General features: G+C 39.4%; 1 protein-coding gene and 1 long non-coding RNA gene across 2 annotated transcripts in view; one reads left to right on the top strand and one right to left on the bottom strand.

Moving 5' to 3' along the window:
- The window catches only part of LOC145257999 (cubilin-like), a 38205-nt gene extending 23144 nt beyond the window's left edge, over positions 1 to 15061 (top strand). The window contains exons 3-4 of the mRNA XM_080115727.1: positions 12111 to 12391; positions 14833 to 15061. Coding sequence (XP_079971853.1) covers positions 12111 to 12391; positions 14833 to 14937 — 386 coding nt within the window. The 3' untranslated portion in view covers positions 14938 to 15061. The remainder of the gene's footprint in view (positions 1 to 12110; positions 12392 to 14832) is intronic.
- A 3963-nt stretch (positions 15062 to 19024) lies between these two features.
- Positions 19025 to 51572, bottom strand: LOC145258084 (uncharacterized). The gene is made up of 2 exons (XR_013864041.1): positions 51434 to 51572; positions 19025 to 22176 (listed from the first exon to the last, which is right to left on the bottom strand). It is a non-coding gene; the product is annotated as an uncharacterized LOC145258084 (long non-coding RNA).
- Between the last annotated feature and the right edge of the window lie 20517 nt (positions 51573 to 72089).

Here is a 72089-nt window from a genome sequence, read left to right as displayed (position 1 = left end):
AACTTATAACAGAATCAAGTGTTAACTCCAGGAGGGAGCCCCTTGATATCTTAAAACTTACTGAAGTTAAATAAAAAAAAAGGGGGGGATTGACGTATGTGAAAAGGTTATGAGGAAATGGAGGAGGATGGAGCGGGCCACTAAGATTGTCGACCTGAAGTCGGCTTATCTCCAGATCTATATAGATGAAAATCTCTGGCAACATCAATTGGTCCGGTACAAGGGGAAGATGTATTGCCTGATGAGGTTAAGCTTTGGACTGAGCTTATGACTGCCGTGCTGAAGACGGTGCTGAGTAAAGACTGTACAGTGGACAAGGCCACTAGTTCGTACATTGACGACATTCTTGTGGAGGAAGCAGAGGTGACAGCAGAGAAAGCGAGAGGCCATGTCGAGAGATATGGGTTGACTGCAAAACCGGCAGAGTCCCTGGATGGAGAAGCGGTATTGGGGTTGAAACTATGCCGAGATGACAAAGGGAGCCTTGTCTTTAGATAACTGAATGTGATACCCGAAGTCGGAACTGACCTGACAAAATGAGAACTCTTCTCGGTCTGCGGGAGACTGGTGGGACACTATCCAATCGCCGGCTGGCTCAGGATAGCATGCAGTTTTATTAAATGACAAACGGGCACTGATGGCTGGGAGGGCCGTGTGACGAAGGAGGTCATGACCATGTTACAAATAATCATCATGAGAGTGATGAAAGAAGACCCAATGAAGAGGGAATGGTACGTCAGCGGTGAAGACGCAGGGGTGATTTGGTGCGATGTCAGCAGCCTGGCATTGGGCGTCGTATTAGAGATGGGAGGTGTAACTCTGGAAGAAGCGGTGTGGCTAAGAAAGAAAAACGACTATTCTCATATCAACGTAGCCGAACTGGAGGCCGCTATGAAAGGAATCAATCTGGCCCTAAAGTAGGGATTGAAAATAATTGAAAACAAATCCGATTCAGCAACAGTAGTTTCATGGATAAGGTCGGCACCGTCGGCAGTGACTGGCGATAAGAGAGTTAGGACCAGAGGTGCTGCAGAAATGCTAATCAAGGGCAGGCTCAAAGAACTCGCAGATTTGATAGCAGAATTCCAGTTGAGGGTATCTGTATTGCTGGTCCCATTGGTAAAGCATAAGGCGGATTCAATGACACGGGTAAAGAAGGCCTGGCTGCAAGAGAGAAAGGAGGTTTCCTCGGTATGCTGTGCAGGAGAGGAAGTTAAAAAGTTACATGAAATGCACCACTTTGGTCGAGTACGGACGTTATTCCTGACAAGAGAGTTTTACCTGGAAACCACCAAGGAGGAGGCCAGGGAGGTAGTGGAACACAGTGCCAATCGATAGACCCCGGACCATCCAGACACGAAGCAGGAGTTACACATTGCAGAGGACTGGAAGCAATTGGCCATTGATGTGACCCATTAAGCTGTATCTGTCGATGGTCGACTGTGGACTGGGGAAGTTTGTCATATAGAGAGATAAGGGCAGAAGCTGCATGGGCGATCGGAGGGGTCATTGAAGAATATTTTTGGAGAGACGGCCGGTTGAGGAACTGTTAATGGACAATGGCCCCGCTTTCTGATCAGAAGCCTTTAAAGAGATGTGTGATAAGTGGGGAGTAAGGCAATTTTTTAGGGCAGCGTATCGGCCGAGTGGCAATGGGATAGTGAAGAGGAATCATCGCACCATCAAGGCTGCTGCGGAAAAAAGCAACATTTCACCCATAGAGCTGGTGTTTTGGTACAACATCTCACCGAAAACCAGACAAGATGAGACAACTGTGCCTCATAGTGCGATCTTCGCATATAAGTGGCGGCATTCATGCAACAAAATGGTAAGAATTGAGGGTGAAGAAGCTACCATTAAAGTGAGTGAGGAGGTGTTGGTGAAGACCCACAATGCAAAATGTACCACTCGCTGGGGGAGGAGGGGTCATAACAGGAACGCAGTCGAAGAACAATGTGATGGTGAATGGCGTTCCCCGCCATATCCTAAACCTGCGTCGTGTAACGTTGCCAGTGTGCAGTGATGGCAGTGAAGGGGAGGAAGTCGAAATCCACCGAGAAGCTAACGATGCACCCCAATTCGACTTAACCCCACATTGCGGTTCTTTACAACTGGACGAGAATGTTTGTAGTGAACCTGAAAACGTCAACCCCCAAGAAGTTGTCCCCCAGAGGAGGGGCCCTGCTTGAATGAAGGATTATGAAGTGTCTTATTGATCTTGAAGATCACGGAAATGTGGGGGGTATATGCGAAAGGGGAAAAAATGTATCGTTTAAGGCTAGGTTATGGTTAGAAAAAAAAAGTAATATACGACGTATCGGGCGTATCTGTATCGCTCTTTGGGAAAAAGGAAGGAAAGGGTGGCTAGCTTATTCATATATCCAAAGGGCATCTTGGGGAGGCAAGGCATGATGGGAGAAGCTATTTTTTTTTCTTGTCTCTTCCTTTTTTTTTTTTTTTTTTTTTGATAGGAGGATATAAAAACTGGGAAAAATTCCCTGGGAGTCAAAAAAAGAAAAGAGTCGTGAACATCTTCTCTGGAAAAGTATTTTGTGTTGCTGATGTTTAGATTGTGCGGTGTGACATTCGTGGCGAGAGCCCAGGTGTGGTCGATTGGAAAAGAAGCGGGCAGAAACGTGCTGTTGTCGAGCAAGTGACTCACTCATTCCCGAACCCCAGAACCGAATCCTAATTCTAACCTTAGACATCGCTTTGTCTCATAGATTTTAAAGACTAAAATTTCTCTATCATTTTAATTGTGAAAACTTTTTTCACATTTACATACAAGAAATGCCAATATGCCAACAAAACTATAAGTATTTTTTTGTAAATACTAAACAATTACTAGATCAAAGATTAAATAATTTAAAAGAGTAATTGCCACCTTCCTGTAGTGTGTTAACCGTTCTTTTTCAAAGCGTCTTGTTTATTTGCTTATGTTTGATTTATTATCAACAGCTCTGACGTCAGCAGATAAAGGAAATTTCCTTCAAGAACGGGCATGATTTTGCAATCGTCTCACCTTTATGACAAAAAACGCGCCACCTAGGCAAGATGAAAACTTGTATACAACAAGGCCGGTAATTCTGGCTTAAGTTTCTTGTTTTAATATAAGTCAATGAGTTGTGCTTGGCTGTGTATTCACATTTCTTTAGCTATTGTCCAGTGTTAAAAAAAAAGAAAAAACTTTACTGCGGGATAGTGGTGGAGTACAAATTAATAAAATAAAATAAAACGATTTTTATATTTCTACTTTTTTTTCTTTTACTAATGAGAAGCCACTCGAGAATAAATAATGAAATGGGTAGATTTTTATTTGAATAATGAATATTATGAGAGGATTTAAACTGATGAATGGAATGAACAAAATTTGATGACTTAGAAAAAAAGGCTTATAATAATCATCGGTTGACATTGGATTTGAAGACGACCATGTTGTAGTCTGCGGGGAAGCAGACTGATGGTAATGTGTTCCACAAATAGTACAGTTTTAGAAGAAACTCTGGTCATAAAACTTCTGTTTGATGTTAAGCAAATGGAAGAAGAAAGGAAAGTTCTTTTGCAATTGTGATAGCAAGACGAGTTTTTGCTGTGAATGTCTTACAAGAAGGAACCAGAGATTGAAGCTCAGTCGAAAAGCTTCCATTGAAATAAGAATAGAGAAAGACTAGCAGTGTCTCTTCTGTGAGAAAAGGACATTGCGAAGGCTGCTGCAAAAAAGGTGGGTTCCCTGGATCGAGCTAGAAGACTATTCACATGTGAGAGTATTCTGTACCTCTACAAGACCACCATTCGCCCGTGCATGGAATATTGTTGCCACATCTGGGTTGGTGCATTTAGCCTCTCCCTGTTGGATATGGTTCAAAAAAAAGTTTTCAATCTAATAGGTCCGACTTTGTCAATTAAGCTCCAACCTGTGTCCCAATCGCCGCACTGTTGCATCTCTGTGCCTGTTTTACAAGTATTTTAATGGAATGTGCTCTGATGAACTCATTGCACTTGTTCCCCTTCGACATGCATATCCCTGACAAACCCGCTTAGCAACAAACTCTCACCCCTTCACTCTTAAGGTCCCTAAATACCAGAAAGCTTTCTACTGTAATAGTTTCTTCTCTCAAACAGCTAGACTTTGGAATTCACTTCCTGCTATCTGCTTCCCTGACTGTACTGATATGCAGAAGTTTAAATATAACATAAACCGATATCTTGTTAATCTTTCCTATACGTGGTCCAAAATAGCTCCTTACTTCCAAGTGGTGATATGCCTTGTTAGAGGTGAACGTGAGTAAAAAAAAAAGATCTTGATGGTAGAGCAATTCTTGCAATCAAAACATGATCTGAAAAGAAATGTTTTACAAGTATTTTAATGGTATATGCTCTGACAAACTGCAAACCCTTGTCCTTCCTCAACATAAATATCCTTGACAAACCCAACAAGTGGCAAAATCCCACTCCTACACAACAGAAATTCCTAGATGTAAGAAAGCCTTCTACTCTAATAGTTTATTCCATAGGACTGCTAGATTTTAGAATTCCCTTCCGGGTCCCTGCTTCCCAGACTGTACTGACATGCAGAAGTTCTAGTGCAATGTAAACAGACATCTTGCTGCTGAACTCCCTACATAGTATCCCTGAACATTATGTCCTAGATAGTAGCCCCCTACATCAAATTGACACTGTGTCTTGTTTGGGGTGAAAATATAATAATAATTATAATAATAATAATAATAATAACAATAATAATAATAACAATGATAATAATAATAATAATAATAATAATGATAATAATAATAATGATAATAATAATAATAATAATGATAATAATAATAATAATAATAATAATTATAATGATAATAATAATAATAATGATAATAATAATAATAATAATTATAATGATAATAATAATAATGATAATAATAATAATAATAATAATAATAATAATAATAATAATAATAATAATAATAATAATAAAGCAATAATCCTATCATACAGAAAAGAAAAAAAACATTCAACTCCAAATATTAAATGTAGTTGTCTCAATCAAAAATTGGCAGCATCAATCCAGTCAAGGAAGCTTTGAATTGTAACGAATTGCAGGTAAAGAATGATGTAATTAATTCCAGTCAGGATTTAAAAGAAACATGGAAAGAAGTGATAAAAATTGCACTTTAGAGAAAAAGAGTTAAATAAAGATCTGACCAGAAATTGGTTAGTTTTGAAGTCAATGTTTTGAAAGTCGTCCAACACATGAAAGCATTTGAGACGGATTAAATTGAATGTGATGATGATGATGGTGCTGTTGATGCTGCTGTTAATAATGATTGAAATGATAAAAGAAGAATGAATAAGAATGCCTTTTGCAAAGGTTTTATCAGCTTAAAATATATACACGTGTTTGGCAAAATCAATATGGCGGAATCCTTAGTTCCGGCCAAGAGGAATAACTATGATTCATTTCCTGAAGAGTTACAGTAATTTATTATAACATTTTCCCCTTCAACAATAATTAAGTATGGAATTACAGAAGTTAAATTTAGTCTGTTCAGTACTAGGTTAAGACGTCCTTGTATTTACTTGGAAATCGCCGCATTCTGGACGATCTCCGCACTGACTTACAGGGATTTTTGTTCTCAGCATCCACATCGTGGCTAGTATGGATATGTTCAGGATCAGGTAAGGGATTCTTCTCCTCCACGTCGATATTGTTTTCGTCAGGTGGCGGTTCTTTACGGGCTTCAGGGCTTGCAGTATTGTTTTCATCGTGTTCGTCTTCTTGGTTTGAGGAGTTAGGGGCCAGGTCTCGCACATTGACAGTAGTTTTCGCACCAGAGGGTAGTCGTACATGAGCATAGTAGGGGTTGATGTCTAATAGGGTAGCAGGGGTTACCGGATGGTCGAGCTTACTAGACTTAGTATGGTTTCTGACATATACTGGGCCTGGTTTCGCCCAAGTGGGAACAGAAGTTCCGGAGGAAGATCTACGACTATATTTGAACTTTCTCTCATGAGGAGTCGTATTGGTGGCAGTGCATAGTAACGACCTGATTGAATGGAGAGCGTTTGGTAGTATATCTTCCCAATGAGGCAGTTTCATGTTGCTAGAGTGTAAGGTCGTTTGGATGGCCTTCCATAAAGTTCCATTGAGCTTCTCAACTTGCCCGTTACTCTCAGGGTGATACCTACTTGTTTTAGAGGTGGCGATACCTTTGCCACGTAAGTAATCTTTGATTTCTCCTGCAAGGAAGTCGGCAGCCCGGTCAGTGTGTATCATATCGGGCATGCCATAAATAGCAAATAGTTGGTTTAGGCAATGGATCACGGTTTTACTAGTCATATCCTTACAGGGGAAGGCAAAGGGAAAGCGAGTATATTCATCAATTATGGTGAGTAAGTATTTGTTACCACGTACAGAAGTAGGTAAAGGGCCTTTAAAGTCGATGTTTAGTCGCTGGAAAGGTAGTATAGCCTGTATGAGTGTTCCTTTGTTACAACTGGCAAATTTAGGTTTCAAATACTGACAGGAGGAGCACGAGTCTGTTATGTTTTTAATTTGTTCTAAAGAGAAAGGAAGGTTTCTTGTCCGGATGTAGTGGCTGAGTCGCGTGACTCCAGGATGGCATAGTGTAGCAAGCATGCAAGTCGTGGAGGTCTTGCAAAGTGTGCGTTAATGCAGAGATGCGAGAAAACGTGTCAGCAGCTGTATTTTCCGTTCCTGGGCGGTAAGTAATGCTGAATTTTAATTGTGATAGTTCGATCCGCCAACGACATATCTTATCATTTTTAATTTTTGATTTTCTCTTATTATCGAACATAAAACTGACGCTCTTTTGATCTGTAATAACTTTGAAATGTCTCCCGAGTAAGAAGTGTCGCCACTTTCGAAGAGCTTCGACAATCGCAGCAGCTTCTTTTTCGACCGCGTGATGTCTAATCTCGTTCGGGCTTAGTGTCCGAGAAAAGAATGCAACAGGTCTACCCTGTTGGTTCAGCGTAGCAGCAATGCAGTATATACTGGCATCAGTTTCCACTACAAATTCTTTGTCCAGGTCAACACTTATAAGGGTGGCATTACTTAAGTCGGTCTTCAGTGTCTGAAAAGAATTTAGAATAGACGGGGGTAGTGGAAACTCCCTGTTATGGTTTAGCGGCAGTATCTTATCAGAAAAATTTCGAATGAATTTACTATAGTAAGAGAACATACCAATTATTCGTTTTTGCGACTGTAAATTTAGAGGCGGTGGCATTTCAAGGAGTGGTTTTAGCCTCAGGTAATCAGGAGTAATTTGGTTGTTCTGGATTGTGTACCCAAGAAGTGTGATAGAAGTAGTAGAAATGATGCTCTTACTTTGGTTGAGTGTGATGTTGCATTTTTTTGCTACATTATAAAAACTTTGAAGGTTGTAATCATGTTCTTGTTGATCCTTTCCGCATATCGTGACATTGTCTACATACACAAAAGTATCTGTTAATTTTTCTCTTTCTACAATGCCATCGATGCATCTTTGAAAGGCACTCACTCCGTTAGTGACTCCAAAAGGGATACGAGTAAATTGGTAAAGTTTTCCATTTACTTCGAATGCTGTGTATTTCCGATCGGCGTGACTAATTGGGATTTGATGGTAAGCAGACTTCAGGTCAAGTGTTGTAAAAACGTTGTATCGAGCTATGTCATCAATCATTTTAGTAATGTTAGGCATGGGATAGGCATCTAGTTCTGTAAATCTATTTATGGTGTTGCTGTAGTCGACCACCATTCTTTTTTTTTTTTTTGATTCTCGTTAGAGGTCACTAAAACTTGGGCTCGCCAAGGAGATATAGAGGGCTCTATTATGCCTTCCCTCAGCATTCTGGCAGTTTCCTCTTTAATAAAAATGTTGTCAGTGAATGAGTGACGACGAGATTTGGTGGCAATAGGGGTCGTCCGAGTAGAAAGATGAGAGAAGAGGGGAGGAAGAGAAATTTTGATACATGGAAAACTGTTACTCTTACCCATCGCTCCAATAACAAGTTCTTCCCTGGGACCGTCGAATTTCAACGTCACAGTTTTATATTGTTTTAGAAGGTCTTTTCCGACAATCATATCCGTGAACAGGTCCTTAATTACTTCCACCGTCATGGCGTGGTGGTTTTTACCGTTTAGAGAGATGTCAACAACAGTTTCGCCGATGATTTTAGCATGATGATTCGGGTACGCCAATGCTACGGTTTTCAGTTTGGGGATAACAAAAAGTTTCAGCTTTCTTGCTGTATTTTTGCTAATGAACGTCCCCACGCTGCCGGAGTCTACCATAGCATTCATTCCCTGCCCATTTATTTCGCATTTGGTGTAGGTGATGTCTTTGGCACCCGTTCCTAGTCAGGAGAGATTGGGGGGGGGGTCCGGGTCGTACAACACAGCAGCAGGAGAAGAGGATGATCTACATACCTTAGCCCAATGGCCATTTTTTTTACATTTTCTACACTCAGCATTACGCGCAGGACACATCGCCCGTGCATGCCGTGTGTTCCCACAGAAGAGACAAATTCCTTTTTGTAATGTATTTCCTTTTACAGCGGCTAAGGGAGTTTCTTCTGGTTGAACTACGATAGCTGTTACGCTCGGGTGGTAATTGAAGCTGACCGTATGCTTCTCCGCTTGTTCTAGGGACCTAGCCACTGTAAATGTCTCTTGTAGCGTCGAGAAAGGTTTTTCAAGTAGGCGCTGACGGATAGACGAAGACGAGATGCCGCTAATGAACGCGTCCTTGTTTTTTGTTTTCCTCGACACTTACCGCTTGAAATTCGCAAGATTTAGCGAATACTTCCAATTGTTGCATGAACTCGTCGATGGTTTGTGTCGGTTTCTGTTTACTTGTCAGGAGTTGATGTCTGTTAAATACAATGTTTGTTGGTTTCATATAAATAGCGTCTAGCGTTTCTATGGCGCCGTTGTAATCCGTGGCCCGTGGCGTCGCTTATAATTTCGAAAATTGTCGCCGAGACAAAATTGATCAAAGCGAAAAGATTTTGCGCATTGTTTTCGATTTGGCCGTTATTTAACGTGCGTAGATAGTATTCGAATGTTAACTTCCAATGTTTGTATATTTTTTCCGAATTCAGAGCAGTTGGTTCTGTGTTAAATCTGTCTGGCCGCAGTAATTTGTCCATTTTTTTTTAATCTTTTTATTTTAAGCTGATAAAATTGAAATGATAAAAGAAGAATGAATAAGAATGCCTTTCGTAAAGGTTTTATCAGCTTAAAAAATATACACGTGTTTGGCAAAATCAATATGGCGGAATCCTTAGTTCCGGCCAAGGGGAATAACTATGATTCATTTCCTGAAGAGTTACAGTAATTTATAATAACAATGATGATGATGATGATGATGATGATGATGATGCGGCGTATGAAGATGATGATGATGATGATGATGGTGGTGGAATGCAAATTTATAAAATAAAATAATCCAAAGACGGATGTTCATTAATTATTTTTTAAATCCTTTATAAAAGCTAAAAGTCACTAGAGAATAAGTGTTACCGAAATGAATAGACTACCTGTTGCATGATGAAGAATATTATGAGAGGATTGAAAATGATGAAGGAAATGAACAAAATTTGCTGTGAATATCTTGCAGGAGGAAACATTTTACATTAATCTCATAGTGTCTCTTTTGAATCTAATGAATGAGAAAATTCCGAAATGTTAAGATCGTTTTAAGAAAGATGTGGATAGAAAGTAAAGGAGTGGCCAGGATGTCAGAAGTTCAAATATGACAGGCATAGGAAGACGTTTGTGAAAAGCGAGTAGAAGAAGTAAGGTGAATAATTAGCAGGATGGAACTTGATACTAGGCACTCTGAGAAAGAAAGGAGAAATTTTCTTTGTTAACGAAAGAAGAAGAGTACTTGCTGTGAATGTATTACAAGAAGGAACCGGATATAACAGCTCAATCGAGCAGCTTCAATTGGAATAATAATTCCCTGTAAAAAATAGTATTAATTCCAGTCAGGATCAGCAGTGGTCCTCCTCTTCTGTTAAGATGAAAAGCTATGATCAAAAATTTAAAGAGATTCAATATATTTACACCCTAAAATTTAAAGAGATTCAATATATTTATAACACAAAAATTTAAAGAGATTCAATAACAAAAAATTTAAAGAGATTCTATAACAAAAAATTTAAAGAGATTCAATATGCTTATAATCAAAAAACTTAAAGAGATTCAATATATTTATGACTAAAAATTAAAAGAAATCCAATATATTTTATAAATTCAGTCTGGTACCTGATTGGTTCGTTCTTATCGCCATAAGCTATAAATATAATCGTCCAAATCCTTGAGATCATACGAAATAACAATGTTTACACATCGGCATCCAAAATCAAAATGCGTAAACTCATTTGTACGCGTATCATCTGCACATACATTACCCTGAATAAAAACAAATAATTATATTTGGGACCAATCAGAGAACTTTCTGAATTTATTCGAAATGGTCTTTCTAGAAGTCATCTAAATCCTTTAAAAAGCCAGATTTTTCTTCAACAAACCAATGGAACTTGTTGCGGACCAAAGTATAATACCCTAGCTCGCCACAAGAAAATAATGAAACGAATGGAATTGAAGGGAACAAAAACTCAATTGATGGATAAGATAAACATCGTTTATTTGCTGTTGAAAGAATGAACATTTTAGTTATAACATGTGTTCATGTCTGCGCGTGTGTAACCAATGTTTGTTGCGGGACTGGTGTTGTAGAAAGAATAGGAAATGTGTGTTCATCTCAAGTTCGGGTCACTATCGTTTGTTCGCACGTGGGAATTGAAGTGAGTGTTGTAGTGGAAATTGAAATGATAGTCCAACGTGTAGACAAAGAAGAGGATATGAGAGTTGACGTCAGTTAGCAGTCAGCTACGCGAAGGTGTTCTCAGGGAACAGCAGTAGATAGAGAGAGAAAGAGTGCGAATGTGTACATACGGTCTGTTAGCTCGTGCCCCATACATAGTCACAGGGGACATGAGCATGCGCCTCCCGAAAGGGAGGCGGCTGGTTCGCCCAACCTCTCTGGTCGAGAGCTGGTCCTAAAAGAAGGAGCCACTTGTTGCTCTCTCTTTTATACTCGTTTCCGGTGGCCATTTGCGCATGTGTATATTTCCTTAGAAAGCGAAAGTGACGTCATCCATGTGTGCGTTCATGTGCGCGTGTGTGAGTACATGTGTGTGCATTAGCGTGTGTATATATACACGTGAATGTGAGTGTATGTACACGAACGTGAATATATGTACGTGTGTGGACGTGGGCGCGTATGTTTGTGTGCGCATATGTATATGACATAGCTTGAAATATGAATGTGTGTTTTTGTGCAAGACTAGAAAAGGCTCGCACAAACTCAGTTGACCCAATTCTACAGATCGGTATCGCTGGGTGTCCCTCTGTTGGGTGTTGATGTCTGCAAGATCTCTCCAATCACACAAACATAAACGAACACATAGATACACACAACTCATTGACTTATTATCGTCTGCCAATCCATATAAACTTTATTCATTGAAATGTTTCCTAGCTTTCGCATTGTACTTCTTTCCTAATACGAAACCAAATGAACATTGATTCTTATAAATAACTTTCAATAAATTATAATTTATATAAATGAGCAGAGAAGCTTTGATAACGATTTTCCTGACTTCTGTAAAGCAAAGCTCTTAATCGATTCAGATTTCCTCAATACCTCAGCTAATGAATCTCCATTGGTTTTACGAGAACATTCTATACTTTTCCTATTGCTGTAAACTCCCATTTTAAACCAATATGAAATATCTCTTGTGAATATATGCCTTCTGAACTCATTATTTATTTATTTTTATTTTTATTTTTTTTTTTTTGCCTTATAACGTCTCTCGTATTTTCTCAATTGATTATAACCACAATAAATCTTTTCCACTAAAAATATTTCTCTGAATTTGGCTCATCCAAAAAAACACTTCACCTGTTTTTAAAAAAAAACAAAAAAAACACTTAAAGTAATACCCCATTATGCCAAAATATTGCAATAGTAGAAAACAACAAAATAAATCGCAATTTTGAACTTGAAATGAAAATAAAAAATTCATTTTAATTATTTTCACAGATAATGGCTGTGGAGGAAATCTAACTGGCATCAATGGGACGTTTACCAGTCCGAACTACCCCGGATTTTACCCAGAAATCACACCCAACAATACTATTTCCCAAAATAAGGAGTGCCAGTGGAATATCCGGGTACCTGCTGAGAGACAAATTAGCCTGTCCTTTGCAGAGTTCTCATTAGCTGCCAATTCTAACGTCACGAATTGTGTTAAAAATCATGTCAAGATTTATATCGGATTAAGAAGTCGCAACACGTTGTATAGCACGGAATGCAACGATGATGTAAGTAACCCTTCTTCAAAATTATCTCAGATTTTAAAAAATTTATTCCAATATTCTTTTCACTATCATATGCTATTTCTTTGATTTATTGAAGATAAAATAGTTGTATTACATTTTTGAAATTCATTCCATTTTTTTTTTATTTTTAAAGATAAAATGGTGCGTTAAATTTTTGAAATTTATTTCATTTTATTTTTTTTTTTTTAAATATTTTTAAAGATAAAATGGTTGTGTTAATGTTTTTTTTTAATTCTTCTTCTTCAAAGGAACCGACAGAATATTATATGGATCTAATTATCCATCTGTCTTTTGGAAAAACTTTTGCTCATATCTTAGGAGTACGAGGGGCGTGCAATAAGTAATGCCCCTGACCCACTTCAATTTGTTTGATCTAGCTGAAATTTTGCATGTGCAATAATTTATATGTCTACGGGTTATGTAGCAAATTAAAGCTCGGAATTAATTGTGGTTTCTGTTTTACAGTTGTCTGAACTAAGTCAGGTGTGAAATGGAGCCTGTTGAATGTCGAGCAGTGATCCGGTTTTTGTATTTGAAAGGACGCTCACCACAGGAGACTTTTGATGAAATGAAAGAAACTTATGGTGATAATGCCCATCATATGACCTTGTAAATCGCTGGCATCATGAATTCAAACATGGCCGGAAGTCTGTGGAAACAGCTCTCAGACCAGGTCGCCCCCCTCCTTCTGCCATTGATGAAGCGTCTGTCCGTCAATTTTAGGTTGCCATTTTGGAAGATCGGCGCATTACTATTTGCCAAATAACCCAAGATGTCAAGATTAGTACAAGGTCTGTTGAAAGTATCATTCATAACCATTTGCATATGCATAAAGTGTCTGCCAGATGGATTCCCAGGTTGCTCACACCATTCCAGAAGCGAGAACGCGTTGAGTGCTCGAGGATGAATTTGGAGATGTGCCAAGAAGATGAGTCAAAGTTTTTCAAAAGACTGATTACACAGGATGAAACCTGGGTCCATCACTATGATCCAGAGACCAAAGCCCAGTCAATGCAGTGGAAGCACTTGGACTCACCACCTCCAAAGAAGGCAAGGGTGCAGCCTCTCGCTGGCAAGGTCATGCTCACAGTCTTCTGGTACCAAGACGGGGTAGTGATGACAGATGTAAAGGGTACCACAATTACAGGAGCCTATTATGCTTCACTTTTGAGGAAATTAAGGGAAGCTATCAAAATCAAGAGGCGGGGCAAGATCAGCAAAGGTATCCTCCTTCTGCATGACAACGCTTCGGTCCACAACTCGCATGTCGCCAGATCAGAAGGACAGGCATGTGGTTATGAAATCCTCCCCCATCCTTCCTACTTTCCTGACCTTGTACTCTCTGACTTTCATCTCTTCCCAGCCATTAAGTTGTTTTTGAAAGGAAAGCGTTTTCCAGATGATGCAGCCTTGATTTCTGAAGTCATGTCATGGTTGGAGGACCAACCTGGGGTGTTCTACAAAAAGGGTCCGCAGAGCTGCATCAAACGATGAGAGAAATGCATAACTCTGGGTGGTTCGTATGTAAAGAAAGACTAATAACTGTGTCAAGTTTCGTTGCTCTACTGCTACAGGAAGTGGGTCAGAGGCATTACTTATTGCACACCCCTCGTATTTGACCCCTATCGGCATGGAACTCTTTTCCACTTCAGTCTTTGAAGATCATTCTAATATTTGCTACTACAACCAAGATTCACATACATAGTCGGATCCATCTGATCTCATGCACTAGGTTTCTGTGTTCACATTCTTTGTAGTGATGTCATTCATTTTTAGGGAGTGTCAGTTCAGCAGGTGAGTTATCACACAATACTTAGCGGATTTCGACTTTCATGGACGCTGTCTTGCTGTCTATATCGACCAACACTTTTTCAGGGATTTCATGAGCATCAGGTTAGACACCTTTTAGTTCATCCCACAACCTAATTCTGCTTATCAAACTACAGACAATGCGCAAATGTGAGTCAGTTCCGTTGTTTTTTTAAAGAGGAGATAATGCCTGGTAGGAAACTACTTGTTTACTGGGTCTTCTGGCTAAGATCAAAGTGTAGTATCTGTCACAGCATTCCAATGACCTCATCAACCCTCCCTCATAAAATAAAGAAACTAATGATTACCACTTATGTGATTTTTGGAATATGACAAATAAGGACGAAATATATTCTGTGTCAATTTTTTTAAATGTATTTATGTTTTTTAAGTAGGAGATAATGCCTGGGTGACAATGAATGGCCCCAGGGCCTATAATTGTTTACTTTACAAGATTGAATTAAAATCAAATGCTAACTATCCTGGGAGAAACTTCAGAGAAAACCAGCTCGTAGACTGACGATTAGACTCGAGTATGTTGAGTCACCCAATTGTGTCAGTATCAATTTCATCTTTCTGCACGTTGTTTAATGTAATATATTTATGTTTTTCAGACTCCGATTGCTCTCATCAAATCCACTTCAAATGTGATGACAGTAGTGATGGCTTCAGATGGGGTGGCAAGGACACCGAAATTTCGAATTCGTTACACAAGCTAAGAAGAACAAGTGTGGTTGGAGAATTATCGTCGTCTTCTTACCAGTCAGACGAGACGAAAAAAAGATTAATAACCAATCAGCACAAATATTTGTATTTTGAATTAACATTTCTTTTTATACATCATCTTTGTTTTTTGTTATTTTTTATTCTTTATAAATATTTTTTTAATTTGAAATTGTCGTAATATACAGATACAACATCAGAGTTGGGCAAAATATTTTACACTAAAAAAAATAAATATTTATAATTAATTATTGACGTACCTGACTCGTATATAGGTAGAGAATTGTATCAGTAGTGAGATATCTACTGGATCAGTAGATCATTTTTCCATCGATCTTTGCAACAGATTTGATGTACATGTTCTATTTCAGATCAGGAGTAAAGGTCAATCCCAGAAGCTTGTCAAAACATGGAGCCTCCCCAAGACGAGAGCCATTCATTTCAATTGATGCCAGATGGGGATCAGAGTGTTGATGGTGTGAAGATAGAAGCTTGGTTTTGGATGCATTAAAAGTGACCAGCCACCTCTTCCCCCCCCCTGTACCACACGCACAAGATCAGAGGAGAGAAAATTAGAGAGAACTTTGTCATTTACGGCCTTTGATGTGTTGCCATAGATGGTCGTATCATCAGCATAGATGTCAACGAATGATTTAAGTATGTGTTTTGGGAGATCATTGATGTAGATCAGGAAGAGAAATTGGGCCCAGGATGGACCCCTGAGGGACTCCAGCATTAATACTGTGGGCCTCTGATTTCTGCCCATTAACCACTACTCTCATGAACCTATCGGAGAGAAATGATTTAATAATTGAGAACACAAGCTTGATAGAAGATAGATGCATTAAAAGTAATCAACCACCTCTTTCCCCATTGTACCACGTGCTCAAGATCAGAGGAGAGAGAATTAGAGAGAACTTAGTCGTTGTCATAACTTGGATTGGTAGAGAGCATGAGTTGTACTGCGGTACATTTCCGATCTCGCTCGTTGAACATTGTGCCACTTTCAGACATGATAGAAGACCCCTATCGCTCTTGGAATATGTACACAACTGACCAACTAGTAGATGGTATGCAACAAAAAAAAAAAAGAAAATCGGTTTTCATCGAATGGAAATGGAATTATGTCGTCTTTTCTAGGGCAACAATTTTATCGTTCCATCCTGTATAAAAGAGAATTATCAGATCATATATGTGTGGGTTTGTTGAGCTAAAAAGAAAGGGAAAAGAGGAATCGGAAAGAGAGACAGATAGAGAAAGTAGTTTTAACAGAAAACTGTTGAACTTTTATCCCGGGCAAGACCATGTAGCCCTGTAAAAGCAAGAAAATTCTCAGACTTTTTTTGTGTGTGTGTGTGTGTGTGTGCGGAATTAAACAACATTAGGGAAATTGATTACATGGTGAAAGTAATGAAAAAAGTGACTTACACAAATGGGTGCACCTTTCTCTTTCCTGTCGAGTGACAGAATGAGGGAATGAAAGCGAAAGAAGAGATCTTGGTTATATAAGACTCAGTAATATACATTTGCATAAGACAGGAACTACTATGAAAAAGATAAGTTGGAAGCACGAGGTCATTGTCAGTTTTTTGACAGCTGAGAGAGAGAATAGAGGGTGGCAATTACAGTTGAAGTTAGTACACGTCAAAAATTCAAATTTATTTTTAACAAGCCAAGAATGTGACGTTCTTCTTCATGAGTGAAAAATTTACTTCCACCATGACTAATGTTTGTGTGAAATTTCAAAATATCTAAGGCGTTATTATTGAGAAAAGTGCAAACAAATGCCACTTTGTACCATTTAGTGGTTTCATTTGTGCACTGTTCAGCAGGAAGAGAAAAATATTCCCCATAGAGCATCTCTGATGTGATCACTGATAGCACCCCAGCCTTATTATAGTACCATGTCGTTTTGAGCAGTGGCTCTTCACCTTGGGGTCGAGAATTTAGGCTGATGTCAATAATTATCACAGCATGATCAGCATTCCCGAGAGGGCAATGGACATTTGTTAACAATCTTCAGGAACTGTGATCAGAAATGAGGCTTGCTGGTTCTGACGATCAGGAAAACGGGTTGGGAATATTTCTGTCTGAGTCACGGAATGGAATATCCAAAAGTTATATGTGATGCTACCAGCTGTGTTAGTGTAGTTAGAGAAGACAAGCCAATTACTGTGGTGGACATTAAAGTCACGAAATACATGTATTTGAGTGCTAGCGTTTAAGGAGAGTGCTACATCTAGGCTGTCAGAGATGTGATTGATTAGAGCACAGTTTTGGTTCAAGGGAGTGCAATAAAGAAAGTACAAGTAGCTAACGTTATGTTGTAAAATAAGTCTAAAGCACATGAAGGCATGGTCGTCTGATTCTAGTTTTGATTCCCTAGTAATGGGGAGGGTGTAAAGAATATAGACTCCAAGTATGTGCATGTGTTTTCAGAACCCTTACAATATATAACCAGACATGTTAAAGTGGATAGAGGAGTGCAAGTTAGTTTCACTTAGCACTGAGATATCAAAAGAGTTTACTGTGGGAAATGACTCTACCTTTTCTTAGTTTTAAGTCCACGGATATTTGTAAATGCAAGCCTCAAGGGAGGAGGCAAAGCGTTGTTCAAGTCAGCGTTTGGTTTAATCGTTATTTTGGATTGAGCTGTCATTTTTATAATTTAAGTTTATGGTGACGGGTGCTAGGCAAAGTGAATGTGCATTGCCACCATCATACAAGTAGACTATCAGCGACTCCTTGTCGACAGGAATGTGGCCTCAGAGAGAGTGCAGGGTCCCCTTCCATGTGTGACATGGCACTACAATCATCCTGAAAATTTCCAGTTTTGAACAGTTTTCATTTTTATTTTTCTACTTTTTGTGATCCAAAGCGGACAAATGCTTAAAATATAAAAAATAAAATTTATAAAAAAACACCAACATCGTTTTTATGCTTCCAAACCCCTCATAACCTTAAAATTATATATATAATAGGAAATCCACTGCTTCAGAAGCACTCCATATTAAGAATTTAAGATAAAACAGTTGAAAGACCAGACGTATGCAAAATTCTTAATATGGAGTGTTCAAACAGTAGATTTCGTATTATTATTGTCACATGCGTTTGACCAAACATTTAACAGTGTGATTGGACATTTTAACATCATTCAGCTAAATTTTCAACCTCTGAAGACACGCCGGGTGTTACTCTCAGCATGACATATAAAAAAAAAAGAAAAAGAAAAAAAACTGTTTGTATTTCCTGAAGAATATTTTATGACCTGAAAATTTGAAAAAATAGAAATATTTATTAAAATCAATTTTGCACTCATCTGGTCTTTCAACCATTATATATATATATATATATATATATATATATATATATATATATATATATATATATACACTTCTATAAATCTTTTTTGTGTGTCAGTATTAATATTAAAACCTCTTTTTTCTATTTATTTAAAAAGAAAATAAAACTTTGTTATATATGAGTAATGGAATTACATTCATCTGCAAACGATCTAACCAATTTGCATATTCTTTTAAGCATTCATTTTAATTCCCTATTAGTTTTTTCGGTTTTCTTATGGGATGATCATCTTTAAGTTAACTACGAAGTGTACTTCAAAAAATGTGGAGGGAAACTTTGACAGGTGAAACAATTCATCTTGATTAAGGAGTTCCAATACTGTGGCTGTATTGGTATACACTGCAAAACTTCAGGGTTGTCTTGAAGAATTCTTTGCATATGAATGGATAGAAATGTACAATGCCAAATTGTAGGAAAGTACATTTAATTTTTATTTTGATATTTTTAAAACAAAGAACCAATTATTGACTGAGGAAAACACGAGCAGGAACAACAAGAATCTGATTGGTTAGAAAACTTAATAACAAGGAATCTGATTGGCTAGAAAACTTAATACCACATGTGAAAAAAAATTGGTAGTATCAATTCCATGCATTAGACTGACAAGACTTTACAAAGACAAAACACGGAAGATTCTGTGTAACTTATATTTTTATAACTTACTACCAAGCTGTACTCACATGTTGAGCACTGTTGAAATAAATACTGAAAATCAATATATTAAATTAATTTCCATTTAAAATTTTATTTGTATTTCTCTTATACTAATTTTACAGGTTATATTAACCAATTTGAAAGTCCTTTTTATGAGTCCGAGTGCTCCTATTATTAGTGGAATGATTCCAGTTTCTTTTTATGTTATACATAAGATACCTAGGTATTTTGTTATCCTCTCCCTCTCAGCTATGTTTAAACCATTATAAGAACATTCATCACAATCATTTCCATTTTGTCTCATATTTCTGTCAGGTCTAACATCAGTTCTATTTTTCATGCATGTATCAGTAGAGATTGCATATAGTGGAGTGTGTATGATTTATTTCAAACTGTTATTTCTGTAAACATTCAATGTTTTACAGATGATCTGGTAGAGATTTTTACACACTTTATTATATCACATTGTATAGCATTGTCCCCCCCCCCCAGCAGTAACTATTAACTGGAGTTTAGGTGACTTACACACTCTAATTTTGTGTAGCAGGTAATTCCACTCATCTTCTTAAAACATTGGTCATGAAGCCTTGATCGGAAGCAATTATTATCTAGCCCTTGATCCTATTTGAACCTGAAATCATAAAAATTGATCAGTCATCTCATAAGATGTATAGTAATAGCATATTGACTTTTCAAGAGTCTATGACAATTTTAAATGCCTGTACAAAAAGTCTGGAAACTTATTGAAGGCACCTCGTATATGGACAGCCATTGTCCTCTTGATTATTGAATCGATCTTGTATAATTAAATGCATTGCAATGGTCATGCATGGGTACACTATCAATCTAATGCTTAAGTTTCTGTTTCTTCATTCCTCAAGGATGGTCATTAATCAAAAACTGGACCTTGTTCCAAAGATTTTCCTTCTGCATATTGCTTATTCTTTTTTTAGGTAATCTCAAAAGAGTGTGTTCATATATCTTGCCTGCAACCATCAGAAAAGAGTTATTCCAGGATGCATAATGTAAATATATTTTACTTGCACAAGACAAGACACATATTTACTCTCGTGTGTTCTCATATATTTATGCAGAAAAATCCACGTACTTAACAAGAAGATTATTTCTCCTTACTGTGCATGTCCAAATGTCTCAACAACTCTGATCTTTTGGGGAAAGATGAGCCACATACAACACAAACTTGTGGTTTCTTTCCTGTTCCTTTACTGGAATGCTCCTGCAAATTTGAGTTCTGGATAGAAGAGCCAGGTTCCCCAGAAGAATGTGATTTCTCTTCAATGTGTGTAGGCAACCCATCTGATTGTGGGTTAGGGTTCTTTTCAGTGTGACTCTTTACATGGCTTTGCAACTCTGATTTTGATGAAACACTATTGCTCTGTGAATGTGATTTTGCTTCTGTGTGTTGAATCATATGAGTCTGAAAATTTATTTTTGTGGTAAATGGAATGAGACACACTTGAAAAGAATGGGCTTGTTCATTATTTTGTTTTAATTTTTTTATCATTATTTTTTCCCCAGTATGTGTACGTATATGTATCTGCAAGTCTTCTTTCCTTGAAAAAGAACTGCCACACACTTGGCAATAATGTGCTTGTTCTTTTTGCTTTAATTTTTTTATCATTATTTTTTCCCCAGTGTGTGTATGTATATGTTTCTGCAAGTGTTCTTTCCTTGAAAATGAACTGTGACAGACTGCACAAGGATACGGTTTTTTATCGGTATGTGCTAACATGTGGCTTTGTAAATGTACTTTTTGAATAAAAGATTTGCCACATACTTGACAAGAATGTGGCTTTTCACCAGTGTGTCTACGTATATGTCTGTTCATATCAGATTTTCGTGCAAAAGAAGTGCCACATATTTCACAGGCATGGGGTTTTTCTCCAGTGTGATTTATCATATGGAATTTCAGATGAGATATCTCGATGAAAGAAGAGTCGCATAGTTCACAAGAATATGGCCTTTCTCCAGTATGTGTACACATGTGACTATTCAAGTGTGTTTTCTGGGTAAAAGAAGCACCACATATTTCACACTGATATGGTTTTTCTCCAGTATGTGTTCGAACATGAATTTGCAGCTGTGATTCACTTAAAAAAGTATTGCTACAAACTTCACACGAATATGGCTTTTCTCCAGTATGGCTACGAACATGTATTTGCAATTGTGATTCGTATAAAAATGTATTGCCACAAACTTCACAACGATATTGTTTTCCTCTATTGTCCTTACACATATGCATCTGCAATTGTGTTTTATGTGAAAAAGAATTTCCACATACTTTGCAATAATATGGCTTTCCTCCAAAATGTGTAGACATATGTTTCTGTAAAACGGATTTCCATGCAAAAGCGTTCCCACATATTTTACAAGAATGTGACTTTTTTCTAGTGTGTGTATGTAGGTGTCTCTTCACATCAGATTTTTTTGTGAAAAACTTGTCAGATACATCGAAAGAATGTGGTTTTTCATCAGTGTGTCTATGTATATGTCTGTTCATATCAGATTTTCGTGCAAAAGAAGCGCCACATATTTCACAGGTATGGGGTTTTTCTCCAGTGTGATTTATCATATGGAATTTCAGATGAGATATCTCGATGAAAGAAGAGTCGCATAGTTCACAAGAATACGGCCTTTCTCCAGTATGTGTACACATGTGACTAGTCAAGTGTGTTTTCTGGGTAAAAGAAGCACCACATATTTCACACTGATATGGTTTTTCTCCAGTATGTGTTCGAACATGAATTTGCAGCTGTGATTTACTTAAAAAAGTATTGTCACAAACTTCACACAAATATGGCTTTTCTCCAGTATGGCTACGAACATGTATTTGCAATTGTGATTCTCTTAAAAACGTATTGCCACAAACTTCACAACGGTATTGTTTTCCTTTTTTGTCCTTACACATATGCATCTGCAATTGTGTTTTATGTGAAAAAGAATTTCCACATACTTTGCAATAATATGGCTTTCCTCCAAAATGTGTAGACATATGTTTCTGTAAAACGGATTTCCATGCAAAAGTGTTCCCACATATTTTACAAGAATGTGACTTTTTTCTAGTGTGTGTATGTAGGTGTCTCTTCACATCAGATTTTTTTGTAAAAGACTTGTCAGATAAATCAAAAGAATGTGGTTTTTCTTCAGTCTCGGTCTTCATATGTCTTTTCAAAGTTGCTTTCTTATTATTGGAAAATCTGCAATTATAAAAGACATTATGAAATACATTTGTAGAAAGTATGTCTTGTTTTTGTACATGTTTTAAGATCAATGAAATAATTTCTGACCATGATGGTAGAATAGTAGTTAATTTTTTTTTTGATGAACTTTAAAATAATCCAGTATATTTATTTTGACATTTATTTACTAACAAAAGAAAAAAAGAGCTGACATTACAATCTAGACGAAAAGGAATACCACATGATATGGTTACAAGGGTCCACAGTGTAGTTATTACTGTGAGTAGATTTATCTTTTTTATGTGTTTATGTATACATATATTTTTTATTAATGTTATGTATATATATCTTTAGTTATATATATATATAGTAATTTTGTTATTATTGTTTATTATTATTGTTACTAATATTATCATTATTTTCTTCGATATGTGCACGTCCTAACAAATATGTCAGACGTAGCCTTTGAACATTGAACGACATGTGCAAAGCCGTTGCTCGTAACAAGAGCTGTTTAATTATCAAACGTCTTTTCTTTTAACTGTATTGAATAGATAATTGAGCATCACATCAGTGAGGGGGACTGATATGCGAACAAGCTATAGAGAAAAAGGCTCCGAAATGGTGCGTATTCTCTCCTGATGACCCAATATTACCTATAAGATGAAATACCCCCCCCCTAATATGACTGCATAAAGTTTTAAAAAATATGCTATGAAATACCCCCTCAAAAGCACCATCCTATAAAACTTAGACGAGGAAAGCCCTAGAAAGGCGCTTTATCTCTTTCTTAACATTAACTTTATCTGAAAAGAAAACAGTTAACAAACATCAGTATATACAAGTCTATAAGGTAAGCTGTTTCTCTCAAATACAACATCTTTTGTTCGCTTGCTTCATAGTGAATTTCTACTACTGTTCCAGTAGTAATTTTTATTCTCTAGAGACATAGCTAGTCCGTTGACTTTCAGGAATAGACTGAATGACAACTGGGAATAGACTAGTGACACCTGGAAAGACAGAGGACGTTGGGAAAGACCAAATTAACTCATCAGGCCAGCAACCCAGAGTTCTTATAACATAAGTTACAGACACAGACAAAGAAAAATGCCCTCAAGATCCACTGAAAGGGAGGGAGGATGATGGATCCAAAAGAAACGAACACTATGACTCAGACATATACCAACGGATTATGATTAAAGAACATATGGAATTCCCATGTGCCTGTGGACGAAAATTCAACTCCCAAAAAGGAATGAAGATTCACCAAAGCAAAAAGGGATGTGCTAGTCATCCAGTGACTCATATGCAGCGCTCTGATACTTCAGATAAGATGTCGGAACACCAAGGCCAGAACGCAACCCACAGTGCCGAGGATATCCAAGCAATTGGGCCAATGGGTGAGTTGAAACTCCCCAGAATCAAATTTCCGCCGGCGAATAATTCGGAAGAATGGTGTATGCTTGACCATACAATAAGCAATGCATTACATAAAGAACTGGATAGAAAGAAGTATGATCAATGGTTAGAAGAGGGCGGTAATGTTATATACCGTATTTGCATTGCATTGTATGGTGAGAAAGTGAAATCAACTAAACCACCCATCAAGAAAAACAGACGACAGCGGGAGATGGCAGATCTTAGGAATAAGAAAAGACATCTGAAACGACAACTCCGCATTTCAAATCCTTTTGAAAAAGTGGGTTTATTAAACATCTGGAAAGATCTCAAAGATAGACATAGCGCTCTTAGCAAGGTGGAACGCGTGAGGAAAAAACGACTGAAGCGGAGAAAAGAGCGTGAACAGTTCATTCAAGGACCATATAAATATGCCCGAAATCTATTTGAACAACGAAAATCAGGAGTACTAAAAACGGAACAACATGTCTTAGAAACCCATATAAGATACAAATACTCAGACCACAACCGGCACATCCCACTGGAAGAAAATAGCAAATTGATATGGCCAGAAATTCCTCAAAAAAACTTCAATATGAACATAATGACATATGAAGAGGTAAAACGCGCTGTCTTCAAAGCTAGAAATAAATCTGCACCAGGCCCGAATGGAATCCCCTTTTAATATACAGAAGATGCCAAAAAGTACTTAAATGGCTTTATATTAACTTGAAGTTGGCATGGAAAAACCGTCATGTCAGTAACCAGTGGATGGAAGCAGACGGTGTCTACATACCTAAGGAACAAAACGCAGAAGTTATAAATCAATTTCAGCCAATCTCACTTCTTAACGTAGAAGGAAAAATATTTTCGAAGCGAAAATCAACAGATATATGAGGAAATGGCTGGGTTTGCCTCCAGGATTATCAAATGTTGCTCTATATAGCAAACAATCAAAACTAAAATTACCGCTCAAGTCTATTGCAAAGGAGTTTAAAGCAGGGGAAGTCAGATTCCAGATGATGTTAGACAATTCCGACACTGTTGTAAAGATAGTACAACCCTCTATTAAAACAGGAAGGAAAATGAAAGTCCGAGATGCTATAAATTAGGCGAAAGAAAACCTAGCCTTCAAAGAAGTCATTGGGCTCACTCAGACAGGGAAATCTGGACTGGGAATGACCAGCATTCAAATGTGGAGAAATGCATGACTTACCTGGATAGACCACGTGCGGGTCGGTCACCAAAAATAAATAAAAAAGAAAAGAAACGGTCAAGACTCTTATTTATAGAGTAGTGATCACGTGAGTTAGAAGAATATGCAAATAGAGGTGAACGATTTTGCGATATAAAAAGCCTGTGTTGTTAAGAGGAGGGGCAGACTGTTGGCAGAAGTCAGTGCTGTCAGACGTGCTTTAGAGTTTTGTTATTATATGCTGTGTTCGATTGTTGGGAGAGAGAAAAGAGAAGAGGAGGAACCAAGAAGACATTCTGCAGATACTTGACTTTGTGTTGGTTTTAAGCTATTTCGGCGCTTGGTGTGCGGTTACTAACAATGGACAGATTCGACATTCGCTTAATACCCGAGTTCGACGGATCTACCACTGGACCGGCTGTCGTTGAATGGATTGAAAAGGCAGAGAAAATCTGTAAACTGTGCAAAATTAAAGAACCAGCCACAGTTATCCCTTTGAGGCTAACCGGAGGGGCCTATGCAGTCTACCAACAACACGGGGATGAACCAGACTGGGATGAAATCAAGCAGAGCCTGTATACAGCGTTTGGTACAGATCCATTTGTTGCGTGGCAACAGTTCACGAGCCGGACACTTCAACCCAAGGAAACAGTCGACGTGTACCTAGCCGACCTGCAAAAATTATCTGTACCGTTTGGTGGGGTCAACGATAAAATATTAAGCTGTGCTTTTTTGGTAGGCCTACCCGAGGAGGTCAGTAAACTGTTGCGGGCATCATCAAGAATCGATGAATTGTCAACTGATGAGTTATTGGCCCGAGCTCGAAACATCTGTAAGGAACAGGAACCAATTGCAGCAGCAGCTCGTTTTCGACATGGAGGCAATGTGGACTCTCTTCCAGATAGTAATAAGCATGCCACCCCAGTGTGCTATAAATGTGGGGAGGCCAATCATTTTGCTAAAGAGTGCCAGAGTGATAGGAGAGGTGTATATCCACAATCAAAGAGACCAGTGCAATGCTATCGCTGCAATAAGTTTGGGCACATATCTCGCAACTGTTCGGGAAACGAAGTTGAGGGCAAGGTACTATCGCTACTCTTGCCCCCTGCCAACCAATAAACACAGGATTGCCTGTCATTAGCGTTAAACTTGATGATGTGCAGTGTTCAGCACTTATAGACACGGGGTGTTCCCGGTCTATAGTTAGTGCCCATTGCTGTCCGGTGTGGCGGAGGAACCCAGTCGGCGTTATGACCATCAATGGCTTATCACGGGTATGTTGTGGTGAAGGGACAGTCACAATCTGCACTGAGAAGGGTGACACAGCTAAAGTTGACGTTCTGGTGATGCAGGAGAAACCCCATGGCTACGACATGTTGCTTGGAATTGATGCAATACAAGCACTAGGAGGCGTTACAATCACAGCAGCTAGAGGTATCAGGCTTGGAGAAGGGAAAGATGTCTGTGCAGCCATGTCGATTGAAGAAAAGGACTTCTGTGCTACATTTGATGACAACGAAAGGGTGTGGACTGCAAAGTGGAAATGGGCCATGGGCCAGGAACCAAGAAGACATTCTGCAGATACTTGACTTTGTGTTGGTTTTAAGCTATTTCGGCGCTTGGTGTGCGGTTACTAACAATGGACAGATTCGACATTATGGGGACAAACATTTTTTGACCATGACGGATTGTGGCCCGACGCGTTTCACAATATGGCGCCTGTTGACACGACAGGATGCAGCCAGCATTATACAACAGTTGAGAGCCGTCTTTTTTGAACGTGGTGCCCCGATTGAAATTCTGACTGATAATGCCGCCACATTTCGATGTCAAGAATTTCAGAAATTCATGCACGAATGGGGGATTAAAATGCATTATCGGTGTGCATATTATCCCGAGGGTAATGGTATAGCAGAACGGTGTCACCGCACCATCAAAAGAATTGCAGCCAGGACGCAGTGCTCTATTCCAGAAGCTGTGTACTGGTATAATATAACACCCAAGGACAATGCAACACCAGCAACTGCACCAGCCAATGGGATTTACCAATATGAACAGTGTGTGAAAGGAGTTGATGTCATACCATCAGTGGTGAGTGTTGTCAATACACCATATCAGGTGGGAGACCTTGTTTGGATAAAACCCCCAAATGCTGGGTGCACTACGAAATTTTTCCGGGGAAAAATAGACGAAATCATAAGTCCTCAGACCATGTTGATTGGTGGCATACCACGTCACGTAAAAGATATCCGCCCTTGTTATACCTCTTCTGATTCTTAGGACGATGAGGAGGATCACACACCATTCAGAGATGATCCTGATCACTTACTGCCCCTTCAGGTGAGCATAGAACCACCACCAACAGAACCAGATGAGGGAATGATGGGACATACTGATGACAATAGTGAGGAGAGCGATGGACACAAGGAAGTAATGCCTCATCGAAATACTCGACAGAGACGAATACTGCCCACCCCCCGTGATTGCGAAACCCCGCGAGAAGGGATGATGGAGCATACCGAGGAGATGACGCCTCCGATTCTTCGGAGAAGTACCCGACAAAGACGGATACTGCCCCCCTGCCCTGATTGTGAGACACCGCCTATGGAACCACGAGACGGGATAATGGAACAGACTGGTAGTAATGATGGTGGTAATGAAGAAAACAGCAATGAGCAAGTGCTGCCCCCAATTCTTCGAAGGAGTACCCGCCAACGACGATTGCCCGCATGTCCTGTTTGTGATCATGAGATCAGGGGGGAGTGTGGAGAAATGCGTGACTTACCTGGATAGACCACGTGCGGGTCGGTCACCAAAAATAAATAAAAAAGAAAAGAAACGGTCAAGACTCTTATTTATAGAGTAGTGATCACGTGAGTTAGAAGAATATGCAAATAGAGGTGAACGATTTTGCGATATAAAAAGCCTGTGTTGTTAAGAGGAGGGGCAGACTGTTGGCAGAAGTCAGTGCTGTCAGACGTGCTTTAGAGTTTTGTTATTATATGCTGTGTTCGATTGTTGGGAGAGAGAAAAGAGAAGAGGAGGAACCAAGAAGACATTCTGCAGATACTTGACTTTGTGTTGGTTTTATCAAAGATGGTCTACAGCTACAACCAAAGAGGGCCGAGATCTGGTCATTCAGGAAATAAGGAGCAAGGAGGAAAGCAAAATGCTCGTAAAAGCCATTCAACAGTCACAGCAGGGACAATGGACAAACTGGGAAGAAGTTATGCAAAGATCCATTACGTAGAATGACATCTGGCAAATGTCGCCGCTAAGGTTGAGTTTCATAATAGGCTCAACTTACGACATGCTTCCATCAAGAACTAACCTTGCCAAATAGAAGAAGGGGGATGATCCAACCTGTCCTTTATGCAAAGAAAAACCTCAGACTATGGAACGTTTTTAGTTCCTGCGGAGTGGCTCTTGCTAATGGGTGATATATGTGGTGGCACAACAGGGTATTGGAAGAATTGACCACAACAATAAGTAACCATATGAAGCCCGAAGCAGATAACATAAGCCACAAGTTTTTTGCTGAGGGAGGAAAAATGTGGATCAGATCAAAACGTATAACTAGCACATTGCTAGTACAGAACCAAAATATTCTTGGAACCAATGATGATTGGACATTCATCGCAGATCTTCCTGGCTGGCAAAGTAATCATCCAAAAATTATAAAAGGAAAGGGTCAATGGCCAGACATTGTTCTCTCGTCAATAACAAGGAAAAAACTCGTCTTGATTGAATTGACAGTACCTTACGAGAGCCGGGTAGAGAAGCAACACCAATACAAGATGGAGAAATATGAAGACCTAAAAAGAGAGTTGACCCATGAAGGTCATGTTACAATTCTTCGAGCTGTTGAGATTGGAGCAAGAGGTTTCATTTCAGGCTCTTTATATCAACTTTTAGGACAGCTTGGAACTAAAGGCCGAAAAAGAAGTGCAGCTAGTAAAGGTCTACCAGAAATTACTGAATAATGTGCCATCTGGCTCTGGGTTAAAAGAAATACCGAGTGGTAATATGTGTCCACAGTGAAGATTTATTTATTCATTTATTTAATAATTTTCGTTTTCTTTGCTTTTGTTTAACAATTTTTAGTAAGTTATTTTCTTTTTCTCCTTTTTTTTTTCTTTCTTTCCTTTTTTTCTGCTTTTCTACTCTTTTCGATATGAATGTGTCTTAACGGACTTGATAGACGCAGCCATTAAATTTAAACATCATGCGCAAAAAGCCATTGTTCATTATATGAAACGCAAGATCATTAAACATTTTTACTGCATTGAACAGTTCATTCAAATGCGATTCAGATATCTAAGCCTCGCATCAATGAATGTGGCCGATGTGAAAAGCCATAACAAGGGAAATACTCACCTTGATTGGATTTACAATACCTTATAACAGCCGGGTAGAAAACACCATTAATACAAGAAGCATGCAATCAAAGGGGTGGAAAAAAAGAAAAAGAAAAGAGAACTAACGTTACAATCTAGGCAAAAAGGAATACCGCATGATATGGTTGCAAGGGTCTACAGTGTAGTTATTACTGTGAGTAGATTTATCATTTTTTTAATGTGTTTATGTATACATATATTTTTATAAATATAATGTATATATATCTTTAGTTATATACATTATATATATATATATATATATATATATATATATATAAAATATATTTTAGTCATCGACATACAGTCCTGTTTCGTTGTATCACAACTCATCAGTGCCGCTAGACTAGCACCTATCCCAAGCCAAGGATCGAACCTAGAACCGTCGTGATGACAGTTGGCAGTTCTACCCCTTGACCACGGAAGCGGTGCCCGCAACTAATCTGTCCGAATGTCTATTTAAATAAACATCCGTCCGCCACTCGTAAAGTGCTCAAACGTTTGTTTGTAAACAAACCACGAGCTTCGCATTTTTTCAGCCAAATTAAGTAGCGAGTGAGATTATTTACGATAGTGCTCAACCCAAAGAGGGGGGCTTTATAGAGCCCAAAACATCATGAAGGATGACGAGGAGCCAGTCTCGGTGGCAGTTGAGGCATTGGAATCGCCTGTAGAGGGCCGACGATGCTATAAATGTGGCGGCCCCAACCACTTCGCTAGGGATTGTAAGAGTGACGCAAAGCGCACCCCGGATTATGGAGCAAAGAAGCGGGTGCGTTGTTACCGTTGCGGCAAGCTAGGCCATTTAGCTCGGGCATGTCCGGAAAATGAGCAGGGGGAGGAAGCCGCGGCGCCAACACCCTCCCCAAAGCGGCTGTGAACAAGGCGCTCCCTGAAGTAATCGTGAATGTTGACGGGCGCAAATGCTCAGCGCTGGTTGATACCGGGTGCACCCAAACCCTGATACGGAAGGGATGTTGCACCGCATGGAAGGAGCGGATGGTCCCGGTACTAACCGTTGGCAGAGGTTTGCTGATGTGTAGTGGGGTGAGCGAGGTCTATGTAAACATTGGCAGTGGCCCTCGGTGGTTGTGAAGGCGTTGGTGGTCGACGGGGAACTACTGGGGTACGACCTTCTTCTTGGAATAGATTCCATTACACGGCTGGGCGGAATCACCATAAACGGCACCGGTGATGTAAGGTTCTCCCAACTTGAGACACCGGTCTGCGCAACCATCACACTTGACGAACCGACTTCCACGCAAAATACGACAGGGGCACGAACGCCTGGACCGTGTACTGGAAGTTGTCGGGTGACCAGCCACCAGTGTCCCTGCAGAATCGGCTGGCGGAGTACCCTTCCCCTGCACATCTTTGGAGGCAGTACGAGGCAGAGCTCCAGCTTTGGAAAGACAATGGCTGGCTGGTCCGGTACCCGGAAGACAAACTTGGGCCCCCAAAGGGGTTGATTCCCCTGATGGCTATCAGGCAGGAGAACAAACAAAAAGTCTGACCCGTCATGGACTACCGGGAACTCAACGAACATGTTGACCCGCACACGGCAGGTGCAGACGTCTGTGCACACAAACTGAGAGAGTGGCAGAAACAAGGGGCGGACGCAGCAATATTGGATTTGCGAAGAGCTTACTTGCAGATACATGCTGAAAAATTGCTGTGGCCGTACCAGACGGTCAAGATTAAAGGGACACGTTATTGCTTGATGAGGCTAGGATTCGGCCTAAACGTGGCCCCAAACATCATGACGGCAATCATGCAGGCGATCCGCCGTCAGGACGAAGCCATGCAACAAGCGACATCGTCATATATCGATGACATTTACATGAACAAGAGCCTCATGCCTGCAGAGAAGGTTAAAGAACACTTCGAAAGCTTCGGGCTAATGTGCAAGAAGCCGGAGCGACTGCGAGATGGGACGAAGGTGCTTGGCAAGCGCGGCAGCGCAGACGGACTCCGCTGGGAAAGAGGTGGTGACGTCCCGGAAGTCCCAACTAGCATCACGCGTCGGTGCGTCTTCTCCATCTGTGGGAAACTGGTGGGCCACTTCCCCGTGTGTGGGTGGCTCCAGGTGGCGATGGCGGCCATAAAGTGACGAGCGATTTCCATGTCAACCGGGTGGGATGATGAGCTGCGCGACCCCGCCCTGCGGAAAATGCTAGAGGAGACTTTGGCCAGAGTCTCCGAGGATGATCCGGTGCGAGGGAAATGGTGCATTGACAGGAGCGAGTTTACGGTTTGGGTGGACGCCAGCTCGCTCGCCCTCAGTGTTGCTCTGGCGGTCAACGGATCTATCGTGGAAGATGCCTGCTGGCTTTGACCAGAAAATGACGCTAGGCACATCAACCTGGCTGAACTCGATGCCACAGTGAAGGGGGTCAACCTGGCGCTACAGTGGCAGGCCAGAGTCCTGCATATCGTTACAGACTCCACATGTGTGTATTGGTGAACGACCGATGCCTTGAGTGGAAAGGCATGATTGGCGATGAAGGCATCAGGCGAAATGCTCATATGGTGGCGGCTTGCTACCCTAACCAAAACCATGAAGGAATACAACCTGGTCGTGGATGTGATGCTAGTACAGTCCTGTCAGAATCGCACGGATTGGCTGACCAGAGTGCCGCACCGTTGGCTGGACCTGCCAAAAGAAATGGAAGAACCGGCACCTGTGAACTGCGCTGCGGTGGAGCGTCGATTCAAACCAGACCATGTTGCTGACGTCCATTGCCAGAGTGGGCACCCCGGTGTAAACCGAACTCTCTACTTTGCTAGACTGGTCGACCCGTGTGTCAAGGAAGAAGGTAGAATCAGTGGTGAGGAGTTGTGAAACCTGCAAGTCGATCGATCCGGCGCCTGCCCGGTGGAAGAAGGGAAAACTGAGCGTAAAGAACAATTGGGACAGGCTCGCGGTGGACGTGACCTACCACAACAGCGGGGAATTTTTGACGATGATTGACTGTGGACCGTATAGGTTTGCGTTGTGGCGGCCACTTCACCGACAGGACGCGGCCACCATTGTCCGGGAACTGGAAAGTGTCTTCCTTGAGCGTGGCCCTCCTTCCAAAATACTCACCAATAACGGCACCTCTTTTGCTAGCGGGCAGTTCAAGCAGTTTACAGACAGCTGGGGTGTACGACTACGATTTCGGTGCGCCCATGTTCCTAGCGGGAATGGGATCGTGGAACGGAACCACCGGGCCATAAAGACGATTGCAGCTAGGAAGGGGTGTACAGTGCCTGAAGCACTATACTGGTACAACATCACCCCTAAGGACGATGTCTCGTCCTCTACCACGCTGGCTGAGGTGCTGCACCGGTACCATGTCAGGGTGAAAGGGTTAGAGGCCAGCCCTTTACCAGAGCAAGAGGCGACACGAGATAGTATCAAAGTGAAGTGGGAGATTTCGTCTGGTTTAAGAACCCCCGTGGCAGATGCACCAACCACTATGGAACCAGGCGTGTTACCGAGGTGATCAGCCCGCAAGCCGTGCAGATTGATGGGGTGCCCCGACACGTCAGGGACCTGCGAGTGGCATCACAGGCGCAGCCGCCGCTCGGTGACGAAAGTGAATGGAGTTCCACAACCAGTGAACTATCATTCTGGTATACGCCGGCTTCATCGGACGACAACAGCACTGGAATTGGAAACATCCGGTTCACTGATCCCCAGACCGCGGACGGGAGCTCAACTGAAAATGAGGCTCCCTGTCTGCCTCTCTGTAGAAGCACCCGAAGAAGTTGAGCTCCCATCCGTGGTCTGGAGATCAGTGAACCGGAGGCTTCCAATTTCAGTGCTGTCGTCGTCCGATGAAGCCCCCCTCTGTGATAATGATATCAGGGGGGAGTGTGGCGAAAACTCTGAAAATGAGGGTTTACCGTTCAAACGACCTAGGTGTGCGTGTGTGCTTTGTCATCGCTGCGAAGCTAGGATAGGAAAAGAATTCCAAGATGGTGCCAACAGCGTTTTGTAATGGTATGATCTCGGAAACTCTCGCAAAATCTCGTGCATATATGCAAATCAGTTGGTCTTCGACAACTATAAATTCAGGTCGTTTTGGAAGGCAAGCAGTAAGGAAAGAATGGCCGGTTGGTAATTGTGTACGCTGGTTCGTGTTGGTTGAGTGTCACCGTGTCTGTGTGTGTGTACTGATCGAACTGCTTTCCTGTCCCTTGGACTTTGAATTTGTTTAGATTGGACTTCAACTACAATATATAATTAAATCAAACTACAAATTTGTAAGCACATATTTACACATGTATTAGTTTTTTATGTGGAGAAATTTTCTTGGCTTTTTAGAAAAGATTTTATTCAATGATTTCTGTGCATCACCATATTCTTGAAAACAAAATGCTGCTACTTATCATGGCTTACATAAAGGAGAAAAGGAAGATTTTATAAAATTTTTGTTTGATTTCAATCTCTAGTGCTCCTCTTTTTAGTGCTAAATTTTCTCAACATTAAAACCGACCTGAGAATGCAAGTGAAAGTGAGAAGACGTGTTCTAAAATATTTCAATATTAAATTTTGTGACAATGATCAACATGCAAATAGAATACTAACTTCCATTTGCAACAATATTAAGGTGAATAGAAATATTTTATTTGTTGTCTGTTTTAGGGTATATCACCACCTTTATGGATCAGTTAAATATTCAATACACACTATGCACGATTTACTGTAAAGTCTTGCATCTAATTTTTGTAATTTATTTTTTTATGCCAACAAAATAATTTCTGATCATAATAGTAGAATAGGAAATTTTTTCTTTATAAAATTCAAAATAGTCCAGTATATTTGTTATCATATTTATTTACTAATTAAGTGAATCATTTTACAGATATTTAATTAAACTAATCTACAGATCGTTTATGAAATATTGCATTTATTTTCTATAATATAACATCTACTATCTACAAATAAAATGCTTTTCATTCACAAACATTTTTGAGAAAATAATATAATTCCTCCGATGATTGACTTCCATCATTATAGAGCAATATTAATATTTAGATAAGATGATGGTCAACGTTTCAAAATTTTAATATTTAAGTTATGAAACATTATTTCTTTTAAATACACAGGCACAAAATCTAAATATCTATTCTCCTGGGGTAGAACAGCAACAAACAGAAAAGAGTGTACAACCGTGTTTTAAATGTACATATAACATCTGAAAGAGTGTATTCCTGTGGTAGAACTATCTGCATTATCTATGAATGAATTGATCCATACACAATAAATACCGGAAGACAAGAAAGTAAGGCAGAAATCATATCCAGTGTAGTGTTTTACAGATTTTCAACATCTATTTTCAAAGACTTTTCAAAGTTCTTCAAGGCCTCCTCCAGATAAAATTCAAGTTTTCAAAACAAAATTTGGGATTTGTTGTACGATCCACAGTGGTTCGCAAAAGTGGTAAAAAATCAAATATACAAAATGTTACCAGAGCCAATAACAGTTACTTTGCAACCTATCTGTATTATTTTTGGTATTTTTAAGTAGTCTATTTCATTTCAAATATTAACTCTCTTTATGGCTTTTAATTTGCAACCAAGATGGTTGCTCTCATGTCTATCTTTTAGCCCGGCTGGCCTAATTTTAAATTATCACAATATTTGTATTTGGGGGAAATGATTTGCCATTGTTCACTGTTCACATAAGGAAAGTATTTTTAGAGAGATGGGGAGTAATTTTATTCATGGCAGTCGCCCTTCTCCCCCTTCTTAAAATATTTTCAAATTAAATTATAAATAAGAACAAAAATAGACAGAGATTTCAATCTTTATCATGAAACTATCCAAGGTAGTTTTGTGATAATGGGACATAACTCTTGTATCCAAAATACTATGCACTTTCAGAACAATGTATTTCGATTTTATTTTCAATATTTAAAAAAATATTTTAATGGTACTTTTATTAATATTTGAAATAATTTAATAGTACTTATTTCGATTGTATTTTTAATATTTCGACACAAATTTCTACTGGAAATAAAGAATATAATTTTCAAGGCCTTTTCAAGAAATTTTCACGATTCCATATTTTCAAAGATTTTTCAAGGAAATAATAGAAGTAAATCATATCCAGTGTAGTTGAAGGATTTTCGAGTATGTATGAACCTTGTAGTGAACCACTGAGATTGTTTCTTGGCTAGATAAACAACTCACACTTTTGTATATTCTTGTGAATACATTTGCTACTCTATTTCTGTGTTTTCCTTGTAACCCTCTGAACAGGGTTATAACACTGTCAAGTGTGGATTTGAAGAACTCACGAAGGATACTCAAGTAAATATTCCCATGTTAGTACAACACTGACGAATGAAGGTTTCAGAATGCATGAAACATCTTTGTATTAAAAAACTAATTATAAATTCCATATGGCAATAAGACAGTTAAATAAAAATTAATGAAACAACAACTTTTCATATTGAACAAAAAAACCCAACTAATTATGAACTCCATGTGTGCAATTAAAACATTGACATAACAGCATTTTTTTTTTACACTAAGTAAAACTTCATCTCAAAACTAAGGTATTGTTTCAACACAGGCATAAAAAAAGAAACAACTTTAAAAAAATATGTTTAAAAAACATGAGAAAGAAATTTTTTTATATTTCACTATAATGAAGTAACCGTCAGCAAATCTGAAAAAATATGGATTTTCATGCTTTTTACTTTGTTAAATATTTTAGAACAATTCTGTGTCATGAACAAGTTTTTTTTCTTCTATGAAAAAAAATAAGACATTTTGGAGGAAATAGTATTATTTCCAAGGGATTATAAATTAAAACTGTAAGTACAACTAAGTATAACAATTTCTTAGCACAAAACTAGTACGAAACGAATTAGTTTCCCTCCTCAGTTGTTCTAAGAATACTAAAACTTTCTTAAACCAAACACATTTATTAAAAAAAAAAGGATGATTACATTCTTTATACTAACCATAAAAGATGGACGTGCTTCAGGCAGCTTTGGAACAATTAGTGAAATTGCAACAACAACAGCAGCAAAGTGAATTATTCAAACACCAGCCATGCACAGATAAAAAACTTGAAGGACGATAGATACAGCAAAAGTACCACAAGAACTAATAAAACTCCAGGTTCCGCAACATGAAAATCCACAGTATATTAAGTAGTTACTTGCCAAAGTGGTAAAAAATAAAGCGTCCACTGATAATAATATTGCATTTTTACAAGACTCAGAATGTAATGATTGAAAACTTCTGCTGTGCACCAGAAAAAGATAAGTAATTTTCAACTTACTACATAAGATATGAGGACTTCTTTAGTATAGACTGTCAGCATTGGTCCGACCAGAAAAAAAGTTTGTTTGGAGACTTCTGAATATAATAAATTTGTGGATTTTATTTTGCCATGTAAAACTTTGGAGCTATCTTTAGCCAATATAATGGAACTTCTTGCAAAGCTTTTTAGCCTGAAAGTTTCTTTATTCTATAAATGATGGAAACGCTGGAATCTAATGAAAAATGATAAAGATGACTTTGCAACTTATGCGACCATAGTTAATAAACACTCCAATAAATTTAAACTGTCAGACCTCTGTGCAAACAACTTTAAATATCTAGTATTTGCGCAACATCAGCAGGTCAAGATGCTAAAATTAAAAGGTGTGTTCTAACAAAGTAAATAAACAAACCAAGTTTAACTCTACAAAAATTAATAATTAATTATTAAAAACTCGAAGGATATCAAATCTGGCACATATAAAAAGTAACCAAACAATCTAAAATGCACATAACAAATAAAACAGAGGTAAGGAAAAAATGGTTATGCATATCCACACACATCTAAAATAGAATTTTCAGAAAGAAAAATTCTTCCGTCCCCTTGTAATTGATGTGGAAATCTGCATTGGGTTAGAGACTGTCCATATCTGCCAAAAAAATGTTTGGCATGTAAAAAATAGAACATTGAATTTCCCATTACAGGAATAAAATTGAAAATAAAACCCGGGTGCATTTAAGGGAAACCGAAAACAATAAAGGTTTACACAAATATGTATTAGTAAAAATTAAGGATAAAGAAATTAAAATGCAAATAGAAGAGTCAGATATTTCGATATTAAATTTTAATACATGGAAAAAAAATTAAATAGACCCACACTGTTGAGATCACACAAAACAGCAAAGGCTGTTAACACACAAATGACTTTGAAGGAGAATTTTTGACAAACGGTACACTATTGGGAAATACTAAGAATTTAAAAGTCTATGTATAAAGAAATGCCACAAACCTACTGGAGTCAGACTATCAGGATGCATGAATTGAATTAATGGGATTGCTAATATCTACATTTTACAGAAAATCAGAATCAATTCTTTCTGGAGAAATATATGAAAATAACGATGGAACTAAGAGTGAAGTAAAATATGCAATCAGTATTTTTAAAAAATGCAATCCCTAAAAAAAAAAAAAAAAAAAAAAAAAAATCAAACAAGGGATTGATTGACTGGAAAATGTTAGTATTCTTTCAAAAAATAGAATACAGTCAGTGGACTGCTTCCATTGTCTATGTGGAAAAGAGATCAGGTGAAATTTGTGTTACTACAGACCTTTCAACTGGTTGAACGCGTCATTAGCGAACTTCCATTATTCCCTACCATGACTGGAGGAAGTGTTTACTAAACTAAATGGTGATAAGGTTTATTTGAAAATCGACCTAAGCGATGCATATCTCCAAATTCCAGGTGAAAATGAGTGCTAAAGTGCTCTGCATAAATACCCATTGAGGTCTTTACAGATATAAAAGACTAGCATTTAGGGTCAAGATCACACTCACAATCTTTCAACAGGTTATAACAGTATGCTAGGTAGTATTGATGACATTATTATAGACAGCAAAAACATGGAACAGCACAAAGACCGTATCTACATATTCAGATGAATACAAGATTTTGGCTTTAAAATTAAAGAAAACAAATGCAAATTCTTCTTACAAAAAATCAAATATCCGTGGCACATAATTGATAAGAATAGCAGCTGTGTATTTTTTAAATTATTTCCTTTTGCAAACTGCCTCACCAATTTCCAGGACTATGCTCATGTGTAGACGGGGTCATTTTTTAATTAAAATTGTTTTATTGTTCAATGGATTATTTTAGCATTCTAAATTTGTTGCAATAAAATGCTCTTTTTTTCTAAGTCGATAGTTATCCCCCTTGGACAATCATCCTGAACTCCATAAGAACCCCAAAAATGGTGACCATAAAAACCATTAGAGAAAACAGTGGGTAATAAAGATCTTAATATCATAAAAACTTGTGAGAATGGTCATATTGTCGTATGGTGGTTGGTTGGTTGTTTTTTTTTTTTATGGCATATCAACCCTTTCCAGGTCATTTAATGCCAAATCTAGTTATTTTGAGGAACGATTTTTAATGGAGCATATTGTTTTTGAAGTCAGATTCTATTTAACCCATAGTTGGGACCCTAACAGGTACTACCACTCCAGGTCAGAGTGGACCTGGAAGCAATGGCAATTAAAGGGTGGCTCCACACTCCCCAAGGCCTGCAATGTGGGGCCTCACCATCGGATATAGTTTTAGGTCATATCCAGGACCGTCGTATGGTGGTGTATCGTGAGCCAATTGAATCTGGCAGTATAGCAAGGGCCAGTTGTGTCTGGCCAGTTGTGGTCAGAGATACAACGACGATGAAATAGTCATATGATTTGCACAAGATACAAGTGGAAGCAAATGCTCCCAAGAAGTCCCACTTCTGCTAAGGAGTACGTGACAAAAACGACCACCATCAGAATGCTGTTTTTCTGATCATGAGATCAGAGAAGGGTACGAAAACAGTCATAGAAACAACCGTCAAATGCTGGCATGTGCATATTGTAAAAATTCACCAACACTCAAACTTGAAACCCAACCGATAGGAAATGAAAAGGTGACATATGCAAATTAAGACATGGTCCAATTTGAGCATATAAAAAGGCTGGTATTTCTTTCCTTGAAAGAAGAGAGACGTTTTTGTTGATTTGGAGTCATTTAAATGTACGGTTAATTCACGTATTAGTGTGAAGAAAGAAAGATGGATTTTCTACAAACATGAAAACAGAAAGAGACAAAGGGTTGTCATTTTTGCGTGTGCTGAGAATATTACAAGCTAAAGAAAAACTCTTTTTTGCACGAACATTTAACAATATTCAGCAGTTAAAGGACAAACTTTAATTTCAATACTAGAAAACTATGTGTTGGCGACAGTTTTAAATGTGATATAGATTCAAAACAGACCCGAATATCCAAAAAAAAATCAACTTTTTGAATAGCGAGTCTTTAGTTGGTGCTCACCAGCAAAAATTAAACTTTGGTAAGAAATTTAAAGGAAATTATAATTAGTTGATTATTCAATCATAATAATCATCAATAATACGTATGCAAGTTATTAAAAGTTTGTTTAAAGTGTTAAATGATGAAATCATATGTCAAAACTGAATGTGATAGGTAATAAAAATGTGTATTCGTTAATTTTTTGGTGCTTGTTAAGATAGAGTTGAGAAATCAATGTTTTAAAAATATATCATTTTAACCAAAAACAATATTACATACTTGTCATGTCGAAAATAGTAATATATCCAAAAATTACGAAAATCCATCAAGTAGAACAACTGCTATTGTGTTTTTAGTAAAAAAAAAGAAAGTCTATTGCTATAGACAACAAATAATTGCAGCCATGAAGAAGTAATCTAAAATATTAATTTCAGAGTTATGTCCCTTGTATGTAGCCTCCTAGTGTCTATTTTATAGAGTCTAAGAACAATGAAATTTACCCAATTTTCCATAAAAATTACTTTTAACTATAAATAACTTTCTACTCGATGACTTTTCATAATTTTTGGATATATTACAATTTTCGGCATGACAATTAAGCATGCAAGATTGTTTTTGCTTAAAACGACATTTTTAAAAATAGATCTGTTGACTGTATCTTAACAAGCACCATCTTTTAATATTATTATGCAAGGAATAATTTTGAGTTAAAGTCTACTTAGTGTTATGCATGTAATCTGATCAAATACATGTTTGAAATGGGAAATAAACTAGAATAATCAGAATATTTGACAAAAATGGCTTTTTAGCAACTGGATAGATGTTTATTTCTAGGTACTCTTGCATCTGTTGACCTGAATTTCCATGACGTTGGTTCGGGCGTGACCAGCAGCTGATGAGAACCGGAAGAATAAACTGAGTGTAAAAAAATGTTGGGAAACAATTAACAATATTTATTAGAAAAAAAAAATTAATAAAAAAGCCTACCTTAACTTTAATAAGTATTTTTTATCAATTTTTAACTTCCAAGAATTGATAGCAAAAATATGTGAGTATTTTTGTGAAAGTTTATACTGTTTATGATTTTTATATTTTTTAAAGAAATGTTTCAATATCTTTTATTTCGAATTTTTTCTGTTTTTTGTGTCAAGAAAAGTTGCAATATTTCTTTTTTTATTATTGAAAAACGTTTTTCTGAATGCAATTAACAGATTTGTTTTCCAATTAACAAATATATTTATATCCAGTAGCATCCAAAAATTAAGGAACGGACATTTTATTTGGAATGGCTTCTAACTTTATCTATGAAAAAGGAAAAACAAATTTTTGTGAATTTTCCAATGTTTAATATTTGGTAGTTAAATAAAAATGATTTTTTTTATTTTTGATTTTGAATACATATTAGTTTTTTATATATAAATAAATTTAATTAAATTATAAGCGTCCAAAAATTAAGGAACAGGGAAAATTATTAATGAAAAAATAAAGAATCCTTTTAGTATTTAGTGAAAAGCCCCTTGTTTTCAATCACACTATGGCATCTTTTGCTGCAAGACAGAACCAATCGTTCATATGTTAGAGGTGAGATATTATTCAAGGATTTTTTATATATTCCCATAAATCATCAATATTTTTTTGTTTTTGTCTGTAATCTTATCACCAATAATTTTCCAAACATTTTCAATTGGATTCAGATTGGGACTCTGAGTTGGCCAATCCATTATGTAAATATTGGATCTATTTAGCTCTTCTAAAACTTTTTTTGCTTTATGGCACAGTGCGTTGTCTTGAATAAAGATATCAGAATCAGAAAGATTAGGAACCACATGTTCTCTAATCAATTCTCTGTACATTCGGGCATTAACTTTTCCATGAATCCTCACAAGGGAGCCAGTTCCTTTTGAAGATATCATGCCCCATACCATTTTAATTCCCCCTCCAAATTTTACTGTACTTTTAACGCACTTAGGGGACAGTCTTTCTCCATTTTTTCTTCTAACATGTGGTCTTTTGTCTGATCCGAAAAGATTGAATTTAGATTCATCACTAAAATGAACCTTTTCCCATTTTTTTCTTCCCAAAACAAATGTTTTTCAACGAATAACAATCTGGCTTTTTTATTTTTAATAGAAATGAAAGGCTGTGAGCATGGACTTCTTGAAAATAATCCGACTTTGTTTCATCTTCGGGAGATTGTCAGGAAATTTTGTGTCCAATTTCAGATGCAGGATCCTGGCTTATTGAAGCTGCAGTTTTAAAGTGGTTAGAACGAGATAATCGAGTGACTTTTCTGTCCTCCCTCTTAGTTGTTATTTGGGGTCGGCCCGATTTTTTATTTTCAGTCAATGGTAAACCTTTTTTTCTATTTTCAATAACCCGAAAAACAACGCTTTCAGACCTTTTCAACATTTTAGCAATCTCCCCTACAGACGTTTTTCATCATATAAGCTGTTTTTCATGTACAGCTAGCCTTTTCCGAATATTTGGAGTCAACATTTTAAGTTGTTATTAAAATTGCTAAAGTTTGTATCAATTTTTCCCGTTCTTTAACTTTTGGATGCCTGTAATTTAATTAAATTTATTTATATGTAAAAAACTAATATGTATTAAAAATCAAAAATAAATATATTTTATTTAGCTACTAGCTAATGTAAATGTCTCCTCTCATCACCTAAGACATAAGCTCACCAACCCTCTTCTCTATTGTTTCAGAGTGTAGAGTGAACAGTATTCTTTAGTGGAACTGAACTTGTATGGAACTTGGAGGCCACACTCAAGACTTCAAGATCGTCAGTGCCGTGTGTAATCAACCCTCATCAGTCTCTTTGCCCATACCTCATCGACTAAGGAAAGCCCAAGTATAGTAATAACGCCTTGCACATGGGGGATGATGAAGCTGGCACTCTATTTGACCAACTTTGTACCGTCTAGACTCATCAACCCTTTACTACTAGCAGCTGCAAGCCAATCGAACATCATGTTTATGAAGGCAAATGGGTTGCTAGACCTTTCAAGCCTCACCCAATGATGATGGTGAAGCTCAGCACATTACCAGATGACCACAAGAAGCTTGGCCGTCCACTGAAATCCTCCAACCCCACATCAATCGAAATACCTATGGTGGCGGATTCTGGTTGTCAGAGTTCCATCATACCCATCAGATCAGCACTTGTGATGGGCATCGCCAAGACTGACATATTCCCCGTCAAATATGCGAGGAGCTACCGAGGAGGATCTAGGGGTTGAAGGAAGTATCTTCATGGAGGTATCCACAGCTGATGTATCTGGCACACTAAAAACAACAAAGCAGTTGTTATATGTGTCTAGAAGAATTGGCAAAGCTTTCCTTTGTTGTGAAGCACTGATGTCATTAGGGGCCATAACTGCCAGTTTCCCAACTGTGCCAGTAAGTTGGCCTCAAGATTCCCTGGTTACAGTGGAAGATGAAAATAGGCAGTGTTTGTGCCCAAAACGCACTGATTTACCACCACCTACACCAACAAAGCTTCCAACAATTCTGCCTATTCTGAAGCAATGGCTGCTTAACTTCTATTCATCAACAGCATTCAATACATGCGAGCACCAGCCACTTCCCATGATGAAGTGTGAACCGCTGGAATTTCATATCGACCACAACGCAAAGCCAGTCGCCATTCACAAGCCTGCATTGGTCCCCCTACACTGGCAAGAAAAGGTCTATAATGACCTTGAGAGAGACGTCACTAACGGCATCCTAGAGAAGGTCAGCCCCAACGCGCCGACCACCTGGTGTTCCCACATGGTGGTGACCGCAAAAGCTGATGGCTCCCCTAGAAGAACAGTGGATCTGCAGCCACAGAATCGACGGTCCGTGAGGCAGACTCACCACGTGGAGAGTCCCTTCCATCTGGCAGATCGTGTCCCCCAGCACACACGGAAGACCATCACGGACGCTTGGAATGGTTACCATTCTGTTCCCATCCAAGAGGAAGATCGCCACATTACAACCTTCATAACCCTATGGGGTCGTTATCGTTACAAGGTGGCACCACAGGGCTTCCTTGCTAGTGGTGACGCCTACAACCAGCGATTTGATGCTATTATCGCCAATTTCAAAAACAAGGTTAAGTGCGTGGATGACACGTGCATGTGGGCTGACTCAGTTGAGGCATCATTCTTTCAGTCATACGAGTGGTTGGACCTTTGTGCCAGAAACAGGATTACGCTCAACCCCAAGAAGTTCCAGTTCGCCGAAGAGACTGTTGTCTTTGCGGGCTTCTAGATCACACCCACTAATGTCACCCCGTCTGACAAGTTCTTGGAACCTATTCGGAATTTCCCTACCCCGAAGGACATCACTGGTGCAAGGGCTTGGTTTGGATTGGTCAATCAAGGAGCATATACATTCTCCATGGCCAAGCGCATGCAGCCGTTCCAGCATCTCCTGAAACCATCCACTAAATTTCAGAGGAATTGAAGGAGATATTCGCTGAGTCTAAGCTCAAGATCATAGAGGAAATAAAGGAAGGAGTGAGGTTGTTCCAGCCATTCCACCCAACCTGTCTGTTAACCGATTGGTCGGTTACCGGCGTCGGGTACTTTATGATGCAGAAGTACTGTGACTGTGCCACCAGGATGCCTGTGTGCTGCAAGGGGGGCTGGAAGCTCTGCCTGGTAGGTAGCCGCTTCACCCACGCGGCAGAATCCAGGTATGCACCCATTGAAGGAGAAGCCCTCGCTATTGCCTACACCTTGCACCAAACACAGTATTACATCCTCGGATGCCGTGACTTGACTGTGGCTACCGACTACAAGCCGCTGATCGGGATACTCAATGACCGCTCCTTGACGGAGATAGACAATCGCCGTCTGTTGAATCTAAAGGAAAAGACCCTCTCCTACAACTTTGAAGTCACCCACATCTCTGGAAAGAAGAGCCTGGGATCTGATTCCACCTCCCGGTCCCCACCAGCCGTTGCCAGGCATGCAGATGATGCTTCTAGCCCAGAAGACACTGCAGATATTGGAGAGGATGATAGGATACACGCATCCATGTCTAACACTCTCTATGCAGTGACTAATGTGGTTTCCTGGGACATGGTGCTGGAAGCTACATCTTCAGACGCAGACCTACAGGAATCACACCAACTGATTCATGACGGATTTCCTTTGGACTGCCGACAGCTAAGGACTGCACTCCGGCTGTACCACCACATCTCCAGCAGCCTTTGCACCGTTGATGGCGTGATCCTTGCCAGCAACCGCATTATTGTGCCGGCAACATTATGCCAAGAGATATTGGAGGCCCTGTATGCGGTCCACCAGGGAGTCAGCTTCATGTGTGCGCGTGCACGCAGCTGACTCGGTTTACTGGCCCAATATCAGCATCGACATCCAACGTGTCAGAGACAATTGCACCCACTGCCATCGGATTGCAAAGTCTAATGCTATGCAGCCACCTTTTAACGCTGCACCTCTGGAGTACCAGTTCCACAAGATCACCAGCGACTACTTAACACACAACAACCACGATTATGTTGTGGTGGTCAACTGGTACTCCAACTGGCCGATGGTATTTCAAGCAGAGAACGGCGCAGATGGCTTCATCAAGCGTCTCAGAGAAGCCTTTGTGACTTTTGGGGTGCCTGAGGAGCTGACATCCGACGGGGGACCCCAGTTCACTGCTGGGAAGACTCAGGATTTCCTCTGATCATGGGGAGTCCACCATCGCCTCATCTCCGTTGCCAACCCACATGCCAACTGCAGAGTAGAAATTGCAGTCAAAACTGTCAAACGAATGCTGATGGATAACACTTCAGCGGGCAGGTCCATCAATGTGGACAAGTTTTGATGGGCGATACTAATATACCGCAACTCCATCGACCCAGAGACAAAGGCATCCCCTGCTCTTATAGTTTTCGGATGACCCATTAGAGATCCCATTCCCGCAGTCGGTACTGCTCCCACCCCTGAAACGCTCGTAAACAGGGAGAAGGCACTAGCAAAATGTCATTCCCTTGAGCATGAAAAGTGGAGCGAGCATACAAGATCTTTGCCCCCTCTAAGTATGGAGGATCATGTGTATATTCAAAACCTAACTGGAAATCACCCTAAATGCTGGGAACAAACAGGCATCATTGTGGAGGTGAGACAATTTCACCAATATGTGGTCAAGATAGATGGTTCTGGGAGACTCACGCTCAGAAACTGACAACACCTTCGGAAATTCAAGCCTTTTAGGGCCACAACTAGCAAAGACGTGATAGAGTCCTTCTTACCAGTCACCAGGCTGCCGGAACACGCCTCTGTCAGCACCCAACCAGGGGTGCCAGAGGACTCTCCTGCCACCCTGCCAGAAGTCCATGCTGGTAATCCAACAGATAGTCCCATACGTAAGTCCGGCGATAAAGATTTTTATGATGTGCCATCAAGCCCTTCTGAGATCCTTCCAGCTACTCCTCATGTTTCTGACCCAGCTAGAGATTCTGGCACTCCTGAGAACTCCATACCAGTCGCACATGCGACCACTCCCAAGAATGCTGGAAACTGCACCAGCAAGTAGGTTGCAGCCCCAGCGCAATCAAGACTAGTAATTTCACTACCAGTCAACATTGTACAATGTATATAGCTTCAGAGGACTTTTGTACAGATTTTTTTTGTCGTGCCCGCAAAAAACTCGCCATGGAGGGGTCGGGGAGATATCTAATGTCTCCTCTCATCACCTAGGACATAAGCTCACCAACTCTCTTCTCTATTGTTTCAGAGTGTAGAGTGAACAGCATTCTTTTTCACATCACTCACCCGAAATTCTTCGCAAACTTGTGGGGGAGAGGAATGCATGTCGAGCAGGTTTAAATTACAGCTGTTTGTGAGTATTTGTGCAAATACTTTTTGAAATGGAACCTTTTAGTTTTTGCGCAAGTGAGAATAGTCTGAACAGTGCACATTGTGACATAAACAGAAGAAACTGTCAGCAACTGTATTAAGTTCAACATCAGAATTTTGATTGTCCATGCTCATGTTGTGAAAAAGAACGCTCAGCATTCTTTAGTGGAACTGAACTTGTATGGAACTTGGAGGCCACACTCAGACTTCATCAAGATCGTCAGTGCCGTGTGTAATCAACCCTCATCAGTCTCTTCACCCATACCTCATCGACTAAGGAAAGGTGTGCTACTCATCTAGCTACCATTATTAAACATTGGAAAAATAACCAAAATTTTTTTTTCTTTTTTCATAGATAAAGTTAGACGCCATTTCAAGAAGAATGAGCGACCATTCCTTAACTTTTTGATGCTACTGTAGATATCTATATTTTTTTTCTTCGTAGGAGAGAAACCTATTAGAGAACAAGATATTTCTCCGCCAACTCTGTTGTATGCCTTCCAACAGTCTGATATGACCATATTCCCCAGCAGAATATATATTTTATAATATAGGAAGGAAGGTTTCAGCAATACAATTATTCCAACTTATTCAAAAAGATATCTGCTTCGATTTCAAAATTCCAATTTTCATTGGCTAATCAAATGCTTAGCCAAATGATTTGAAAAATAAAAAATACCTCCCCCTTCATAACCCCCACCCCAAATTTACTTAAAAATTTTACTTTTACAAAAAAAAAAAAATCGACTAGTTTTTCCTAGTGTTTTAACATTTGATCAGCACTCGACTTGTTCCAGTGGTCCTTGTCAGCTGCCAGTCAAAAGCCTGAGCCAACATCATGAAAATCCAGGTCAAACATTATCTATCAAAAATTAAAACAATAGAAAAAAATAAAAATTATTATAGTACCCCACCTCACCCCTCCTGCATAAAATTTTTTACCATGAAGCATTTAATGGATATTCAAACAAAAGTACAGTAGATGACCACCAGCCATAACAAAAGAAATGACATTGGGGTCATTCCATGTCAATTCACCAGGCCATTACACCCACCGACACCAAATTACTTGAAATTTGGCACAAATATTCCCCTTCATGAGTTAGGAAAATTTGCCAAATTATTTGGTCCTAAATCTTAACGTTCGGATTTTAGGGGAGTGTAAAATTTGCATGTTTTGCTTCTAAATTTATGCTGCAAAACGTCACAGAATTTCAGTGTTTTATAAAATTTTAAAAAAAATACTTCCACATATTCAATATTTCTAAAATTTGGTAGGAAGGGCATTTAGAGATTGTAGAATCCGAATATTTAATTATTTTAACCCCATACCTGGTAGAAAATAAAATTTTGCTCACCCAAAAGCATGTCCCCCAAATCATCAATGTTTTACCCATGTAGCTTATGGTCAGTCTAGAGAAAATATGTCCTCTTCAATTTTCATAATATTTTTTTGATAGTATCTACTATGACTGCTTAAGTTCTCAAAATAATTTTGTGAGGGTTTCTAGCCTACTTTAGAAGATATGGCCCTGCGAAGTTTATCTTTTTTTTCTATGTACGCGTGGTAATTCAGTGAAAGATTGATAAAGAAAATCATCCTAATGCTCCCAAACTCCTCAAATGTTCATAGTGTGCTAAGTAATTTCTTAAACTATTCAATAAGATAGTCTTTGTTAATTTAAAAAGAAAATAATTTTAAAATATTTTGCAGATATTGCATTTTGTATGGTGCGGATAAATTGTATTTAACAAGTGATAAACATTGACTCATGCATTAGGATCAACATTTTATAGAGTTTTTGTAGATGGCATTAAACATTAATTTAAAAGAAATTATTTCTGATTGAATTTAAATTAATATGTAGATTATTGGCGACGCTTAGCATAGTTCGGCAGTTGACGTCATGTTTCGGACAAAGCTGAATGGACACGCTTAGAGACGTCCTGCTGAACATCTCCACAAGTAAGGACATTTTTATCACACAAGTTTTCAATCGTATTCATCATTGGTACTTGTGCATAATTTGAACCAGACGTAACTCAGCATCCGATCGGCTTTGCTCGGAACATGACGTCATGCACTCGAGTTTGATTGTGATGTGACATAAAACGTCGATCAGCCAATCAATGCACTGCAAAGTAGCAGACGAACTTTTCAAAACAAAAATTGGAAGGAAATAAAAATAATTAAATTCATTAAGCAGCACACACCTGTAACAGCCCTTTTCTGAAAACTGTGTAAATTAAAAAAATGGATATCTCCAGTTTGGAAAAATATTTGATGATGCTGAAACAAGCCGTCTCATATTGTCAAGAAAAAAAAAATTAATTGCTTAAAAAAAACAAAAAAAAAAAAACTGTGTTTCCTGTGGCGAGAAGTGCACCATTAAGTGTGTCAGCAAACAACATTAAAAATGCGTAATAAAAAATTGAATGAGACCAAATTTAAAAAAAAAAAACAGGTTTAATAACAAATTTAAAAAAAAAAAACAGATTTAATAACAAATTTAAAAAAAAAAAACAGATTTAATAGCAAATTATGCAATATTTGTTTTTCTTTAAATCGGTTTTCTTTAAAAAAGATTTGAAGAATATCAACGAAATTTAACTTGCGTCGATTATTCTTCATTGTTAAGAATTTATCCATATTTATATTTTAAATTCCTTTTATTTTTTAAATAAAAGAATTTTTTAAACGCCTATTTAAAAAAAGGCGCCATTAATGTAAGCATAGTATGTTCTCATCGAAAAATCGGAAGTAGTGTTTTTTTATTGTTTTGAACTACGGGTGGACAGAAGGAAGTAAAAGCCACATATTCGCGTTAGTCGTTTAACCTTATCCGTGAAGAAATACGTGTTCCCATAGTTTAAAAATAGTCAAATTTTACTAATAAGTTTTTGCCTTTAAATAGAAAAACACTCCGGGAATTTTCTTTTTTCTTTTCTCAAAGAAATACATCAATTTTTGATTTGTTATATTTTCATTCTTCTTTATCGAGTGATTTTTTTTTATATCGAAAAAAAGAAAACAATGAATGAAATAGAAATAAATTTCCTCAGCATCCAATATTCACCGGAAAATTCTAAACATAAAATAAGCTTCCACTTAAAAAAAAAAAAAATCAATGTGGTTTTAGAAAAAAAAAGGATTTACACTATGGACTTTATAGGTAAATTTCCAAAATACATTTCTTTTTTTTTTGTTGGTTTAAATTAGAATGTTTTATTTATTGATCTTTTATCTTCAATTTGTGATATATAACACTTTGATACATAAATTATTTAAATTATAACCGACATTTCAAAATGGGGGGGGTGAATTTAACAAAAAACCTTTGTCTAAAATATTAAATTTGGTTTATTGGAGAGAGCATAAAATTTCACATTGACCCTGAAAATAACGTAAAAATTGAACCAATAGAAAAATTTTGATAGATTTTTAAAGTTTAAAAATTGAAAAATATTTAACTCGTAAAATTCAATTGATTTCATTACGTAAAAAAAATGTCTGCCTGAAGGCTCGTAGGCACTTTGTAAACACTGTTTTATTTTAAATCAAAAATAATATTTCTATTATTTTTTAAACAACTTTAATAGTTTATTTTGGAAGTATATTCGATCAAGAAAATAAACAACCCACTTTTAACAGAGAAATTACGAGTTGTTTATATTACGAAATTTGTTGTTTATATTTAGAAATTACGAGTTGTTTTATTCGCAGTTTTGTGTTAAGGTGTCAAAAACTCCCCCCCCCCAAATTCTGATACAGTACACCTAGAGAAGCAAAGCACGCACATGCAATTGCAATGCACCCCCAACCTCCCCATGTTAAGAACGGCTTTCGGAACCAATCCTCCCCATGTTAAGAACGGGTTTGTATTACTGTACACAGATTCGAAAAAGTTGTCAAAAAACAAATATATAACAAATAAATGTTATCAAAGGCAAGATAAGTTACTTTTCTACCAAACTGGATATATTTTTTGTGTTTTTATTCAATGTAACATGTTTATTCAGCTCGAAAACCATACAGTGTTTACCGATGTATTCGAAAATTCAAGATGGCGTCTCACACCCTCTTTACCACCGTAAGTATGGAAAAAGGTGTTATAAATAAAATAAAATAAACTATACAAAATACTATTAAAAACCCGCCGAATATATGTCAACCATGTCACGGTAACATATATTGAGCGAGTTTTTAACAGTATTTTATCCGGTTTTTTATTTATAACATCTTTTCCCACACTTACCGTGTTAAAGAGAGAATAAGACGCCATCTTGAATGTTCCAATACATCGGTAAACACTGTATGTTTTTCGAGCTGAATAAACATGTTACATTGAATAAAAACACAAAAAATATATCCAGTTTGGTAGAAAAGTAACTTATCTTGCCTTTGATAACATTTATTTGTTATATATTTGTTTTTTGACAACTTTTTCGAATCTATGTGTACAGTAATACAAACCAAAAAAAAAAAAAAAAAAGTTTCTTTAATTGTTACAAAAAACTTTTTAAAAAAATTAAAAAAAAAAAAACAACTTTGCTTATCTATTTTGTTTTGGACTTTTTCGTAGGATAAAAAAATTTCAGTAAAAAACTTTTTATATTACAAAAAAATAAAACAAAAAGCTTGTTACGGTAAGTCGTTGTTTTGGGGTTTATTTGCTTAGTTTGTTTTGTCTGTTAAAAACTATTATGTTTATATGTTTCCTTCATTTTTTTTTTTTTTTTTTAGCAGCGTTTGCTACGCGTTCATAATCGGCGAAGCTCGGCGGTTAACGTCGTGTTCCGAGCAATGCTGATCGGACGTTGAGTTACGTCTGGTTCAAATTATGCGCAAGTACCGCATTTTACCGAACAAGTTTAAAAATATATAACTCGTCAATTATTTACATTAATCGGCAATAAAACATGTCGCCGGCGATTAAAACTTTGGTTTCGATTTTACTTTTTTCAAAACTTTAAAAGTTAAACGATGATTTTATTTCACAACAAAAAACGTAAAATAAAACAAAATCGGTGAGAGATTTCAAGGTCCCTATTCTACAATTGAACCACACATCCAAACTTTTTTTTTTTTCAATATTTTTAGACTTACCTTTATAAATTAGGAGTTTCAAAAGAAAAAAATAAAGAGAACAGAAATAACTTCCTTGAAATTTGTCCTTTTTTTTTTCAGAATTTTTCAATAAATCTTATTTCTTCGTTCTAACAACTGAAAAAGAAAATGTTTCGTCATCACCGACCGGTGTAAGATGAGAAATAGTTCCTTGTGTAAAGAAGTTCAGCATTTTAAGTTTTTTATATGTTTATTTATTTAATTACTGTTTCTTTTTTCCCCAAATTCATGATTACAATTCCTTTGTCTTTTGGATAGGATCAAAGTACAGACAGCATATACTCCAAAACTAAATAATTACTTCTTCCATCTGCTTGTTTTCGGCCCCTAACAAAACCGGAAAATAGTTGGCAACCTATTGTTTGAAGTGGTTTAATTCTCTCCCACTGCAAGAACTTAAGACAGCAGGGTCGGAAAGAGGCATTGACACGTCAGCGCCGCAGAGGAAAGGCACTCTGACCTGCCACAAGTGTTTTAGCAGCCCGGTAGGCATTCCCCGGTGAAGACACTTCAGGCGCCTCAGGCGATTCGCAATAAACTAACCCCTCCTCAAAGAGAAAAGACAAAGCCCCGCCCCCTGATTAGAGAAACAAAACTTGAATCAGACGACCAGGCCTTTATGTGCTTCAGACTAAACATGCATCATAATATTAACTACTTGTATTTTCTATGACCTCCACCTTCACCGAGGTGAACGATTTATATGACCTTCACCGAGGTGCGCGACTTGACACACAAAAATAAACCGCCTCTTAATCACCTGCTAACGCACGCGTCACTGTAACGTCCAATGACAACAACAACAACAACCTTCTCACTCGACCTGCCTTTATACCACTATCTCAATCCCTTCTCTTGCGCATGCGCCTGTAGATTCCTGACAACCCCGAGACTTCCGCTTATAAAAACCCAAGTTTTGTTGTCGCGCATGCCTATACAAGGCACAAACACAAGGGCGTTTGTTGTGTTGGTAAGTACTACACTCCCCCCTGATCTGATGATCACATAGAGTGCACTCCGGGGGTGGCCTCTTAGTTCGTTGGCTTCTGCGAAGGGTGGTATTTACACTATCGGATTCAGGTTCTGGTTCTGGTTCTGGTTCTGGGTGTGGTTCTGGTTCTGGTTCTGATCCTGCCTGTTGAGAAGAACTACAACTACCACTCTCTTGCTCGGTGACCTCACTTAGTACGGACTCTTGTTCGTCCCGAGAGAGTGTCGGACACCCAGTGGTAGACGCAGAGAGAATCCGTGTACAAGTGTAACTTCTTCGACTGCCATTGCAGTGCCAGATTTAAACCCTTCACAACAGCATCCAGTTCCGCCAGGTTGATGTGTTGAGCATCATTCATGGGTCGCAGCCAGCATGCGTCTTCAATTACATTTCCACGTTGCTCCAATAACACTCCCAATGCCAAAGAACTAGCGTCAACCCACACATTCACAGTGTCCCTATTGACACACCATTCTCCACGGGCAGGATCCTCCTTGTTAACTCTCTCTAGGGTTTCTGTCGTCATCAGAGTTAGAAGAGCATCATCAGATACATCATCCCAACCTGTAGTTACTAAACTTGCCCTGCGTTTGATGACGCCCACAGCTGCTCGGAGCCAGCCACACGCTGGTAAGTGACCAATAAGTTTCCCACACAAGGAAAAAATAGTCCGCCGCGTAATAACATCAGGGATGGTTGGAATCTCACTGCCACGCCTCCATCGTAAGGTACCGTCTTTCCTGCAAACGTCCAATCCTAATACCCATGCTCCATCCCTCAGATGTTCGGGATCCTTGCACTCCAACCCGAATTGAGCTAACTTTTCTCTGATGTGAGACGCAGATTGTACGTCTTCATTGACATACACATCATCAATATAGGCCGATGTTGCATCCTCAGTGGTCTTTTCCTGGGACAACACTGCATTTACGATGGTCTTCATGATTTGCGGTGCCACATTCAGCCCAAAGCCAAGTCGAGTAAGGCAGTATCTCTGACCCCGGAACCACACTGTCTGGAACGGCCACAATGTCTCATCCACTCGCACCTGCAAATAAGCCTTCCACAAGTCTACTATAGACAAATTGGAGCTCTTCTGGCGCCATTCTCTCAGCTTGCTGGTGCACACATCAGCATCAGCAGTGTACGTCTCAATGTATCTATTGAGTTCACGATAGTCCAGCATCGGATGAACTTTTGATTTGTTATGCTGGACTACCGCCATTAAGGGAATCAGACCCTTGGGTGGTCCCAGCTTGTTGGGGTAGGGGATTAGCCATCCATCCTGGATCCATGCCTCAAGTTCCTTCTCGTATTCATTACGGGCCTCGTCGGGTATCGAGTACTCTGCAATGCTATTCTTGAGTTCGGTTGGCGCCCTTCCTTCTGTCCACTTCCACGATGCAGTCCATGCTTTTTGGTGAGGGTCGTAGTCCACCTTAAAATCAGGCCGATCAATGTGAACTGCAGCACACACTGGGGTTTCCAAAAATCGCACAGTCCCATCTCTTCCGATAACCACTCCCCCCAGTGCCTTAATAGCATCATATCCCAACAGTACATCGAATCCCAGCAAATCCCCTCGCATCACCAGCACATTAATGTTTGCGGCCACACCAGAGTCTGTGTGGACTTTGACAGTTCCGACTCCACAGCAAGCTTGTGTATTGCCTCCTATTGTGGTTACTTTGATGTTCTGCTTTGTCCAGTTTCGACACAACTTGGCATTCATGATGGTGTGTGAGCACCCGGAGTCGAGAAGAGCTGAACAAAGCACTTGGTCCACGTACACATTTATTGTCGGTTGCGCCTCAATTAAATCTTGTCCGGGGAACAGGGCGGCGCTGACATCCTGCCCCTTGATGCATTTCCCGCACAATTTTGGGATAAATGTCCATAGCTACCACATTGGAAACAGCGCGGGCGCCCCCGACCCTTGTTAGTACAATTTCTTGCGATATGGCCTCGCTGGCCACAGCAGAAACATCTCCCATTGGTCGCGGGTCTCAAACTGGGACTCTTTTCAGCATTAGTCTTGGCTGCCTGCGCCATCATTACAACCGGTTCCCTCAGGTCCTCCTCATCTCTGATAATGGCTCGAGCACATTCTAACAAATGTTCCATGGGCGTTACAGATATGCTGGTGGAAGCCCTCAACAGTTGCTAAACATGGGTGGGAAGGCCGGTCACAAACGCATACGCCAGTGTTTGCTCTGACACTCCATTGCCAAATAGAACTGCAAGTTTCTTCAGCTCCGCGAAGAAGACGTCCACGGTTTTTCCTGGCATGAGCTTCCTAGTGGCAAATGTTTCGTAGGCCGTACAGGGATTCATGGCAAATGCCTTGTATAAAGCATTTTTTATACAGGTAATATCAGCCTTCTCCACAGCACTCAGTTGCTGATATACACTTAGGGCGCCTCCAGCCAATCTCAGGGGAATCACGGTATGTACCCCCTTTACTTCACAGAGGTTGTAGGTCAGCTCAACCCTTTCGACCCAGTCGACAACAGAAGTGGATCCGTCAAATTCGGGTATCAGTTTTAAATCAAACTTTGCCCCAGCCATAGTAGTCCAGGAAAAGAGACAAAATGAAATCGCCGAAATAGCTTATGACCTTCACCGAGGTGAACGATTTATATGACCTTCACCGAGGTGCGCGACTTGACACACAAAAATAAACCGCCTCTTAATCACCTGCTAACGCACGCGTCACTGTAACGTCCAATGACAACAACAACAACCTTCTCACTCGACCTGCCTTTATACCATTATCTCAATCCCTTCTCTTGCGCATGCGCCTGTAGATTCCTGACAACCTCGAGACTTCCGCTTATAAAAACCCAAGTTTTGTTGTCGTGCATGCCTATACAAGGCACAAACACGAGGGCGTTTGTTGTGTTGGTAAGTACTACATTTTCTCTACCGCTCACTCTCAACCCAGGACTGTACCTTAATAAACAAAGTCTATGACAGCATAGATATAGCACTCTCGCTCGATACTAGCACACAAGTACATGTATTTGATGGCTTCAATGTCCACCACAGTAACTGACTTGGATTCTCTACTTACACAGATGCACAACACATAGCTTTTCTGTATCTCATTTCCTCTCACAGACGGTTACATTTCTGACATGTTTCCCAGACCAGCAAGATCAATATGCCTCACTTCTAGATCTATTTCTGACCACAGTTCCCGATGATTGTATAATGAATGCCCACAGCCCACTTAGGAATGCTGATCAGGCTGTGATAATGGTAGAAATCGCCCTTAATTCTTGACCCAAAGCTGAAGATGCACTGCTCAAAACAACGAGATATTACAAAAAGGCTGACTGGGAAACCATCAGGGATCTCTTCAGAGATACTTGATGGGGAAATATCTTTTCTCTTCCAGCTGAACAGTGAGCAAATGAGACCACTGAATGGTTCAAAATTGCAATTGAAGCACATGATTCCACACAGATTCTATAGCAAGCCCCACTCTCCCCAATGGTTTACTTCTACTTGTGCAGCTGCCATTACTCAAAGGCAGCATGTGTATCACAGATTCAACCGACATAAGTCCAATTCAAATAGACAGAAGTATATAGACGCTAGAAGTGATTGTAAGAGAGAAATAGCGACAACCTAGACTGAATACACTGAAACCATCAGAAAACGCATCGATGCACAGAAATTAGGAACCCGTGACTTCTGGAAAATCTACAACAGTGTAGTAAAGAATGAGCAGTCAACAATTCTCCCACTATCAAACAATCATGAGGTTGTTTGCACGGCAACTGAGAAGGCTAACATACTTGCCAGTTTGTTTGCCTCTAACTCCACATTGGACCTGGTACACCACTTCCTCCCTGACTTTTCTTTATGGACAGATGCCACACTAGATGATTGTAAAATCACCCGTTCTCAGGTACATGGTATCATAAAAAACCTAGACATCTCACAAGCATGTGGACCAGATCTCATCCCGGCTGTGCTATTAAAAAAAATGCTCCGCTGAGGTTGCTCCAGTTCTCTCGAAACTTTTCAATAAATGCCTAAACAAATCTTGCTTTCCTGACTGCTGGAAAACTGCTTCTGTGTTACCAATTTTCAAGAATTTTGGCAAAAGAACTGACCCATTAAATTATTGCCCTATTAGCCTTCTCCCGCTTTTTGCCAAAATATTTGAGTCCTTAATTAATCAAGCTCTAGTCCATCACCTTACAGCTGCTAAACTTCTGACCAACAATCAAAATGGATTTAGGCAAGCACGTTCCACAGCAGACAGACTAACTGTAATCTCTGAATGTATATACCGTTCACTAGACAAAACAGGGGAGGGTAGAGTGGTAGCCCTCGATATATCTAAGGCTTTTGACAGGGTGTGGCACAATGGTCTTTTAAGGAAAATTTGATCATATGGTATCACTGGAAGAATACATAATGTAATAAAATCCTTCTTAAGTAAAAGAAAAATCCAGGTTGTCCTCGACGGTCGTCTATCTAAACAATATGATATAAATGTGGGAGTACCTCAGGGTTTTTTTTTTTTTTTTTTTTTTTACAAAAGGCATCACCACATTATCAAGGCCCAGAGGCCACTCAAGGATAAGGGTTAAAGAGTGTACAATAGAAATTGGTCAATATAGTAATCATTAGTAATGAAAATTTGGTAAATTTAATAACTTATATGGAACGGCTCATCAAGAACTTATTTACTTTAGACTTGAACACAACCATATTGTAGTCAGCCGGAAAGCAGGAAAACGGAAGACAATTCCACAGGCGTGCAGTTCTAAGAAAGAAGCTTTGTTCATGGAATCTACGTTTAGGTTTAGGCACAGATAAAGAGTGGGGGAAATTATTGATAGTGTTTACAGCTAGACGAGTGTTTCTTGTGAAAGTTTGGCGAGGGGGGACAATAGATTGAAGCTCAGTTGAACACTTTCCATGAAAATAACGATACATCAGAGACAAACTCGCAACATCTCTTCTGTGAGATAGAGGTTGCAAGGAGGAGAAAAGGACATCTCCTACGAGGCTACGAAGTCTATTTTGAACTCTATCAAGGCAGGACAAGTCCTTTCTAGCAGCTCCTGCCCAGATGTGGCAACAGTATTCCATCCTTGGACCTTTATTATTCTTGATATTCATAAATAACCTCCCTGATAAAATTGTTTCGGAGATGGGTATATTTGCTGATGACACTACTCTCTATAACAGGCACGATGGGAAAACAAATAAACACATATCCAAGGAAATGGCAGAAACATTAGAGGATGACCTTAAATCTTTAGTGGAATGGGGACAAAATTCACATTCAATGCTGCCAAGACTAAGCTTACCTCCTTCAATAATTACAAGAAACCTTTTTCTACCACTAATAGCAATGGTCAAGAACACATTACCTGAAATTACTTCCTTTAAACTACTCAGCCTAACGTTTACAGGGAACATGAACTGGAATAGATATATTGAGAACATTGCCAAGGCTGCTGTGAGGAAGGTGGGCTCTCTCTACCATGCTAGAAAACTACTTAACCTGAAAGTATCTTGTACCTCTAAAAGGCCACCATTTGCCCATGTATGGAGTACTGTTATCATATTTGGGCTGGTGCATCTACTACTTGTCTCTCACTCCTAGACAGGATTCAAAAGAGAATTGCCAACCTGATAGGTCCTAAACTGTTATCTAGGCTTCAACCTCTGTCCCATCGATGAAATGTTGCATTCCTCTGCCTGTTCTACAAGTACTTTAATGGTGAATGCTCTGATGAACTACAAGCACTTGTACTTCCTTGACGTATATACCCCTAACAAATCCGGCAAGCAGCCAAATCCCACCCCTTCACAGTAGAGATCCCTAGGTGTAAGAAGGCCTTCTACTCCAATAGTTTCTTCCCCAGAACTGCTAGACTTTGGAACTCCCTTCTGGGATTCTGCTTTCCCAACTGTACTGAAATGCAGAACTTCAAAAGTAATGTGAACAGACATCTTGCTACACATCTCTCTTCATAATACTCCTGAACTTATGTCTCCGATAGTAGCCCCCTACTTCAAAGTGGCACTGTGCCTTTTGGGTGAAAATTGAAAAAAAAGTTCGGACCTCATAGAACTGCACATAGCTAAACTCCCACTGCAAAAGACAAGGTCATCACAGGAATGCTCTAATCTCTGTTAATTTTTTAGGCTTAGGAAAAGTCTTTGAACGATCTTACAAACCGTGTTGCGGGACTAACGGGTGTGTCGATGTTAATCCCGCAAATTCCCCACTTATAATAATAATTCAGGAGTGGGGGTAATTGTGAGACTAACCGTAGCCCTCGGCGCAAGAGGGTCCGTGTGTGCCTGGCGTGTGGGGTGGTGGCTGATCCTGTGGTCGGGGCAGCGGACGAAAGAGTTTCAAGATGGCGCCTGCCTGCTTTTATTAGAGACGGAATCTCGCAGGATCGCGCGAGATCTCGCGGGGATGCAAATTAGCTAGGCCATCTTGAGGAATAAAAATCGGTCCATTGGAGGTGCGAGGCAGTCGGGTTCTGACGTTCGTGGCGATCAGTACAGTGACCGTTGGGTTCCGTTTCTATTCGTGCAGTCAGCTGAGATTTGTTAGTTACCTTCGCGCCGTGGCTGTCATTGGTTGTTGGTTCGCTGTGTGTTGCCGTGGTTCTTCAGTGAAACGCTTCGTCGCCCACGACGAGACTCCCCGTCTCCTACACAAGATACTCATACAGTAATATAATAGTGTGAAGAATCAGAAGAAGAATAAAGTCTAAAATGGTGTTGAAACAAGCAAGCAAAGGTGGCTGAGACGAATGGATAAATTATTTACAAAATTTATTTTTTTTATACAAGATTGTAAATGAAAAGAGAGGAAACGAAAGTTTCTTCTTGGTCTAAAGTCTCTCTCTGTGACTGAGATAATTCAATGTTTTTCCATGCAATAAAAAAGACAGTTCCTCAACTGAGGTATAAAAAGATCTACTATATGTGATAGGTAATTGAATGTTTTTTTTACGTATTGAAATAATCCAGGAAGGTCTTCGACTGAATTAATTGAATGATCTGGAAGAGACAAGTAAGAGTTCTTGGTTAGAAATAACCAGTCTTTTTACAAAGAATTAAACTATAAAAAAAAAACACCGCTTACTTAGCGGGGAGATAGAACAGGGGAATAAAAAGTCCATTAGGGTTGCAAGCCCATATCCACATGGAGGAATTAAGTGAGGGGTGCGTGCATGTTTAACGTCCAAACCCAGACGGGTCGATGTTGATGTTTACGCCATGGTGTTCAAACATCGACCCCGTTTTGGGCGAAAGATATTTTTTAAAATTTGTTTTTCCCTGTAATCCAATTGGATGAAAAGAATAACTTTCTTATGACGTGAGATGCTTTAACTGACGTCTGCACGAATAACTGAAATTTCGTTTAAGACCCACTGAATTTGCGTGGATGGGCAAAGGAAAATATACGCACAGGTGAAACGATGTTTATACATCCACATGCGCACAACTGGGTTTTACTGTTGAGGCAGCGCGCCATTATTTTGTTTTGGAGTAGATTCGACGCACGCGCGTCGGGACTACGACAACCGTTTTTATTTATATTAATTTTTGGCTGGAGAGGAATTCAACTAAAAAATTCCAATGTTATTGGAAAAAGTGTTTATTGGCGGTAAGGGTTACATTTAAATTTAAATCGTTTTCATTATAAAAAATATTTATAGTTTGTTTTCATTAAATATTATGATGCTTATTCACATTGGCACTTATGGCAGCATTTAAAATTTAAAAAAATACAAAAATGTCTGCATGATGTAAAGAAATACCAGTCACGGGACGTAGATGAAAAATTCCAAAAGTCACGTAATTTGATCAAGTAAGTTATTTTTTTTTTTTTTAGAAAATAAAATTTTATTTGTAGAAATATGGCTTCATCTGTCACTTCTCGGTAAAAAAGCGTCAAATTTGTTTTTCATAAATAAAAAAAAACTATTTTATCAATTTTTGTGAACTTAGGAATATAAAAGCTTCGTTCTGCTGCGGACCAAGATATAAATACCCTAACCGGCTAAAAAGAAAATAATGAAATGAATGGAATGAAGGAAACAAAACTCAATTGCTGAATAAAATAAACATGTCATTTATTTTCTGTCAAAATTAAATGGTTTAGGTGTAACACGTGTTCATTCAGGCGTTGGCGACTACATGCGTGGAAGAGAAAGGAATGAAGCCGAGGACAAGAAATGGCCGTCCCGCATGTAGAAAGGGAGTGTTGGCCTCAGCAAAACTGTGCGTTCATGATAGCAGTCCTCAACGTGGAAAAGTCTTCAAGCCAAGAGCTATGGACGCCAAATTTGCCTGGTTGACGAACCGAGGCAAAAAGGGAAGAAAGAGGAAGTTGAATGGTGTTGTGGACTTTTATATCGGGGTGAGTGTTCTGACTGCGCATGTCTAGAATTCCTTTCAGGAGAAGTGACGTTTCCCATGTGTGCGTACATGTGCGCGTATGTGTGCATACATGTGTGTACGTTAGCATGTGTGTGTGTATGCACGTGAATGTGAGTGTATATACGTGAACGTGAATATATGTACGTGTCTGTGTGTGTGTGTGCGTGCGTACATGTGGGTGTGTGTATGAGGATGTGTATATGCGTGCGTGTGTGTTCATATGTGCGTGCGTACATGTGGGTGTGTATATGTGAGGAAAAACATGTTCAAACAATTCCGTAACAAGTAGGTTCAATAGAAAAGTTTGGCACTTCTACAGAATTGGGACAAGATTTTGTAGTCGATAAATGGATTTTTCAGCTAAAAAAACAATTAGTTTCAACAGATTCTTTTGTTAATTCTAATAAATTATAATGGTAGCTTCCAAATTATGCAGTCGAAATTACCTGAATATTACTGAATTATTAGACAAAACAACTTTAATCGTGTTAGCCGGTGAAAAATTGCCGCCATCTTTAAATCAAAACGGAAAATTACCTCCCTTTTGAACTTTGATGTGTCTCACGATCGTTTTGACCAAATTCTATTTTTATTTTCTATAATATATAATTTCCTACCTTATCGATTTTCGTAATTTTTGGATATAATCATTTTAAAAATACGACGAATACGTAGATACCATTGTTTTTATGTGAAATTCAGTTTTACAATTTCGGAAATTTTGTCCTAATGTTAGAGAATGGATATATATATATATATATATATATATATATATATATATATATATATATATATAGAGAGAGAGAGAGAGAGAGAGAGAGAGAGAGAGAGAGAGAGAGAGGGGGAATTATAGTGTAGACACATTGACCAGAAGTCAAGATCAGCTGATTGGATTGCGTGTGAGTCATGTGATCAGGTTAGCTGAATCGAGGAGATTTGCTTGGGACTTGGAAGAGAGCAGACGGCTTCGCCGGTGTCTTCTCCCCTTCGCTTGGGGTGGGGAACGAACGCTGACGTGGTAGAAATAAGACCTACAACAAAGGCCAAATTCACTTTCCAATCTTCTGTGAACAAACTGGAAGGTGAATAAAAAAAAACTATAGAACCAATTTCTTGACTTGGAGTGAAATAAATCTTCGTCCCCAAAAACAGGTATCAAGTCTCCCTCCCAGACGAGAATTTCCAGATGGACCAACGAAATGGTAGAAGGTATGTTGAAGATACATGACATGTCACACACATATTCACACTTAACAGCATATGAACATATGTAATAGAAAGACCACTAGACGATCACACACTCACAACGACATTAACTCTGATACGATAATCAAACATGGAATCCTTTATAAATAGATACGTTTTAATATATCATCTCCATTCCAATTTCAACGAATATACAACAAACGCTCATTTTATAAATAGACAATATAACACTCATAATGTAGAAGCGCCAAATGTTTTTCTTCATTTTTGTTTATCGCTATAAGTGTGAAAGCCAAAATTATTTATCGTTCTTTGGGAGGCAACGATTGCCTACCTACTGGTTAACGACACGAACTGACGACATGGATGTTCCAAGTTCGAATCCAGTTCGTAAGTACCCAATGTCTTTCTAGAAAGAATTCTGACTAGAAAAATATCGAGGAAATCAATGCCAATAATAGAATCTTCAGATTCATATCATGATTATTACTTTCCGTGTTAAAAATTGTTTATTGTTTTGTTTGTTTTTTTCCCCATTAAAAATTATTTATCGTTAGTTTTCGTTTTTTTTTTTTTCAATTATTATTTCTTGCTCAATATTAATTTGTTTGAATAATTAATAGGCACCTCCAAATTCATCAAAGAATTACCCCCTCCTCATATGTGACACGATATAACTTTATAAGCATAGAACGTCATCATTGCCTTGCACCACGGCCACCGAGATATAGAAGACCTGTTAACGGAAAAATGCCGGCAATGTCGGTAAGATTGTCGAACTGTTACTGTCGATATTATATGATGGCATTTTAAAAAAGAGCATTAAAACATGTTAAAAAAAAGAAAAGAAAGGTACCCAATTCGATTAATAATGAAACTGAACTTTATTCAATATAGAATATTAATATTATCAATGTAAAATTGCGTAATTTTACAGCTATATACAATCTAATGCTGATAAAATTGAATCATGAATTTTGGGAACAAACAATTAAAGAAACAAAAACCCAACAGCCAGCCATGGTTCTCTACAGAATGTGCTGCTGCCATTGCACACAGAAATCACTTTTTTCATTGCTTCCAACGTAATAGATGTATTGAGACTAAAGCTGCTTTCAGGACTGCCAGCAACCATTGTAAGAAAGTAATATAGAACGCAAAAGAGTTGTATGCTCAGTCCGTCAGGTCCAAAGTAGCTGAGCAGCAGCTTGGTTCCTACCAGTTTTGGCAAATAGAAAACAGAATCCAGCACAAAGCCATACTCTTTGCCAAGAATTTTACAGCTAATTCTATCCTTTGTGACCAAGGCCGCCAGCCCCCAATATTTCCTCCTGTATCAGAAAACATGCTACGTGATATCTGTACATGATGTTGCCAGGCTAATCAAAAATCTTGATTCCAGTAAAGCAACCGGCCCTGACAGTATTCCAATTATAGTATTTAAAAAAACTTTAACCAGAAGTAGCGCCCATACTTACAAAACTGTTTAAACCTTGTCTTAAGGAGAATTGCTTCCCATCACCTTGGAAAATCTCATCAGTATGCATTGTATTTAAGAATTCAGGTGATCGCCCATCTCCCTCTCAGTGTTACATATAGGGGGTCTTCTTAAAAGAGAGTTTTATTAAAAGATGAGTCTTAGAGAGATATGCTTAGAAGGAGTCTTATTACAAGTGATGCTTGTCTTATTACAGAGAGGGATGTTAGAAGACTCCGAGAGAGAGATTGTTCGTTTATAAGAGACTTAGAGAGATTCTTATATATTAAAATGTTCTTTCTTAGATCTTGCTGATGGAAGAAGAAGAAAGCTCTTAGAGTGAAGGGATATAGTGTTCAGACAGTTCGGACATTGTGTAGACATGATGATGTTGAGACGTGTATGTAAATACATATAACACAAATATATAATACAATTGGACTTTACCTTTGTATAAGAAACATAAGACACAAGACGAGCTTTACAAAAACACTTGATGGTTTATTCTTCACGACCGGCCGTTCCATCACCAAGAATTCAAAGTCTCACATTTTTTCTTGAAGTGACGTCTCGCTCCTAGACGTCGGACTGTCCCTCTCCGAGTTTTCTCACCGACTGATCTAACTCTAAAGTTTTTCTCTATCCCTCGAACTTTCTATTTTCCGTGACGTCATACACATGTTAAAACATGTGCATTCTTTCACGTGTCCTGGACATACGTGTCCAAAACTTTTCCTATTTCTCAGTAACCTATTTATCCAATATGTTAAAAACATTATCTTATAAGCTGCATTCTTTCAATTTAAAATTTCATAATAAACTTGACAGCTCACGTTCTTTTCTTGAATATTTTATCTATATTCTAAACAAATGTTTGTTTTACATTTTTAAATTATCACACGTAATCTATTTCTAAACTAAATTACCAGGTTCGAATTCCGCCTATGCTATTTCATTTTCATTTTAAACTAAATTCTCCATTTTTATACTTACATGAAAAGGGGACAGCCCTTATCATGTAACATCAGTACAGACCAATAAGTCTCCTGTACGCCATGAGTAAGTTGCTGGAATCTATGTTAAATAGAGAAGTAATCAACCATCTCAGCAAAAATAACCTTCTTAGTGACACTCAATATGGTTTCCGTTCTGCTAGATCTACAGCAGATGTGCTTACAGTTATATCTCATAGGATTAGCGAATCTCTCGATGAAGGCAACCTTTCTAGGGCAATTGCTCTTGACATATCAAAGGCCTTTGATAGGGTATGGCATAAAGATCTCCAGCTATGGTATAGCTGGAAATGTCTTCTCAATTATTAAAACATTTCTAATAGGTTCATAAGAGTAGTAGTTGATGGGCAAAAATCCGAAGCTCATAGTATTTATGCTGAAGTCGCTCAGGGGTCCATCCTGGGCCCAAATTTCTTCCTGATCTACATTAATGATCTTCCAAATCACATCATTACATCATTTGTAGACATTTATGCTGATGACACTACCATATATGGTAGCACATTTAAGACTGTAAACGACTAAGTTCTCTCCGATTCTCTCTCTCCTCTGATCTTGAGCACATGGTACAATGTGGAAAGGAGTGGCTGGTTACTTTTAATGCATCTAAAATCAAGCTTTTATCTTTACATCATCAACGCTCTGATCCCTATCTGGCATCAATTTAAATGAATGGTTCTCGTCTTGGAGATGGCTCATGTTTTGACAAGCTACTGGGCTTGACCTTTACTCCTGATCTGAAATGGAACACGTACATCAAATCTGTTGCCAAGGCCGCTGGAAAAATGGCGGGATCCTTCTATCGATTCAGTAGATATCCTACTGCTGATGCAATTATCTATCTATATGAGCCAGGTACGTCTAAGGATGGATTATTGTTGCCACATCTGGACAAGAGCTGCTAGAAATGCTCTGTCCTGCCTTGATAGAGTTCAAAATAGACTTTCTAGCCTCGTAGGAGATGTCCTTTTCTCTTCCCTGCAACCTCTATCTCACAGAAGAAATGTTGCGAGTTTGTCTCTGCTTTATCGTTATTTTCATGGCAAGTGCTTGACTGAACTTCAATCTATGGTCCTCCCTCACCAAACTTTCACAAGAAACACTCCTCTAGCTGAAAACACTATCAATAATTCCCCCCACTCTTTATCTGTGCCTAAACCTAAACGTAGATTCCATAAACAAAGCTTCTTTCTTAGAAGTGCACGCCTGTAAAACTGTTTTCCATTTTCTTGCTTTCCAGCTGACTACAATCTGATTGTCTTCAAGTCTAACATAAACAAGTTCTTGATGAGCCGTTCTACTTAAATTAACAAATTTACTAACGATTACTATTGTCCAATTGATTACTGTACACCCTTAACCCTTATCCCTGAGTGGTCTCTGGGCCTTGATAAGTGGCGATGCCTTTGTAAAAAACAAAAATAAAACATAAAACACAGACAATTCGGGGCCTTCGGGACAAGATCACATTGTAATAGTATCCGTTCTGATGCTACAATTCACCTTTTCTGTCCTCGGCCGGTGGAGGAGAAATTTTTCATGACTGAGACAATTTTTATTTTTGTTCCTATCCAGAGTGCCCCTTATTGGGGAGCTGGATTTCCCCCACAAGATTATATGTGTAAATATTTAAATAACTATTACTTTTAATACACAAATTATATTTAAAACTTTGGTTTTCTGTACTTCTATGTTCATTTTCCCCCATGTTTTTCATCAAAATGTGTAGCGTATTTTCATCAGTTACGTGGTTAGGAATCCTATACTCCGCTATAGTCTTCATTTTCATATCAGTGCAGAATACATGAATACAGAAATGAAGTTCACATAACTACTAAAAGACAATCATACCATAATGTGAACATTGGTTCAAAACTAAGAAAATATAGTAAACATCTACGATATTAAATCAGGGTCGTGGTGAATTTGGGAGGGGACATTATTATCATTATTTCACTCACAAGGAGTTGTCTCACAGGCCATCATGAGTGATCGCTTACTGGCAGTAACCTGTGGTATTCGCTGGAGACTGAGTGACAACAAGTCTTTCCAGATTTCCAATGTTCTCCACCTCTTGACCACTCATGCAGATGATTGCACACAACAGCCGTTTGCAATTGATTTCTCGTTGGCATCGGCCATTGGTATTTGCTGGGGTTAAGGTGACAAAATGCCTCCCCAAAGAACCAGATTTGAACTGCACACTTTCAGTGGAGGTCTAATTAGTACTCTCTCACCAACTAGTTGGTGTGGCGCCAGTCGATGTCATCTACAGTTTTTTTTTTTGGGGGGGGGCACTTCACGGGGAACGTGGTTCCTGCGTAAACGGGTTTTAATTTAATAGCTGCTCCCTGAGTTTCTTTCCCTTTCTTTGTATATATCTCATACAAGTTATTTTTTTTTTGTAATTGAGCATTATTTTATTTTTGGAATTTCTTTAATTAAATTTGGTTCATACTTTTATTTCGGGCTTGCTTTTATTTTATTTTCATTTTATTTTGATTCATTTTTGAACTGATAAGTAGAGATAAAAGAAGAGTAAACAGGAATGCCTTTCGTAAAGGTTTTATCAACTTAAAAATATACACGTTTTTTTCGAGAAATCAATATGGCGGAATCCTTTATTCCGGCCAAGCGGAATAACTACGATCCTTTATTTCCGGAAGAGTCAAAGCAATTTATTCCTACATTTTCCCCTTCAACAATAATTAAGTATGGAATTACAGAAGTTAAATTTAGTCTGTTCAGTACTAGGTTAAGAAGTCCTTATATTTACTTGGAAATCGTCGCATTCTGGACGATCTCCGCACTGACTCACAGGGATTTTGGTGCTCAGCGTCCACATCTTGGGGGGCATGGATATTTTCAGGATCAGGTAAAGGATTCTTCTCTTTCACGTAGGTATTGTTTTCGTCTGTTGGCGGTTCTTTAGGGGCTTTAGGGCTTGCAGAATTGTTTTCATTGTGTTGGTCTTCTTGATTTGAGGAGTTAGGAGCTAGATCTCGCACATTGACAGTAGTTTCCGCACCAGAGGGTAGGAGTACATGAGCATAGTAGGGGTTGATGTCTAATAAGGTAGCAGGGGTTACTGGAGGGTCGAGCTTACTAGACTTAGTATGGTTTCTGACATATATTGGGCTTGGTTTCGCCTAAGTGGGAACAGAAGTTCCGGGGGAAGATTTACAACTATATTTGAACATTCTGTCATGAGGAGTCGCATTAGTGGCAGTGCATAGTAACGACCTAATTGAATGAAGAGCGTTTGGTAGTATATCTTCCCTATGGGGCAGTTTCATGTTACTAGAGTGTAAGGTCGTTTGGATGGCCTTCCATAAAGTTCCATTGAGTTTCTTAACTTGCCCATTACCTTCTTGGTGGTATCTACTTGTTTTAAACGTGACCCCCCGCTTCGGCGGCACGGGCGACAAGATCAAAGTGTACCGGGAAAGACAAATGGTCTATGTTACGATTCTGGCCGTGGCGAGAATGGTGATTTGGACGTCGCGTCTGCAAGGTTGCCGGGGGGTGTTGTCTTTTTCTGATCAAGATCTGATCGCGTTCTTTAAACACCAACTACGGGTGAAGATCAGATGTGATAGAAGAAGGCTGCATCGCGCGGCATTTGACAGAAGATGGATACATGTGGCAAGTCTGTGTGTACGAAGAGGAGCCAAATTTGAATACGTGTTCCCCGCCTAGGTGTGGAACGAGCAGTTCTGTAAAGTTAAATTAAACAAGTAGTCTCTCAACTAGCTGAGTGTGTGTTCCATCCCTCCCCGATTAGGAAGCCTCCAAGATCCCCATCCCCTCTTACCTGCAATTTTTGTTTTCACCCCTTTCTCTAAATTTTACCCATCTTGGAGAAAAAGAAATACAAACTAACCTCCATCCCTTACCCACAAAATTTTCTTTTCTCCATTCACCCCCATCTAGAGGGCATCCCCACCTAGAGACTGATCCGCAGAAGCGAGGTTCCTTTTACAAACCTAGTGGAACGGGCAGTCTATCAACTAGACGGGGTTGGGAGGGTCCTACTAATCACCTTTTGTTTTTCTTCCCCCTCCCTCGACACAAATGAATTATTGTTACCATTTTATTGTTATCTTTTTTGTTTTTACACGTCAATAAAAAATGTTTTAAAAATTGGGAGTTACTAGGACGTCCCCCAATATGAAAGGGTGAATGCGGTATTATGGTGAAAGAAGATACTAGCTGGGAGAAACTTTTGACTTTGTTTAGTTCTGGAGTGACAAGGATGACCAACGACCCCCAAAATCCCCCCTTTTGAGTTGGCCATGTGCCTAAGTTTTTTGTTCATCGTTGATTTTTTTTCTGTATTTTTTTAACATGAATAAAAGATTTAATATCTCAAAGTGTAGTATCTGTTCTGATACCTACATCGTGCGAGGCAGTGCTGTTCTGGCGACACATTCTCGTGCCCGGAACACCTGACAAGCTTTTTGGGTCGCGTTCTGTCCGCACCTCCACTTTGTCTGTCTTTCTCTGCTCTCCCCCCTCCCCCACGGGGGGGGGATCCGAGCTGATAATTTACGACCTTCCCGCGAGGGAGGGTCGGAAACACCTTCTCTCTTCCCTCCACTAACTTCCCACTCCCTCTCTCAGTTCTATCTCCCCTCTTGCCGCCTGTTGGCGCCACCTCTTTTTGGCGCCAAAGTCGGCTCCCCACTTTGGACGCCGATTCCACGTCACTTTTTTCAGTGAATTTTTTAAAAGAGGGACCCAAAACGGACACCCCCAGCCCGGGGGCCACCAATATGGATACCCTCAGCCAGGGGCCCACCAATATGGATACCCCCAGCCAGGGGGCTACTGCTCCCCAAGAGGACGAATCCCCAACAGGAGAAAAAACAACTGCTGATGGGGCGTACCGCCCGGGTATGACACCATTGGACGCTCCCAAGGAGGGGGAAAATTTAACAACAGCTCCCCCCGAGGGCGACTCCCCCCCAAAGGGGAGCAAAACCAAAATCGGTCGTAGCATCTCACCCCAACCACAAAAAGGAGGAGGTGCCAGACCAAAAGGACAATAAAGGGGACAGCGCTCCCCAGGAGGGCTGCTCTCCCAAAAGGGGAGCAGATCAAGAAAATGAGGGGGCATACCGCCTGGACCTCACAAACGAGGAAGGGGCAGATGGCCTCAAAGTAAACAAAAACGATCATGCTCCCCAAGAGGCCGACTCCCCAAAACGGGAAGCTGCTCTCGAAAAAGACACTAAAAAGGGAGCCGCAGCTCAAAAATGTGACACTCCCACAAAAGGACTGACCAGAACATCTGGGGAGGCAGGAAGCGTCGCCAAGAAACAGGCAGGGGCGACCTCCATAAAAGACCAAAAACGGTCTAACCCCACTAAAGACCCCATACCAACACCAACAAGAGGGTGTGCGTGGGGGAAGACCGTAGAAAAACAACTGTCCCCTCAAGAGTATAGAGACCTGCACCTGACAAAGTACAGACAATACATAGAGGGGGCAGATATAAAACCCATACCGGGTGCCTGGGAGGCGATTGAGGGCAGAGTCCTGTCTTTTGCCATTTCCGATATACCGGAAAACCGGCTCCTAGGAATGAAGAAGGAAGACATGGCGGGGCTTCTCCACAAACTTAACATCCCAGTACTATACCTGTACCAGAGGAGCTTCGCTGTGTGGGACATCCTCCTACCCAGCAAGGATGATGCGGAGAGACTCTCCTTCCAAGAAATAAAGCATGGGAGAGTCAAACTAACACCTGAATACCAGGGCAAGAGAAGGACTCGGGTGCAGGTATTTAATGTGCCAACCCAAATACCTGCGGAAGTATTAGGATGCCTCTTCAGCCAGTACGGTGAGGTAGAACAGGTGACCCCAGTACGGTCAAAAACTGGGACTCACCTGGGCTGCTACACAATAGCAATGAGGCTGAAGAGGGAAGGTTTTCGGGCAATACCACCGCTGCTGACATACAAAGACGCCAGCATAACGGTAGTGGTGGAGGGCCGTCGTCCACACTGTTGGTTCTGCCAAAAGCAGGGGCACATGGCTAGGAGTTGCCCCCAAAGGGTAACCCCTAATCCAACAACCCAAAAGGCGGTCACAACCCTTGAGACAACGCCCGCACCAAAACAGGCGGCAACAACCCCTGCAACTGCAGCACCAACCCCAGCTCCAAGGAAAACCCAAACCACCCAGGAGGCCAAGGGGGAAGAATGGAGCACGGTAGTGAGACAAAAGCGGAAACACATAATCCCTTCTGCCACCGTCCCACCACCAGCCCAAAAATCGAGGCAGGAGCCTCTGCAAATGCAGCAACAACAACAGCCACCGCAGCCAATGCCGCGGAAACAACTGCAGCAACAACTACTGCAGCAGCAAAATCAGCAAGTGCAGCAGAAGCAGCAGCAGCAACGACACGAGCGAGACCAGCAACAACAAAAACAGCTGCAGCAGCAAATAGAGGAGCAGACACAACCAACGGTCCCCACACCAATCGAGACGGGGATCAAGCGGAGAAAAGACTGCTCCTCTGAGGATGAATCAGCAAGTGAGAGGGAGAGGAACTCAACCTCACCTCTCCCTGGTTCATTCAAAAGAATGAAAAAGAAAAACAAAAGAAGAAAAGAGGAAGAAAAGGTGGCCCCCACTCCCTGTGAACATACACAACCCCTAACAACAAAATCCACTTCCACCCCCAAACCACACACTGCACCAACATCAGACACCGCACCAACACCAGACACCGCACCAACACCAGACACCACACCAACACCAGACACCGCACCAACACCAACACCAACACCAGACACCGCACCAACACCAAACACCGCACCAACACCAGACACCACACCAACACCAACACCAACACCAGGCACCACACAAACACCCGTCCCCACACCAAGGCAAACTGAGCCACTACCCCAAAAAGAAAATGAAAAGAATGAACCGAGGGAGAGGAGAGACTCCTCTGCCTCTTGCAGACCAAAGGTCCTTGCCCCCGAGGAACTATGTAATGTAGACCCTCTATCTGTGGCCACAGACATTTCCCATCGGCAGAGGAAAAACTTAAAACCTCTGCTCGATTACAAACAGATAGAGGGGAAAGATGTAAATATCCCCTCAAATTTCCCGGACGCCCCACTCCTAATAACTTTTGTCAGAACTCCAGAGGCCTGCAAGACCAACTTGTGGACAAGGCTGCAGGCCGCTGAAGGGGCGTTTCCGGGAATTGAACTGGTGAAAAAAAATGACCCTTCTCTTGATGAACTGTCAAAACAATGCAAGGGAAGGGTCCCCGTGTTGGTCCATCCGTCACTCTACAGGGCCATAAAATTAATTTATCCTTTGGACGTCGGCGGCATTGCGAGAGAAGGTCAGGATATGAAAAACCTGACCACCTTGAGCATGGCACATAACGTCGGCGTCCTCTCCCCAGCTGACTTCGGAGCTGAGTGTGACACACCCTAAGGTAGGTACCATGGCTTTAAATTTGGCTAGTTTGAATGCGAGGGGCTTGAG

The sequence above is a fragment of the Euprymna scolopes genome, chromosome 33, assembly GCF_053919585.1.
Source record: "Euprymna scolopes isolate OS-2025 chromosome 33, ASM5391958v1, whole genome shotgun sequence".
Taxonomy (NCBI): Eukaryota; Metazoa; Mollusca; class Cephalopoda; order Sepiida; family Sepiolidae; genus Euprymna; species Euprymna scolopes.
Note: the sequence above shows the minus strand (reverse complement) of the source record. Positions and strands in the feature narration are given on the sequence as shown.